Source organism: Sturnira hondurensis, unplaced genomic scaffold (assembly GCF_014824575.4).
Source record: "Sturnira hondurensis isolate 20B ecotype Veracruz unplaced genomic scaffold, ASM1482457v3 Scaffold0017082, whole genome shotgun sequence".
NCBI classification, from domain to species: Eukaryota; Metazoa; Chordata; class Mammalia; order Chiroptera; family Phyllostomidae; genus Sturnira; species Sturnira hondurensis.
This window is the reverse complement of record NW_028089713.1, coordinates 274169-343205: the sequence shown is the minus strand read 5'-3', so window position 1 is coordinate 343205 and position 69037 is coordinate 274169. Positions and strand designations below refer to the sequence as shown.

The window sequence follows — 69037 nt, the reverse complement described above, 5'->3', positions numbered from 1 at the left end:
CCTTCAAGTTCCTGGAGGGACCCTAGCAATAGATGTGCATGTCATAAGTTTTTGTAAAATTCAAATATTAAAGTACACTAGGTTTAATCAGTTAAGATCAGTGTCCTTATTGATTCTGACTTCCACTCTGTCACACTTCCTCCCAAGTCAGGTGACATCAGAGAGGACATAGTATCTAGGGGATCTGGTTAAAGAGTAGTTGACTTGAGATGCATTTGGCCTTTCGAGAATTGTATTTACATGGCTTTTAATCACATCATTGTGTGATTAAGATATTGCTACCCATCTGGTGTAAGAATAGCATCCAGAATGCTTCTCCCCCGCACTGTGCTGACTCGTTATTGTAAGTTTGAGATGTAGTGAGACAGAAGGAAGTGTGCTTAAGGTTCTTCCAGGCATTGGACGTGTCAAACTGGAAGCCAAAGATTTGGTTTTCATTAAAGTCTAGTCAAAATGGGAAAAATTAGTTAAAAGTGCAATACATATGATTAGAAATGAGTCATATACTCTTTCCTCTTTAGATGGGAATCTCGTGAAGCAGAATTTATCAGAATTTCTGTGTTTGTAGGTCACAAAGCTGTAGCATATTTTATGCATTTCAACTATCAATAGCAATAACCCAATTCTGAGTAGCCATATCAGAAAAAAGACTGACTTATTTTTTGCTCTTTTTATAGAAAATAAGAGTTAAAAATCATTGTCACAGTAGAAGCCAACACAGAAGTGTCAAATAGTTAATTTATTAAAGCATTGAGTTGTTTTCCTGGATGTTGTGGTACTTGTGGTATTTATCAGCTTTTAAAATTTTGCAATGTTATAATATATTTCTCATTCTAAGTAAATATTAACTTTGTCCCTAATTTTGTACTTCTTTTTTAAAAATATGTTTTATTGATTATACCATTACAGTTGTTCTATTCCCTCCTTCATTCCCTTCCACCCTGGACACCCCCTCCCCCACCATTCCCCCCTTTAGTTTATGACCACGTGTCTCAAGTTCTTTAGATTCTATACTTCCCCTACTATTCTTGCCCTCTCCCCTATCTATTTTCTACCTACCATTTATGCTACTTATTTTCTGTACCTTCTCCCCCTTCTCCTCTTCCCACACCCCTGTTGCTAACCCTCCATGTATTCTTCATTTCTATGGTTCCGCTCCTGATCTAGCTGTCCTCTTGGTTTGCTTTTGTTTTAGGTGTGGTTGTTAATAACTGTGAGTTTGCTGTCCTTTCACTGTTCATATTTTTTAATCTTCTTTTTCTTAGATAAGTCCCTTCAACATTTCATATAATAAGGACTTGGTGATGATGAACTCCTTGAACTTGACCTTATCTGAGAAGCACTTTATCTGTCCTTCCATTCTAAATGAAAGTTTTGCTGGATAGAGCAATCTTGGATGTAGGTCTTTGGATTTCATGACTTGGAATACTTCTTTCCAGCCCCTTCTTGCCTGTGAGGTCTCTTTTGAGAAATCAGCTGACAGTCTGATGGGAACTCCTTTGTAGGTGACTGTCCCCTTATCTCTTGCTGCTTCTAGGATTCTCTCCATTTTAATCTTGGTGAATGTAATTATGATGTGCCTTGGTGTGTTCCTTCTTGGATCCAACTTCTTTGGGACTCTCTGAGCTTCCTGGACTTCCTGGAAGTCAATTTCCTTTGCCAGATTGGGGAAGTTCTCCTTTATTATTTGTTCAAATAAGTTTTTCACTCATGTCTGTTTCTTTTCCCCTTCTGGTACCTCTATAATTTGGATGTTGGAACGTTTAAAGATGTCCTGGAGGTTCCTAAGCCTCTCCTCATTTTTTTGAATTCCTGTTACTTCACATTTTTCTGTTTGGTCTTTTCTTCCTTCCTTCTGGTCCACTCCCTTGATTTGAGTCCCAGTTTCCTTTCCATCACTGTTGGTTTCCTGTGCATTTCCCTTCATTTCAATTAGTTTAGCCTTCATATGTTCCTCTAATTTGTGACTAAAATCAACCAGTTCTGTGAGCATCCTGATCACCAGTATTTTGAACTGTGCACCTGAGAGATTGGCTATTTCTTTTTTGCTTAGAGTTATTGGCTCTGGGGCTTTGAGTTCTTCTTGAGCCATATTTTGGACTGTTTTTGCCTGTTATGTATAAGGAGCGGAGCCTTAGGTGTTCACCTGGGCGGGGCAACTCAGTAGCTGGGTTGTGACGCTGTATGTGGGGGCGGGGTCAGAGAGGGGCAACGTTGGTCCCCTCTGCTGCCTCCCACTGCTGGGGGCCCGTGCAGTTCATCCCACTGCACACAAATGTGCCACCGTGGTCAGCTCGCTGCCTTACGCCCTCACTGGGTCTGCCGCTGGGGTCTGCATGGTCTATCTCACTGCTCACTCCTCTGCTGGTTTATCTGCATGCAAATGTGTGACTGCAGTTGGCCTGCTGCCCTGCACCCTCACTGGGTCTGCCCGATGCTACCCCAGCTGCCTGGGCGCCTGGGGTCGGGAGATCTTTCCTGCCTGACCCTGCTCCATTGCTGGCTCTGCCCCTCTTACCGGTCCTGGTTGAGCAGTTCATTGTTGTTGGACTTCCATATAGTTCAATTTTCTGTTCTTTGGCTGCGTCTTTGTTTACTAAACCTTTGCTGTATTTAAACATGGTTGTGGGAGAAGGCACAGTGTTTCCATCTACACCTCCATCTTGGCAGAAGTCCCTAATTTTGTACTTTTATTTTAAAATCCTTTCCTTAAAACCAACCTATGAGCTACAGGCCCCATACAAGCTGTGTCTGGCCTGGCTGGCACTGTAGTCTGTAGAGGGCTCAGGACAGAATTGCCAGATTTTGCAAATAAAAATACAAGGCATCCAGTTCACTTTGAATTTCAGATTGATAAGCACTGAAATGTGTTTATCTGAAATTCAAAGTTAATTGGGTATCTGGTATCCATCCAGCAGGAATATGAAAGAAACAGTGGGTGGGGTAGAGCAGAGGTCCCCAATCTTTTTGGCACTGGTCACTAGCTTTGTGGAAGACAATTTTTCCAGGGACCGGGGTGGGGGGATGGTTTCAGGATGATTCAAGTGCGTTATATTCAAGCTCACCTCCTGCTATTTGTACCGGTTCCTAACATGCCACCAATGCTACCCCTGGGGGTTGGGGACTCCTGGGTATGGAATAAAAATTATCCATGGAGACTTAATTCATTTCATCCAGAGTCATTCAGTAGGGCCACACTTTGCTCATTTTTGTGGAGCCTTATCCTCAAAGAAGGCAGTGGGCACTGTGCCCTCTGGAGCAGGGAGGAGGGAAATGGGAACAGACGGGGAGAGAAGAGATTCTACAAAGGAAGTCACACTAGCTTGAAAGTCTTGCCAAGTCTTGAAAGTTGGGTAGGTGTTTGCAAGGCAGAAAAGCAAGGGCAGCACTTTGGGTGACAGAGGACAGTAAGGTGTGTGTGTGTGTGTGTGTGTGTGTCAGGGGAGCTAGTTAATAGAGATGAGGTTGGAGATGAGGATTATGATGGTCCAGAGTGCCCTGGGAAAATGCTTACCCTTTAAACTGGAGGCTCCCTGGGAGTCATGCTTGGAGTTTTAGGTTGAGGAGCATCAAGACTGGGTTTGCATTTTAAAAAGTCTCATTGCCTAGGAAAGGATGGGTGGTTGGGAGTGAGAAAGGGTCAGTGATCCAGCAGAGTGATCTAGCAGAAAGGGTCGGTGATCTGGGTGGCTGGTTCACAGCTGCATTTGTCCTCTGCTTTAATGGGAACTCTCTGGGTTCTCTCTGTTATCTTGTCTCTCATTTCTAAGTCCCAAACAGATGAAAAGATTTTAGGTTTAAGGTTTCCCAGAACCAAGAAATTTATCATTTTTTGCTTTATTTTCAAAGCTAAATGCGAATTCCAAACATATCATTTCAGTCCAGATATATTTACCAAGTAATTTAAACAATTATATTCTTTATGTTTTTAAGTTCACATTTACTTTCCAAGAGCATAGGCATCCATCATATCAACATCTCTGTCTTTTACACATCCTTTCTCTTTCCTACTTTCTAGTGCTGTTTAGTTTCCACAGTGATGGGTTCTTCCTCTAATGTAACTGAAATTGTTCACAGAAATCTAACCTGTTTCATCCAGATCACTCAGTAGGGCCACACTTTCCTCTACCCCATGGAGCCGCATTCCCATAAAAAGCAGTGGGCATGGTGCCCTCTGGAGTTGTGCAACGCCTGGCTCATTTTTGTCTGAGCTCCAGGACTTAGCACTTCTGAGACAGCAGCCTCTACTCTTTCATAAGGAGGAAATTATCCTGGCACCACTATGAACAATTGATGAAGTTGGAGTAGACAGTGGGAGGATGGGAGTGGGTTTTGGAAAGTGAGAGAACTATGTCTAGCATATGTGTGTTAGGGCTTTCTTTGTTCTGGCTTTCTGGTCCTCCTTCATATTCTTTCTGCTTCCCCATTTAACATGAAAAACAGAGCTTTAGTATTGCAGATGTGGGTCAAGTAATTCTAGAATACCGAATTGTAAGGCTTGTCATTAGTTTGATTTCCATCCTGGGAGAGATAACATTCCATCCCAATCTATTTTCTTATTTTTTATATTCAGTGTTAGACAACAAGGCTTAGGGTGGAGAGAAATCACTTCTTATTGTGCTTTCTTCCTCTCAGTCTAGGGGCTATAAAATTAATAACAAGGCTTATCATCTTCTAATCCCTTATTATGTGTTAGGCACTGCACTGCAGTCTTAATCATTTAGTCTACACACATGCCTACATGGTGAATATTCAGTAGGCAATGACTAGCATCATTTTACAGATGAATGAACAAAGGCACAGAGATGGACTGGCTTGCCTTCAGTCTAATAGTCGCAGGGAGCAGAGGTCATCAGCCCAGGCTGGGCTGATTCCAGAGCTGTAGTCCCAGCCACCATGATGCCCTTCATGTGGGAGAGGCGCTATAAACACATCACATATTTTCCCTTCCTCTGCAAGCTTCCTCATATGACACCTTTGCCCTGAAATGAAAGTTGGGTCAGAACATGCAGTTTGAGCACAAGGGGATGAATGTGGGGTGAGAGTCACACGGACAGTTATGCAATCATCTCACATGTGGGTCTGGGCCACCATCTGTGAGGTGTGAGCCAGGCAGCTCAGGCCCAGCTGGGAAAACTGCCCTCAGTTCCCCTGCCATTCCCCTCCCCAGGGAAGCAAGCGTAGAGGAGACAGAAATCTTTTTTCCCTCCTCAGAAGGAGCAGAAAGACACTTATGTCTTAACTCCTACCAAAAGTGTCTTCTTCTTTCTAGGTGCCTGGCATATAGCACCAGAATAAGTAAGATTTGTGGAGTACCTACTGTGGATCAACTCCATTAGCTCATTCCAATCCTCACACTTGATTTTACCTGTTCTATGGCACTTTAGAAAGGTAAGTAGCCTGTCCAGTGTCTCACAGAGAAAGGAGAGCCAGGGTTTAAACCCAGAGCTACACTGTAACTACTACAGTCTCCTGCTTCCCTCATCATGTATTATTTCATTTTGTCCAAGATGCTGGACAAGAAGGCTTCAAGTTCCCTGTCCCTCTTCCTTCTCTGCCAGTGTCCTACCCACTACTCTGTCCCCAACAGTCTGATAGGGCAGAGTCTGAGCCAACCTGTTGTACCAGCCCATTGTTCAAAGGGCCTGTGGGGTCTCCTGTACCTCATTCCAGAGTTGCTTCATTTGGTAAAAACACATTCTGCTTATTTTGACAGTTTGTGTTTGGGGGAGAAACCTCTTATACCCTAATTTTCTATCACCATCACCCCAAATCCTGATCCTCGGAGAATTCATGGTGTAGAGTTTGTATAAAAGTTAATTTAGATACAGGGTCTCCTGGCCCAGGAACAAGGACTCCAGGCTCTGACCCTGACTCTGTACTCCAGGCCCTCTATTCCCCAGTCTCAATTCCTCTCTCCACATCCATGGAGAATGAAAGACCCTCCAGGGGCAAGATGAAGAGGAATGGGGTGAAGTACAAAGAAATCCTTGCATTTCTGAGAGGGTGGGAAATGTTCCCTTTGAAGTTAAACAAATGGTGCACATAAAGCATTCAGGGAGTGCCTGATACCTGGTAGGTGCTCAGCTGAGGGATGAGCCAGAGTCACTATACCTGCGGAGTCTCATGGGGCTGACTGCTTGCAGGGTGTGGCTGTCAGGAGAGTGGTTTCCTGAGTTTGCCTGCCAGGTACAGTTGGTGGCGTGCCACAGCTCTCAGGAAAGTGACCTAACTTGGATTTTTCTGTATGGACACAGAATTGCAAGAAATCCTCATTTGCATGAAAATGGGAAGTTTATTTTTCCTAGAATCTGCATGTCTAGACCCAGAGAAAGAAGCATTTCTTAATAATGATTAATCAACAGTATTGCAAAGGTGAAGGAAAAGAAAACAATTAAGGCAATGGGAGCTAAGGAAACAAGGGGAAAAAAACCTCCCAATGGTGGATCCACCCAGTAAACCTTGATAGCATTTCCTCTTATCCACCTGCATAAAAGTGACCAGCCCTTTCTAGGTGGCAAAGAGCACCGAGGAAGAATAGACACAGGAGCAACTTGAACACCCAGACACAGGTGAGCCTCATGACAGCCTCCATCAGAGGCTTTTATTCATCTTCATCCTGGCCCTCAACCCTTACAGCTGCAGAGAGGTGACCTGTCACCACTGTATATGGCCTATGATGTCCCAGGAGGTGGGTGTTTTGTAGAATAGGGAGGGATATTCAATACAGAGGTGAACTTTCTGGTACCTTATTCTCAATAAGAAAAGGTGGAGAGTGGAAAAGAAGAAAGGAAGGAAGGGAAGGGAAGGGAAAGGAACCTAACATTTACTATAACCTTCTTGTTCTAGGAACTGTGCTGGGCACTTTATAATATTTCTTCTTTTCAATCCTTTGTAGTATTAAGTATCTTTTTAAATGTAAAGGATACCTCTAGCTCAGTCTACCCAATCAGAAATGCATTTCTTTCCACCTGGTATGAGTGCACCTGCATCTCCAGTTGAGATCCCCAAGGAAACAGAGCTGTGAGTGGGATGGTGCAGTGGTGAGGACAGATGGCTCAAGGGGCCATCCTGGCTGCTTTCTAATCCTGCCTCTGCTTCTTGGTGGCCATGTACCTTGGGCAAGTTCCTTTACTTCTCTAAGTTTCAGTTTCCTCTTTGGTAAAATGGAGATAGAACCTATCTCACAGGATGGCTGTGAGCATTAAATAATTATGTCAAATGCTTGGCACCATGCCTATCAATGTGGCATGCCTGATGAACGTTTGCTACTACTGTTCCCTGAATTTGTCAAGATGTCTGGAATTGACAAGCTAAGGAAGACATCCTTCTCCTCTACAAGGTGTCCAGGTAGGCCTCCTGGCAGCATGGGACGAACAAGGAACGTCCCTCTGCTTCTGACAGTTATCTTGTCAGAAGAAAAACTGTGCTCTGTTCCTAGTCACTTGGCTTCTAGATGCAGCTCAGTTGTCTTTAGACAATTGGAGATCACTCTGAGGGAATCTACAGGTTTCCATGCCAGTGGGCTCTATATTCTTTTCTGGGGTGGTGGTCTATATTCTTGTTTTGTCACAAAGAGAGGGGTTGGAAAAAGAGAAACAGAGTACTGTGGTATAGTGCCTGCTACTTGGTGAGGTCCCAGTGTATACCTGTTCTCTCATTGGGAATGATGCCGAGTTAAGGGGAGATAAGGAGAAATGGTTTTCTAAACAGACCTTTCTGTTTCTTGGCTTTCTGGAGAAGAGGCTGGGAATTGCAAGGAAGATCTAGGGAGTGGTGGTCAGGAAGGGGGGCTGCTGTGGCTCACACTCTGAAACCAACAGATGTGTTTTATAGTGAGAGCCATTAGGCATAGGAAGGGTGGGAGCATTAGAAGAGGCAGCAAGCATCTTAAGGTCTGGCCCTTCCTAGGGACTGGACTGGCAAGCTGCAAACAAGGTGGCTAACTTGTCCTATGCTGCGGCAGCCTTCCCCTCTCTCCTCACTGTGGCTAATTAGTTATTGGGAGATGGCTTGCTCTTCCCTTTCCCATCTTCTCCAGTAGGCAATATCTTCACAGTTGGCTTCAAACGAATGATTTTAAACAGATACATAGTGGGGGTTTATAATAAAAGGGTGTCACCTATTTCAGGGGCAAATATAAAAAAACAAATGTGCTTTTATGGTTTTTCAGATCGGTTGCTTAATTTCCAGGGCATATTACAATGCTGTTTCTCCTATTTAATTGATTAAAAATAATGCTTCTCATCTCTTTTGACAAAGTGAGCTGTGCTGAGTCATAATAGAGCGATATACACAAGAATGCACTCTCTGGAACTTAGAGAGAGCACTATATTGTGCTCCCTGGGGTGGAGGTGGGAGCTTGAGGGGAAGGGGAGGGCTTATTCAATTGATTCAAGAAAACCAGAGGAGGAGACACATGGCTCTGAACTCCACAGGCTGAGGCATTGAGTCTGTTCTCTTGGTTGCTGCCTGGTCTGCCCTGTGAGGTCCAAAGGGGAATTCCATCAGGGGTCTCTTTCACTGCTCTCCAGTCCTGGCTGGCAGCTGACTTCTACCCTTCCTGCAGGACATGAAGGCCCAGCGTGTTTCCCTCTGGTTCATGGGCACAGTGCTCTTCCTGTGCTCAGTGCACGCCCGAGGTTTCAGGAGATGTCTGATTTCCATGGACATGCACCATATCGAAGAGAGTTTCCAAGACATCAAAAGAGCCATTGTGAGTATGGGCTCTGGGTGAAGGTGTGGGTGGGCAAGGGGGCTTGCCACACCATACATCCCAACTTGAAGAGCAAGTACCTTCTCATTTTTTGTGTCTCAGGAAGACATGGAACACTCACCACTTATATTTGTTCTTATGTCTTCCTCCACAGCAAGCTAAGGACACCTTCCAAAATGTCACTATCCTGTCCACATCAGAGACCCTGCATAACATCAAGGTACTGATCTGTTTCTGCTCTTTCCTGTACTGTTACTTTTTACAATGAAGTGGCCCCGGGCTGAAAAAGAAATCCTCACCTTGTCCCCTTCTCTTTCCTAATCTCCAGAGTACTCTAAATGCTTTTGGCTTCTCCCTAATTAACTCATGTGTTAGGGCAAACTCCTGTCTCAGGGACTCTGAAAACCCTGGGGGCCACCATTCTGTTGTCTGTATCTATGAGGGTTTTATTTGTTGCTTTTTGTTTCAGGTCCTCATAGATACAGACAGCAGAATAGTGTTTACCAGAGGGGAGAGGGAGGGGGGAGAGGGCCAATAGGGTAAAGGGGGTCAAATATATGGTGACAGAACAAGACTAGGGTTTGGGTGGTGAGCACACAACAGAGTACACAGATGTTATATTTTAAAGTTGTACATCTGGAATGTATATAATGTCATTAACCATTGTTGCTCCAATAAATTTAACTTTAAAAAAGAAGCCCATGGCAGGAATTAAAGAAGTACTATTTACCTAGAAAGTGATTTAGGTGCCACATGTTCAAATGAGATAGGACATCTATGGCTTAGGGTGATTCTGGAAGGTTTCATGGGGAAGCCAAGAAAATGGCAGTGACTTGAAAGTGGAATAGGCTGTGGGCTAGTGGATAGACAAAAGAGAATGGGTGTATAAGATCAGTGAGTGTGTGCCAGGGGAGAGTAAAGCAACCAGACTTGTGGCACAAGGGGCTAAAGGTGAAAGAGGATGAGATGGAAAATTGCACTGGGGTTGTTTTTACCAAGAACCTTACATGTCTGGCTGAGCTTTGACCTTATACTAATGGCAAGAGGGAGTCCCTATAGGTTTTTGAGCCAAAGGCTGTATGATCACAAAACCTCTAGAAAGGCAGTCTAATAATGTCCTTCACAGTGGACAACTCGAGGCAGGCAAGCCAGTGAGATCGGTCCAGTTGTTCCAATGAGAGTGATTAGAGTGTGTTACAAAACAGTTGGCTTTTTGGGCGAGAATTCAATTTAGAGAAGGGGTCACTGAGAAAGGCCCTTAAAAGTGAGCTCCTTCAGTCCTTGTAAGAATTTTAGAAAGGTCTATTTTTTCCAGTATTTATGAGTATAAGGCATATCTGCAATGTTTTACTTTCTCTTTGGGCTTCCCTGCATGAGATAATTCATCTAGTAAGTATTAGGCCTGATTTATTTGTGGTAAACAGGTGTGTGGCCTTTTACTAAATGCTATTTCAGCCAACTGTATAAGAAACTCCTAGAAGATCACAGCTGGAAGTGACCCTAAAGACTAGTCATTCCCAAACCATAATTTTCAAATGACTAAACTGATACCTTGGGAGGGAAAATAGCTAGTTAGTGGTTGGGCCAGGCATAGAGCCCCATGTCTCATGCCTCTGACTCCAGATTCTTCTCCTCTCAAGGTTTAGAAATGGTTGATGGGGCCTAAGGAAAAGGGTCAATGAGGATGCAGGTCTTTATTAATTGTTCTCCTTCCTTTCCTCAGTGATAAAACAAAGTTATGCCATATTGCCCCTTTGCTTAAGGGAACTGGCAGGAGTGATGGAAGAGCAGTGTTGCACGTGCATGTGTGTGTGTGTGTGTGTGTGTGGCAAATAACAATTGCCATCTAGGAAAAACTATCCCTGGGGCCAAGGAAGTTTTGTTGACTTAACGTTAATGAAGATAAAAGCTCTATCCCAGTGTAAACCCCTCCCCCACCTCTATATAGGCTGAGCTATATATAAATCTCCTGCAGAGATCACTGATCTCAGGGTGGGTGCAAACTGCAAGAAGGAAACTTGGCCCCACCAGCTGCTCTGAGCTGTGCCCCGGGAATTCAGGAGCCCCCTGCCAACAACAGACCTGTCCAGGTGTTGACATTTCGGCAGCAGTCAGTTTCCATTCTCGAAAATCTCAACTCCATCCACATGATCTCTGTAGTTTAAAAAGGACCAACTGGAGGAGAGCCCAGCAGGGTGGCCAGGGTAAAGTAGTGTCATTGTAATAGAAGGAATATGTGCCCAGCATATGCCTGGCAAGGAACAGTTATTGAATAAATCCATGTTCACGGATGGGAGATGTTACGGAGAGGTAGACTTCAACACAATGTAAGGAAGTACTTTTGAAGAAAGCTGCTCAAACATCAGTCCTTTCAGAGAGGAAATGCCCGATTCCTGCAAGGGTTTAAACAGAAGCTAGTTTAAATTCACCAGAGAGAATTCTGGTGTCTGATTGGGCTTTATCTCTTGTTAGTGTATCTCCTGGCTCTTTAAAAAGAGCCGAGCACCCACAATCTCTCCTCAGTGCCTTTGTCTTAAGCAGCTTCAGGGTACCAAGGGACAGGTACTCTGAAATCAATATGAATTAAAAAAATAACTTTTAATTATGTCATTCTTTCCTGCTCCTATTTAAATTGGCTGCTTTGGTCTCTAAGTTAATAAAGAGAAGAGGGCCCTGGGGCTTTCTCTAATTTGTGTCTGTAGCCCTTAGATGTGTGCTGTGTGACCAAGAACCTCCTGGAGTTTTACGTGGACAGGGTGTTCAAGGACCATCAGGAGCTGGACCCCCAGATCTTGAGAAAAATCAGCAGCATTGCCAACTCTTTCCTCTACATGCAGAAAGCTCTGCAGCAATGTGTGAGTCACCACATCAGAACTCCATGCGTCTTTTCCTTGTCTGCCCCGGGGAGATCCTAGGATGTGCTGGCCCAGTTGCCTTCTGAAATGGTTCCTGAAGTCTAAGGACATTCCCTCCCCTATCTTCCAAAGGGAAAACCATCAGCAGCCTCCTCCTGTGGTCACTCCTTGCCCAGGGCTTCCTCTCTGCTGACACCTTACCAGGCTCAGGTTCCCTCAAGGACAATCCTCCTGGGATGACAAATTACGTCAAAGTATCCCTTTGGTGACCCCAGGACTGCCGTGTGAGGGGCATGACAAGGATTCCAGGCTTATCAAAGCACACCCCTAGTTTCTTACTTTGTGGCCCTTTAATTGGTGTTTTCATACCGATTAATCTCCAGGTGGTTCCCTGGTATAATCTATCCCCAAGGATCACCTGCAAATTCATTGTTATTTATTAAAACCAAACATCAGAAATAAAACTGAACTCCAACAAACCACCAAAAACTTAGGCCAGGAAAAAAATCCTGGGCTCTAGATCCATCCCTGCCAATGATTTCTTTGCAACTTTGTGGCAACTTACTTTACCTCTAAAATTGTTACTTCACAGATTCTAAAATTGTCAGAAGAATCTGTGACCCCTGTCCCACTTACATTAAGATTCATTGAACCAATTATTTAATTAACCAACCCAACAAACATTTGAGTGCTTGCCTTGTGGTGCTGCATTTAGAGTCGGGGCAAGACAGATTCGGCACCTACCTTCCCTGCTCTTCCAGGCTGGTGGACTATCAGCCCAGAAAAGCCAAAGCTCTAGGCCAACACAGGGTGACTCTCCAAACAGACTTCACTCCCCTCCTGCTGCTCCAAACTGAGTTCACTCACCTGACTCCCACCTTGCGAGGAAGGAGTAAAGTCACTCCATGAGGGGTGGGGGGTGGAAAGGGTGGGTCAGAACAGAAAGGTCCTTTGATGGGTGCTGCTTCCACTTTCTCACAGCAGGAGCAGAGGCTGTGTCCCTGCCGGCAGGAAGCCACCAACACAACCAGCGTCATCCACGACAACTACCTTCAGGTAAGGGCAGGGAAGAAGATGTGGATGGCAAGTAGGAGCCTGACCGACCCGTCTGCCTCCCCTCCACTCAAACTCTCTCATTTACTCAACAAGTTTTTATCGTAGCCCTTCCAGTTGTGTGTGTCCGCAGAGAGTGTGTTGTTGGTCTTGCTTCCTTTGCCAATTTCCTGGGATCCCCTCACCATTTTCTACCATTTCCTTATGTGCTTACATATCAGACCTAACCTGTATTAAGTTTTGAGGGAAAGCATGTACTCTTTAAGATGGGCACGATACAGAGAAAGCAAGATCCCCAGTGAATTGGAAGGTGTAATGCATGAAGCATATTGCCTGCCAGGTGTCACTGTGGCCAGCAACTGTCATGAGTAGTCTGTATGGTGCAGAAGAGCATGCTTCTCATGGAGCTATAGATGTGTGCCTCACTTGCAAGTGGAGGTAAAAGGGATGCCTCTTATGTGCATCATTTGGAGATTTTGTTAAAATGCTGATTCTGGCTCCATAGGTCTGGAATGAGGCCTGGGATTTTGCATTCCATCCACAGTCTCAAATGATGTCAATTATTTGAATAGCGGAGAGGCAGGGAGAGCTGTTCAGAGCTTGGCTTCTGTACAGAGTTACACAGGATAATGCTATAAAGATGGCTAAGTGTTGTATTGTTCTTGTTATGAGCTGGGTATTGTTGTAAGCACACAGCAGGTATAAACACATTTATTCCTTACAACATTGCTGTGAGCCATTATCCACATTTGACAAATGAGGAAACTAAGGCACAAACAGGTTAAGTAACTTAACTATGTTCATATTGCAACTAAGTGGTGAAGGTAGGACTTAATCCCATGCTATCTGGCTCCACAGGATATACTTTTAGTTTGCTGAAGAAGAGGTAAAGTAAGTCAGGAGACTTGGGTCCTAGTTCCATCTCTGCTACCAACCAGTTGTGTGGCAGTGGGTAGGACACAAATCTTTAGGGACTTTGGTGCTTTACTATGTCAAATTGGGGACAACAATCTCTCCTAACCCCTGCACAGAACCCTGGGGTTGAGACCTTGTAGAGCTAATGTGAGAAGGAAAATAAGCAAAAGAACTGTCCTGAAAGGCAAGTTTTTCAGTGAAAAAGAGGAAAAAGAAAAACTGAGGACAAAGAATGAAGAATTTTAAATTTTGTTTCTTTTTTTAAATAATTTTTTAAATTTAATTCTTGTTCAAGTACAACTTTCTGTCTTATATTCCCAACCCTGTCCGCCCCACCCCACCCCATGCTCCCTACCTCCCTCCCATTTCTGCCCCCCACCCTTAGTTATTGTCCATGTGTCCTTTATACTTGTTCATGTGAGTCCATCCCCTTTTCCCCTATGATTCTCTCCCCTCTGGACCCTGTCAGCCTGTTCCATAATTGAGTGTCATTGGTCATATTTTGCTTGCTTGTTTATTTTGTTTAGATCCCTGTTAACGGTGATATCATATGGTATTTGTCTTTCACCGCCTGGCTTATTTTGCTCAGCATAATGCTTTCCAGTTCCATCCATGATGTTGCAAAGGGTAGTAGTTCCTTCTTCCTTTCTGCAGCATAGAATTCCATTGTGTAAATGTACCATAGATTTTTGATCCAGTCATTTACTGATGGACATCTAGGTTGCTTCCAAGTTGCTGACATGATTTAAGTGCTTGTTTGTGAAAAACAATTTGGGTTGCCTGTTGGGAAAGTAATTTTGTGTGCTCTGCAAATATAATTGATGAATAAAAGGAAAACCTTGTGGGGACCAGAACGTGGAGAAAGTGCTTGGAAAATGATTACATGGCCTGAAAAGGCAGGTTCTCATGATTTCCCTGGTTTCAGCTGGAGGTCAGATCTGCAGCCGTCAAATCTCTGGGAGAACTAGATGTCTTTCTGGCCTGGGTTGACAAGAATTATCAAGGAATTCCTGCTGCCTGATGAGGAAGAATATAGTTACTCAGGGGCTCACAGCCCTGTGAGGCTTCCAGGAGGAGACAGCCTGCTTTGAAGGGAGGAAGTTAGGGAAGATCCTGTTTTATGCAAATCAGCATCATTTTGAAGAGAACTCTCTGTCCATTTGGAATTTTCTCCTCTGGGCCTGAGAGATTGAAGGTCAAAATCTAGGTTTGGACAGACCTCACCCTGTAGCCAAAAGTCCCACTGGCTGGGCTCAGGCTGTGTGATCCCACCTGAAAATAGCCCAATAATCTACTGTCATATTTATAATGAAATACATTCTTCCAGAGGTCTTCTGGGCCATTCTGGAAGAAAAGGATTGGCCTCCCCTTAATTTATTGTGAAGTTGTTTATCCCATTTCTGTGATGTGAGCTGAGCAATATCCTGTAGTGCATATTGTACTGCCTAATTTTTCTGAATAAACTCTCTTTTACCAATTAGTGAAAATGTCTTCTGATTGGGGCGGGGGTCACTTAAGGAATCATAAATGGTGACTATTAAAAATAACTGGGACCTTAAAGAACATAAATAAATGAGGAAACTGAGGCTTCCAGAGGGATAAGAATTTACTCAGCGTCCCCAGGTTAGTGCAGAGAAGGGTTTCGAACTGGGTCTGAAAAGTCTATCTGGCAGCCTGTCCTCCACATAATGATCAAGAAGATGCATAGAGGGCTTCCGATCACTGACTGCTTGACTTCACTTTGCTTCTGATCTCTTCTTTCTCTGTGCCTTCACTTTGCTCTCTGTCTGAATCTCTGTCTTTGTCTCTCTCTGTCCTTTCTTTCTTACTGCTCCCAATCTACATACATCTTCTCTGACCCTAAGAGTTTCATGGGTATATATGTTGGGCTAGAGAAGAATGTTTCTGACAGAGGGATGGTTGTCTTGGTGACAAAGCTGAATGCGTAAAGCCCCAGGCATGGGGTACCCTGGGTAGAGCAGTTCAGGCTCAAGCTACAATGGAGAGAGGCCAAAGTGGTCACCAACTTGCAGATGGACACTGCTTAGATGGTTAATGACAGTAACAACTGATGCGTAGTGAGCATCTGCCATGTGACAGGTCCTGAAATAACCACTTTATACTCACTACCCTGGGTTGGTATCTACTGTGGATGACTGGCTACAGCATCCTTTCTTATTTCTACCTGAGAGAGAATTCTCAGAGCACACCTCAGTGGACAGAGCAGGGCCTCTGAAGTCAGACAGACTTGGTCCCAAGCTTATGCGACTTTGAACAAATTAGTCATGGCCCTAAGTTTCAGTGTCCTCCATGTAAAATGGAGATACAACACTAGTCTCAAAGTGTTGCTGTGAGCATCAAATGAGGTGAAGCCCCCCTCAATCCCTATTTCCCCCACTGTAACCGTAGTAGGGGAGGCTGCATGGTGTAGTATGGAGAGCACCAACCTAGGATCCAGGTCTGGTTCCAAGGCTTCTCCTGCCATGATTTCTGGGAGCAGGTCACTATATTTCTTCAGTCCTTAGTAATCTGTATTGTAGACGCTGACCCCTATACTGTCTACTGTGTATGATAATTTAAAAGCCAGAGTCATTCTGATGGCCTAGGGAGCCCTCCTATCTGCACACACTGTCTGCTCCATTCAAACCCTACACCCTCCTGCTTGCCTAGCTCACTCTTACCCAGCCACATGGGCCCCTTTGTGCTCCTCACGCACACCAGTTATTCTTACCTTGGGGCCATTGTACTCTGTGGGCACACACATGCGTAAACAGAAGTGGGGTTGAAAAAAAGGCCCAGTATTACATTTTAAGGGATTAATAGGCTGTTATAAGGAAGCAAATCCTCTGCAGAAGACTCAGCCTTTTCAAGGTGACTGGATAGATCTCCATTCTGAGCCCACTAGATGATGGCAGGACCAGCTTCATCATGGCATTTCTGTGTCTCACTACTGCCTTGCTTCCTCCAGACACCTGCATGCTCCTCAGGTCTTACTGACAAGGTATCCTATTGAAGCGTAAAACCCCACTCCTAGCTTCAACACATCTTATACCATTTCCTGCTTTCCCAGTGCATTATTTCATGATCTGTTCCTTTACTCAGATGTAAGCTCCATGAGGGTGAGGATAGTTTGATATCCTCACTGTTTGCCACTTAGAGCATTTCTTGAATAAATGATCTGATAAAATGAAACAATACTAGCAAGCTTTATATAGTGCTTTTTTGGGGCCAGGCAAGAATCTAAGAAATATGTATATTATGGTATGAAGATATTATATATATATAATTTAAATCTCATGACAATTCTACAGAAATTCTTAAGATGAAATAAAATAAAAAAGGCCATGTCAACGAATGCTAGCAATACAGATAATAAAACATTGAGGAGTAAACCAGGGCACAGACAGTTTAAGTAATGTGCCTGAAGTCACACAGCTCATCAGCAGCAGGGCCATGTGCTTTGAAACCAGGCAACCTGTTGCCATAATGAACTATAATGTCAACAACAATGTACTCATGTTGAGCACTCGGAATGTGCCAGGCACTGAGGTGAAAACTATGCCTTCTCCTTTATTCCTCATGATAATCCTCTAAGGTAAAGGTTATTGACCACCCAACTGAACAGACGAAGTCTGAAGCATACTAAGCTTCAACAACACACCTAGGGTCATACAATCCTAGTTATGGGTTGGGATTTGTTACTAGATGGAGGCAAGACTTATACCCTGGCAGCCTATGTGAGAAAACACATAGGCTGTTGTTCAAATCTAAGCTTGGAAATGCCTCAAGTCGTGAAATTGAAGCACTAAGGACAGCCATTCCTGAACCACCAGGAAGGCTTTAAGCTATAGCCAATGAAATACGTAATTTCCTTTCTGAGCTTCTGCACCTTCTCTATGTGTGTCTTTTCCCCCGACTCTCATCGGCACAGCACTTCTAACCCCTTCTGATTTGGCACTGCCCGATTCAAATAGATTTTTGGTCAAATAAACTTACAAAGTTTTTTATATACCTCAGTTTATCTTTTAACATCTCCAAAGTTAGAGTGTCCTTCTCCAAAGCCTGGGCCCTCAATCACCATGAAATGTGACCTGTATATCTTGCATGAATGATGGGAGGCTGGGAGAGAGGAGCCTTACGGGCATAATGAGCTGTGCTCACGTGAAAGAAATATTGTTGTATGAGTGGTTGTAGAGGAGGAGGAAGAGAGGGGGCAGGAGGGGGAGGAGGATACATTGAAGGTGTCTCTCTGTCTCTCACTTTCTCTCTCTCTCTGTTTCTCATATCTCTTGCCTGCTTACTTCACTCTGGCCACTTCATTTGTCTACCTGTACTTGCTCCCCTTCCAGACTTGAAAAATATGTCATGACTCTTGTAGTTCTGAGTTATGTTTTTGTTTTTGGCGTTGTTGTTCTTTCTTGCTTTTGTTTTCACAGAGCTGGTGTTTATTAAATACCTGCTAAGGAACCAAGTGTAAAATTCTCTCCCAAATCATATCTCCTATGTCCTCCATCAGCCCCTCGCAGCACCTTGGGAGATCTATGGTTCACCTTCAATTGCTAAGGTGCAGAGAGGAGGGAACCCATAGCAATCTTAACCCTGTGTAAGACTGTGCCAGGCACTATCAAGCCTCAGAGAACCTGAGGAGGTTAGAGATCTGATTCTCATGTGACCAGCAAAGGTGCCTGAGGCTCAGGGAGGTGGCAGACGTGGTGACCTGGCTAAGGGATGGCAGATCCAGAAAGTGAGCCCAGATCTGGTCTCCTGGCTCCAGTGATTTCTCTTCTTGCCCTTGGGGGAGTTCACTTTGTTGTGGCCGAAGCTATATGACTCAGGGCCCAGGTGACTACACTGAATGTCAGCAATGCAAACCGTTAAACCCACATGCATAAAAAGGGGCCTGGACTTACTGGCAGCAAGTCTGTGAAGTTGAATGTGAATTTATGGACCAACACAGAGCAAAGAAGCAGAGGCTGACTTCTGAGTGTGTTACACTATGTTCCTGCCCAGCTGAGCATCTGGGCTCCCCCTGGAGGACAATCTATCTTCCTTCCATCCTCTAGAGCAGATTGTTGACAGCCACACATGCTCAGCACAGTGTTTTTTAGCACTTGCCCAGAAATTTGGGCAAATGGATAAAAGGATAGGTTTTTATGTGAAATCCTTGTCCCATTACTTACTGTATGACCTTGGGCGATTTATTTAAAGCCTCATTTTTCTCACCTGTACAAATGCAGGAGAGAGCTGCTTCATGAAACTGTAATGAGGATTTGAGACCCATTTATAGTAGATATAGAGTAGGTGATCATTAAAAATAATGGTTGTTGCTATTTAATGATTCTCAATTTTTCTAATCTTATTTCCATAAAGGACTGTTTTGGAAAAGCTTTCCTCTTACAAACTCAAGTGTCCTACTCTACTTATATATATTTTAAACTAGCAAGTGAGACAAAGCATAAGACACTGGCCTGGGCCAGCAGGGCTTTCCTTGAGATCTGCATCTGTAGGAGGCCATCAGCCAACTCCCTGATATGGGTGCTTACCATTCTGTGTGGTCAGCCAGACTCCGGGCAGTCTTTCTGATTCTCCCTGCTTCTTAAACACCCTTCAGCAGGCTTGCCTGCTCTCTGTCCTTCCTCTGTCACAGAGGAAGAACCTCTGTCCTCACAATGGGAAGAACCTACATCCCATTGTAGGACTGTCCCTTGACTCCGTCTGAACTTTGCTCTGCTTATGCCTAGCACAATGCCTGGCAAACACCAATCACTTGATATGCCCTATGCAGCTGTGAATGAATGTCTGATTCTGAGTGTCAGAAGCAAACTGATGGCTGATGGAGGTTTAGGGGTCCATGTATCGCATTTGGCCAAGGAGTTTGGGAGAGGATGAATTCTTAAAAATTGTTATGAACTCTAGAATGTTAGAGATAGTCTACCTTCAGCTCTATTACTGAAAGACACTCAGTTAGTCCAGTTGGCTGCAAACGAACAACAAAAGATCCTGTGGGGTGGCTGTACTATCTCTACCCCAGTATAAATTTAACCTCCCAAGAGCCTTCACCCCATCCCCAGGGAAGGAAGCAGTTCCTCCTTCTCCTTCTTCTCCACCCCCACTCCTGGTTACATTCCCTGAGACCCAGAGTAGTTTTCCAGGCCTTGACATGTTAGAGATATCTTAGAGTTCATTTCCTCTTTCTAGACTGAGCTCTTCAGGGACAGTTACTTTGTGAATGGTTGCATTCAGTAAATAAATGTGCCTTGAACGAATGAATGAATGAATGAATGAATGAAGCAAAGGCAACCCCAGTTGTCTAGGCAGAGTCCTGCTGGAGGAAACCTGTAGTTGTGCTTTTGGGGTTTAGGAATCTCTTGGGCTTCCTCATCCTTCACTGGGACTCTCCACCCCTTGTTCCGTATCCCTGTTTCTGGCATATATCAAGGAGAGTTTTCCCTGTTGTTTGGCCTTCCTGGCTTTGGTTTTGATTTGCCCTGGATTGTTGTCTTATGGTCTTTAACTCTGCATCCTGAAACCCAAAGGTCAATGCCTCCTACCCTTCTACTAGGCTACCAGCCTTTTGGTTATCTTGCCAACCTGGGTGCCAACTTACCTGGAAGTGACATGCTCCAGCAGCCTTGTATGTGCAGAGAAAGAACTCAAGAAGCACTGACATCATCTCTTCTTCCTCACCTCCTCAACATCTCCAAAATATCCCCCACACCTAGCCCAAGAAGAGCATGGCGCAACTCTAGGTGCGATACTTCTGGGACGGAGTACAGATAACATCTCTCTGTGGAAACCTCTGGGGTGGTTGTGCTGTGGCAATGGCGTTATCCCCAAGTGGCTGGAAATGATGTCTAATGTGAGAATTTCTGGGTATCAGAAAGCTCAGTCTTTTCAGGGAAGCAGTATGTTAAAAAAGTACTTTGAATTTTGTTAGAAAAATGCATCAATAAGCAAGTCTCTTGAGCTCCGGTGAGGTGTGTCATGTTGATCTAGATTCTAAGCAGGTTAGCAAAGCAGTCATTCATTCTTAGAACCACCACGTCTCAGAGTGCAGCTTCTTCAGAGTGATTGCATTCACCCTCTTCAACCATCTTAAATCCCTGTCCCTTTCCCCATCCAACACCCACAGGGACCTCATCCGTCAGGTACAGGAATGTTCTCTGCCCTCAGGAATTTTGTTCCAGACTTTTTTCTTTTTTTGCCATAAGGAGCACATGCCCTTCAGCTCCTAGCACAGTCTCTCCTTCTCCAAAGCTCATAAAAAACACTTTTCAAAACCTTCCTCAAACTGGACTTTCTCTAAGAAACCAGCCCAGATATCCCCCTTGTCCTTCAGAAGTAACCTCATTCTCTCAGCCTCTGCCCACAGCCCATCCCTCAAAGTCCATGATGAATGCAGACTCTGGATTCAAATAGCCTCATTTTTCTCAGACTCTGTGTCACAACTGGAAAGGTATGGTTGCCATACCCATAGGCCTTTGCACCTGTCATAAAAGCCAGGAATCTTAACCTTTTGTGTGCCATGGACCCCTTTGGCACAGCAACAAAGCCTACAAGGCCTACTCAGAATATTTCTAAATGCCTGAAATAAAATACATAGCATTACAAAAGAAACTAATTTTATTGAAACACAACTATCAAATATGGAAATGACAATAGGTAGTATAAACTAACAAGATCCAGCATGAATTAACAAAACCCAGCAGCAGGCCCACCAAGTTCTGACATCTCTGAGTTGTGAGGGGCATAATGATATTTTGAAGTGTTTAGAACAACTGTAACATGACATAAAATATCTATGATTTCTATCAGTGACAATGTCACAGGTACTGCTAATACTACTGTGGTTTCCATTTGCTTACTAGACTTACAATCAAAGAAAATGCTTTGAATAGAGGTTAGTGGGGAAAAGAAAGGATGTGGGTTTTTTGTCCTTCTACATTTTCCCAAGTTAAGAACTACTACATTGGACAGAAAGTCTGTTCCCCTACAATACTCTGAGGTCCCAAGGGACTCTGGATTTAAATAGCCTAGTTTTTAGCTTTGGGTCATTTAGCTCAGGGCCCACACACGGAGAGTCTCCATGCTTGTTTGTGGAATTAAAAGGATAAGGATTGCATATACCACTATTCTCTGAGGTGAGAAAACTGTGAAGTCAAGGGTGCATCTGGATTTCTGTTCCTAGACTTCATGTCCAGGAGAGGCTTTTCCAGGGGAAAAGCCTTCTCCTACTTCGAAGGCTGGGAGCAGGGGAAATGAGCCAATTTTGGAGACCCAGCTATGTCGCAGGAGTTGTCTGGAGATGGAATGACAGCAAGTTGAGCTGGTTAAACGAGTACGGTGGAAAAACGCAGGAAAGGGAAATGACACCACACATTTTGTCGCCTCTGAGGACAGGGAACTGAAAATGTACACTTCTGATACAGTCGGCTGCTCCGCCCAACCCCGCCCTGCAGGGCGGTGGCAGGGGCTCCCAGCATTGTGTGTCTGGCAGTGGGAAGGTCTCTACCTGGCCACCAGTGAGCTGAGGTTCTTCCTCCTCAGAACCTAGAGGCCAATGTCTCCCTGCAACGTGATGCAACTGGGCAGGAAAATCAGATGCCAGCAACCGCGACATCCTCGCTGTGGACAGGGAAAACCCTGAACTGCAAACTCAGGACTTGCCGTGGGAAAAAAGAAGTGGCTGGGTTTTCTTCTTGGTTTCTAGAAAACTATTTCCTGCTCAAAATTGTCTTGTTTAGAAAGCTGAGTTTATTTCATAAGAAGGGATTCTTTTTCTCTCTTCTTTGCCCAGCTTATTGATTTAATTCCCTGGCACTAACTCTATGCTCACCCCAGTTTGGAAACCCTAAAGTTTTACTTCTTAAAGTTTGCTTCATGTGCTCATGAAATGCATCTGCATTTCTCCACCACAGCCACATCATCCCCTTTTCATTCCACGCGAGCACAAACAATGTGCCAAGCACTGGGCTGCCCTTGAAGACCTGCACAGCTATTACCATGTCTCTCCCCCGCTGTAAGATCCTTCATGGCTCCCTAGTGCCTCAGGAGGGAAACAGAGAAAATAGAATCAAAAAGCCAAGCTGAGTAGGACTAAAACAATTTATTTTTCCAGAATTCACAGATGGGGAAACTGAGGCCCAGAGAAGGAAAGTGATTTTTTTTTTTAGGACCACACAGTGTGCTGAAGGTAAGTATAGAGCTAGAATATGGGTTTCTAGACTCCAAGTTGAATTTGCCTTTCTTGTCATGTATTCTTGGTTCTTGGTGGTAAACCCATATTTTCAACCTGATGGCCTGCTGTTTCTCCACACAAAATCCAGCTCCAGCAAAGCCAATCCTCAAATACACTGTAAGCTTTGTTAACCTGGTCATTTTTGTCCTGAATGCCCTTTGTTCGACCCCTTCTCCTCCCTGCCTCTCTCCAGCATCTGTGTCCATTTAAGCTCTTTCATCTTTCAAGGCTCAGCTCAAACTCTCCCCCATGTGAACCCTCCCTCCTCTCTCCTGCTCAGCACATGCTTTCTGCTCTCACCCATCACTAGCTTTCTTTGTGGTTAGGCAAGCACATGCTTTATGCCTCTGTGAAACTATAAGCAACCAGGGACCAGAGACCTGACTGAGGCATAACTGATCCTCACAGCATCCAGCGTTGTCTTGTACATAATGAGCATTTAGTAACTTTTTATGGAAAGAATGGCTTTTAAAAATCTATTCTACCAGACAAGAGTAAATAAAAATCATCTGTTGCTCTTAAAGGTTTCCATAACTGTGCACATATACAAAATCCTCCTGCCAAGTCAGCGAGCCAGACAGGCAAAGTAGGTTTTACTCTCCATTTTATTAATGAACCAGTGAGCTCCTAAAATGTATAAGGATGAGTCTTGGGTCACCCCAAGTCACCCTGAAAGTGGGTGGTAAGAAAGTGAGTATTAAAATTGGGCCTCCTGACCCACAGTCCCACGTGATCTTCAGTGCCAATACCTTCTACATGCTTTCCACTGAAGAGTCAGGTTTTCTGCCAGAATGATGATGAAAAAAGATTCTCTTGGTCTCATTTTCAAAAGACAATGCTTTTTACAGGAGAACAGTTCATAGTGAGTCAAGAGTATCCTTTACTGGGAAGAACACTTGCTTTAACTCCTGGGTATTTTAAAGAGGGGGCCTTCGGAAAACCATACTTTCCTCATTTGCAAAATGAGGGAGTTGGACTGGACACACTTGAAGTCACCTGTAGCTCTAACATTCTGGGAGTGATAGTCTATCATCAGATAAGAAAATTCTTGCCATTTCTTAACCCAGAAGATCCATAAACCCTGTAGGTCTTACTGGAGAGGATATTGTGGGGGGAGTCCCTGGGCCCACCTCAATCAAATCACGGAGCACAGGCACTTCAGGCCATTGTCTTCTCCAGAAAACCTGGGATTGTACCAGCAGTCAGGGGCCTGCTTGCAAAGGGCAGACTCACAATAATACCCTATTTTACTTTTGTCTTTCTGTGACAACTTGAGGTGAAAGGTCACATTTGGGAAGGTGTGCCACTATTTCCGATTATTTCTGGTGATCATTTGCCATACTGTATTAACTCATTCTTAAACAGGATATGATTAAAATTAATTTTATAAGAAGAAGGCAGTACATTTCATTTTATTGGGAAGTTTGAAAACCTTCTGGTTTTAGTACTTGAATTTATTGTTTGCTTCACAATCTCCATAACTACACCCATCCTGTTTATCACCCATAGGATAGGGCCTTAAGCATCTGGGTATTGCCTACGATAGCATCAAATTATTCCAGTGATTAAGGATTCCTAGAAGGGATGATGGAAAGTGCTAGAGGGAGAGGGATTCTTTCTGTTAGTGTAGATTCAGAGCATTAATTCAGAGGTCCTCAGGCAGGTGAAACGGGTGGTCTATTCTCCTAAGTGAACATACTATTGGACTCTTCCTTATATGTAGGCCCAGAAATAAAATTAGGAATCTGTTTCCTGGACCCCCATTTCTACCACTTTTCTAGGGCCCTGTTGTCCCAACACACAGTTTAAAACAAAGAGCAATGAATTAAAAATTAGGAAAGCTAGGTGAAGTTTCCATTCTGCCACCAACTCGCCTTAATCTTCATGCTGTCTCCTGGGCCTTATGATCCTCACATCAACAATAGGAAAAGATGCTATATTTTTAGTACAGTCTGTTACTTATTGGGTGGGCGAACTTAGGCAAAACCATTCAACCTCTAAGCTTAAATTTCTTCATTGGAAAATTGAGTTATAAGATATGTCTTGAGAAATAACAATATGTTCAACACAAATTTATCAAAAACTTATCATGAATTAGGATCCATTCCAGGTGTTTGTAATATAGGGGTGGATAAGACAGACACAAATATAGCCCTCCAGGAGCTTATGTTCTTAGTGGGATTTTATGAAAATTCAATGAGAATATCTACATTAGGTATGTATTAGTAGATATACATTGTATGTTATACACTTACATATACATTATGTATGTATATGATTATGGTGTACACAGTTTTTAATATGTAAGCCCAGGTAGTAGGCTTAGAATATTCTGTGCAGCGTCATAATAATAATTTTTAGGTTGAACCACATGACAGTGCTCATATTAGACAATTTTGACCTACACAGATGGCAATTGCATGTAGTTCAACCTAGTTATATTATTACTATCCTTGATTCCTCCTTACTCTAACCTACATATTTAATTAATCTCTAGTTTCTTAAAATGTACTCAAATTCTCTTCAGTCCACTCACACCTACTTCTCTACTGCTACTCCTTGAGGCCATAATTAAGTCTCTTTCTGGGAATGGCCATTTTTGCCTTCAGAATTGGTGGTTAGATAGAGAGAATGGTCAGGGGAAGGTACAAAAAACTTTGCAGAGGAAGTGAGCTGAATTGGTGTCTGTGTAGAGAATGGGATGGGATCTGTTCAACGGATTTTGAAAGAATAAAGTATTTTGATATAGGAAAAGGAGTCATCGATTCAAGCAGACTTAATCAAGTAGAATTGGGATTGAGCAAGAATAATTAAGTTTAATTCACTGTTACAGGTAACTTAAAACAAAGCAATTGGGCTCTTCTTGGCTAACGAAAAGGAAGTGACTGGCATGGGCACTGCTTATACTTCCTGACAATCTTGACTTCAAATATTCTTGTCAGGGATGTTTCTCAGTTTTGCTTTAATCATTTGTAAGTGATCATAAGAAATTGTTTACTCAGCACCAATGATGAAAAAACAGTCATGAGCTCAACAGATATTTCGAGGAGCTATTCATACATATTTTCAACATGCATCAAACACTACAATGAAAAGCTATGGTCTTCATTTCAGGAAACTTTAGGAGACCATTAAAAGACACTAAAAGGAGTGTTCTGATGGAAGAGAAGCAGAGAATTGTAGTGAGATTGAATGTAATAACTGGAAAAGAATTTATAGCTTATTTCATGTATAAAATTTTATAAAATATTTTATAAAATATAAATATTGCTCTCATGTTACAAATATGTGAACTGCAATTCAAAAAGATGACCTAGTATGTTAAAGTCATTCTGTGGACTATGAATCCTAGGACTCAAATATAGGACTTTAGAGCTGTAGGTATTAAGGAAGAAATAACTTGGAAAGGAATATATTATAATCTCTACCATCGTAGTAATTTTTAGAGTGTTAAACATGACATGTAGTTCATCTCAGTGCTTTGATTTAATCTTGCCAAAATGTGGTTCTACCAGATGGATTAGTCCCTCTATAAAAAAAAATCTTCCAGTGTCCTCTGGGAGAAAAGGCTAAGGCCCAATGAAACACAGGGCAACATTAGACTCTCACACACGCCAAAGAAAAATCTGCTATTGGAAGTCAGAGAAATGTGGGATTGGTGTGGTCTGGAGTAGTTCAAGAGTAAGGAATTGGGGACCACTCTTTAATAATGAGTGGAGGGAAAGAAGGGTGGCCATTGTTGGAGCGGCAGGATGGTAACAGCCAAAACAAAGGAGAAATGGCAGGAGTGAGCCCACTGTGTCTTGGATTGGGGAGAAGCCTGGTTATGGAGGATTGGCATTAAAGGAGAGGGCAAAAAAGACCTAGTGGTATTAGAGAACTCTTCCAGTTCTCTAATTCAGTGATCTTTTCTGTCCTAATTACCACTGGGAGGGAGCCAGAAAGAAAGAGCACATATTTTATCCAGCTATTAACCAATAACCTCCTAAGAAGTGCTTCTTAGAAGTGTTGAGGTAATCCAGCCACCAGTTAAACTGTCTTTGGATGGGAGGAAGTGCTATGCACTAGAGAAATTCCAGGGGAGTTTCAGCCCTCACCTGTGTGAGCTCACTTCCTTCATGTGTCACATATATAAATAATTAGAAGTCTCTTAGCTTTGAAACAGACTCCTAGAATATCAGAAGCAACAGGCCTTCCTGAGCTCAGGTAAGAGAACTTTCCCTCTACCTACAGTGTCTACAGATCTGGGGATCAGCCCAGTTTCTCCCATCATCTACCACAATGTGTTCAGGGTCACATCTAAATGAGCTTTTTCCATTAGGAAAAAATATCCTATAGGGTAGGGAATTGTCATGTTTATCTTTGTACTTCAGTACCTAGCCCAATATTCAAGATAGTAGGTGCTCAATAAATGCTGATTAAATTGTTGAGTTTATTGTATATTTACTACACACCTACTACATTCAAGGCAAACTAATGTTATTCTTTATTTGAAATGAATCAATCACTCATTATGTGCTAGGTGTATAAATTATACTTTATTTTATGTAAATGTCAAAACAAGTTCTGGGGTAAGTTTCATTATCATCATTCTGGGGCTAAGACAAAAGCCCAGAGAGATGAGTTGACTTGTCTAAGCTCCCAGAGATGCAGGGTGACTGACTAAATCATCCTGGTTTACCTGTGATTTCTGGTTTAAAAATGGAAAGTCCCCTGTGTCTCAGGAACACCCTAGGTCCTGGGCGAACTGGGACAACCTACATTGGTGGGAACTTGTGGGAGCAGAGATATGAATCCGGTTCTCTTGTCTCTAAACACAGAGTTCTTTCTAATTCTTTTGGGTTTGGTTTGTGTATTCCTTTTTCCTATGTCGGCAGTATCTCAGACGGGCATGGACATAAAATACACCTAGCACATTGCCTGGCATGCAGGGAAGAGTTCAGTAAGTGGTGATGATCATCAGTGTGGTGCTCAGCCGTACTGGAGCCTAAGGCAAAAAAAGGAAAGATGTACACTCCTAAGCAGAAGTTTTTATGTATTTTATATATGTTCTTTTCCCCCAAACATTAAAGTAGTTGAATAATATTGAAAAATTTAAAAGTAGCTGCCAATATTTACAACTGACAACATTATTGTAGGTTTAAACACTTTATTTAAGCCCCATAAAGAATTTATTATGATTTTACTTTCCTGGTGAAGACTCATCACTAATATTTTTATCATATGGTTCTCGGAAAAAATTAATCACTAAAGATACATGAAAACATATACTGTATGTAAGTAGATAGGAGTACTCGTTTTTCCTTTGGTCTTGGGTTCCCACACAGCTTAGCAAGGCACTTTCAGATTCTGCCCTTATTTAAAATAATGATATTTTGTTTAGCGTGATTTTTCATTAATTTTGATATTGCATTAAAATATTGTGTTGACCACTGAGGCTTTGTGCCCCCTAACATTTTGTGCCTGAAGTAAGTGCCTCTTCTCCTTGCCTTACTTAATACCAGCCTATTATTAGTTCATCTTAAAACCCAGTGAAGACTCTAAAGTGCCACCTTACGGACAAAGGCTCACCCCGAGAAGAAATGAGTTTTCCTCTGTCTTTCTTCTCTGTGTTTGGTATCATTTGATCTTCAGCAGGATTTAAAGTGTCAGGAAAGAGTGTGCTCTTGGATTCATCCCAGGTGTACCTGACTGCAGACTTCCTGGAGAGGGCACTGTGGGGTAGACACTGCAGGAGGGTGGAGAAGTCTTAGGTGGAATTGGCAGATTGCCCATTTGATCTTGCCTTTCCTTGGCAGTAAGATTGTTATGGAGTCATTGACTTTCTATTTGCCTTCTGGGCTGAGATAAATCAGCTCTCCCCAAATGAGTGATTTGATCTCCCACAAATGTCAAACAGAGCTAAGCTCCTCTGCCCTGAGGTGGCCATAAAATCCAATTTTCTCCAAGTGTTTCTGGTGGCTTGGCAACAGCTTCTGTGAGTCTGTTTCCCCCCAGTTTCCCGGAGGGTCTAAAGGAATCAGAAGAGTGAGCCATACTGGCATTCTGGAAGGGAAGATGATATACGTCAATTCAGAAACAAGTTTTGACATTTCCCCTGAGATGGCATCCTCTATCTACTCACTGTTTGCTGCTCCAGGACTTACCTGCTGGGCAATGATGATGGGGTTGGGATGGGGACAGAATAAAGGAGCAGGGACCAGTAACACCAACTCGCACTCAGATCCTGAGCAAGCAACAGAAGGCTCTTCTTTGAGGAGGCTTAACGTTTTTTCTCAGTAAGTTAGATGAATACGCCAGACTGTAGGAAGCCAGATAAAGATATTGAGTTTCCCCCTCATGAGACATCTGGGGGAGGCATGTCTCCGGTGACCGTATGGGCTTCTTAACGCACGAGATGGGGGAAATCAGTAAGTCACGCTCTTTTCTTTGAATTCCTAGCTCCTGTGGTCTCCAGATTCTGTCACAAGATGAAAGGTTCTGGTCTCCCCCACTGCCTTTTCTTGGCTGTGTTTTATCTCTTCTGGACGCCTTCTGCTGGGCTGAAGACACTCCATTTGGGAAGCTGCATGATCAGCACAGACCTTCAGCAAATGCAAAGTACATTTTCTGAGATACGGGACAGTGTGGTATGTGGGGGAGGCAACTCCCAATTTTGTAGCTGCTTCTTCCCTTCTCTACTTCTTTTCCTCTGTCTCTCAGCAGCATGGTCACAAAAAGAGGGAGGCTGGTGACTCCTTACCAGAAAAATGCATTCCCAAGAAACATCTGTAGTTCATGATATAAAAGTTTTTTGGAAAGAGACACTGATCACTGGGTCATGGCAAGGAGGGAATGAGAGGCCTTCATGTCTAAAGCCCAGGCAATCACCAATGACCTGTCATTTCTTGCCTTGCCTTCTTCTGTTTAGCAAGCCAAAGATGAAATCATTGATCTCAGAATCTTGAGGAAGACTGAGTCTTTGCAAGACATGAAGGTATGTGCTTGGCTCATAGGAGTTCTGGGAGGAAATATGAGCGAGGGGCAACTCTATCCCCCTGGGTCTAGTCCCCGGACACCCTCTCCCTACCAACACGCCAATCTTTTTTTGTAGCCTGCAGATCAGTGCTGCCTCCTCCGCCATATACTGAGACTCTACCTGGACACAGTATTCAAAAACTATCTGACCTCTGACCACCATATCCGCCGAAAGATCAGCAGTCTCGCCAACTCTTTTCTTACTGTCAAAAAGGACCTCCGACTCTGTGTGAGTAGGAGTCTAGCATAAAAGGATTCATCTCAGCACACAGCTTTGGTGACTTAGCAACTAAACTCTTTTTAACTTTTATTTAATAGATGGAAAAAACTTAGTCCAAAGGTTCTAATAATCTGTGTTGAGCCATATGATTAGGTGATAAGAACTCAGTTTTACTGACTTTTGGATCTATGCTCCATGTAAAAATCTAAAGAACTACAGAATGCTAGCTGTTTAATGTTAATGACAATTATCTCTTACTTATGGAATTAAGGTGAAGGATCTGATGGTGTGTGTACTAGTGCATACAGGGTCCAGGCAGCCAATCATTAGGCCATTGGATTTTGTCTCCAGATAGGGTCTGAGTAGTACTGATTAACTCAATTTTCTCTCTCATGGGGACTCTCTGGAAGAGGGTAGACCACAGCTGATGTGGGGGGTATAGGCCAGATGGAATACTGTGATCAGAAACTCTCCTCTAGAGCTACCTTTTTCTAAAAAGGAGCAATGAACTCTGTAATTGAGTCTAAAAAGCTGGCCTCCTCTTCTAAAGACGATTAGGTTAATGATCCCAAATGCTGAGGCCTGAAAAGACTTTTTTTAAAGAACGAAGTATCAATACAAAGAGGAGAATTCTCTTCTCTTTTATATCAATGGCAGGAAATCAGAATATTTAATAAAACCTATCACTCTTTGGCATTCTTTTCAGCATGCCCATATGACATGCCCTTGTGGGGAGGAAGCAATGAAGAAATACAGCCAGATTCTGAATCACTTCAAAGAGGTATATGCAATTTTGGCCTTGGTTGGGATGAATGTGTTTTTAGAACTGAGGTCATAGATGGGTGGGATGGGTATTCATACCGATAGGAATCCAGTAGCCCTCAGATTAATAGCCCTCTGAGGTCATGTGGACTCTCTCTCTGCTTTACTCCAGACACCCATGAAGCTCCAGAAGGGTGCTTTCTCTGGAACTTGCTTTGAGAAATAAAAGGGAATGACAGTGATCCAATCAAGTCACTCCAGAGACATATGATCTTCCTTCTGCACAAACAAGAGACTGTAGTTTTCCAATATTCACACACTCATACATACCCTCAAATACAGTCACCCACAAGTTCCCACAATCCCACACCATTGCTGTCTCTCACTTCAGTGACTTTGTACATCTACCAGGAAGGCCTGGAGTCCACTCCTCCTGACTAAGTCCATGCATCCTTTAAGACTCAGTCTAGGCATCACCTTCAAGAAGATGCTGCAACTTCTCTGAGTTTAGTGCCTCCACTGTCGTCCTGTGTGGACTCCATCACTTACTCATCATACTACATTTTAATTGCCTCCTTCTGCCTGTCTCCCTCACTAGACTGTTATACAATTCATCTCCAGATCCCAGCCCAGCCCAGTGCTTAGCACAATAAACATTTGTTCAGTTGAAGTATGCAGAAGAGGCAATTCCTGTGCACATGTGCACATGCACACACACTCTCACAGACATACACACGCCTTTTCAAAAGGCATTACTTTGAAAAACCTCATTACTTTGATTTCTGTGATATAAGGAGGCTTGGGATGCAGGCTCAATTCTGCTACTCCCTAGGGCCTCAGTTTCCCTGTGTAAGACCAGGGTGATTTTCCTTCCTCTTGTGAGATCTTGAGGTTCTTTCTATATAACTTCTTTCCAGTTCCTCCATGTTGAGAAGAATGCTTTGCTTACAATCTGCAACAGAACTGGCAATGAAAGGCAATCTGGCAATGAACTGGCAATGATTAACCTTGGGGTTCATGTTGTCTCTTTGTGATTTACTCACCACATAAGTGTGTGTCTTTCAGCTTAAGCCTCATGAAGTGGTGGTGAAAGCTTTGGGAGAGCTAGACATTCTCCTGCAGTGGATGGAGAAGACGAGATAGGAGGGAAACGACGACACTACTGACAATGTTCCTGGCTAAGAATCCCAGTCCTGAGTACTGTGGAGACATGACCCCAGACCATGGTCTCCTTGTTATATCATTTAATGCTGGCCATTGTGTGTACTGTTTATTTAATATTTGTTTCCTTATTGCGGTTTTTTTTCATGTGTTTCCTGTCTTAATCTAAATCACGGTTTTCTAAGATTTTGGTAATATCTTTTGTATTGTTGGATATATTTATTAATGCATTTATTTATTTTTGCTATTTAACCTATTTATTTTTGTACTTGAACATATCTTTTAAAAAAATTCATGGATTATATTTATAACCTGACTAGGGCATGTTATGTGTTTTCAAACAGTAAACAAACTTTAAATTCTAGACAAGTGGCTGGGGAGGGGTGTTCATTTTTTATTAAATTAAGTACATACTGACTGCCACAATAATTTTATAAACTGAAACAGTGGTTACTAAGTGGGGGTTGTGGAAGAAGTTCCAATGTGAAATTTATTTTATGAATAAAGTTTTGTTTGCATAATATCTGTTTGGAGTTTTTTTAAAAAAAAAACAGAAACAGAAAAATGACGAGTTTAAGCTTACATCTTAAATTACCTGAGGATCACTTGCTCCTTCGGGAAAGAAGGATGCAGGTGGGGACCTTCTCTCTCCTCCTGAACATCTGCCCAGCTCTGTCTCTCAGTTTATTCGCATCTCTGATCTGGTGGCTCTATTTTCCACAAAAAGGCACTGCGACTAAGGGAGGGGCTTTAGCCATCCCTACTTTCATCTTATTGACTTAAGCATTGACCTCTCTGTACTTTTTTTCCCCCTTATTTCAGATTACCAAACTCTTGAGTCAGAGATCTTGATTGCAACAAATTACAATGAGGGGGAGTCTCTATTTATAAGGGTTAAGTACACACACATGCAAAGTGTAGTTACTGAGCCTCGCCCAGAAAAGTACATAAGCCCCCTTTTGAGGCCCTGCCACTTTGGACTGTGCCCAGCCCCAGGATCTAGGTTGTTCCTGGGTCAAATCTTCATCTTCATGACCAACGATTAAGTCAGTGTTATCTTTCCAGGCCCCTGTCCTGTGGAGATGTTGAACTTCCCTGGGCTGCTTGCCTCCTTTCTCCCTACCTCACTAGCAACAGTACCCTCAGCTTAACAGTTCAGTTTTCCCAATTTCAGAAACAGCAGACTAGTGCTCCTACAGAGAGCTCTCTTTACTGCCTCTGGTTTCGGCCTGCACCCTGGTTTGTTTAAATTACTTCACTGATTTTTTTCTCATTATACAATTAAGAACTATCCAATAGAAAAAAATCTTTAAAATAAAGAGTAATATAAGGAAGGAAATTAAAACCACCCATTACTTCACCACCCATAGATAACTATTCAAACATTTAGGTGTCTTTTTATTTTTATTTTTTTAAGATTTTATTTGTTTATTTTTTGGAGAGGGGAAAGGGGAGAGAGAGGGAAACATCACTGTGTGGTTGACTCTCATACACCCCCTACTGGGGACCTGGCCTGCAACCCAGTCATGTGCCCTAGACTAGGAATCCAACTAGACCTTTGATTCACAGGATGGCGCTCAACCACTGAGCCACACCAGTCAGGGCAATAAGTGCTTTTTAAAATATATATAAATATGTAATATATAAATATATAAACAAAGGTGTCTTTTTTAGTATGTGTGCATATACATATATATACACACATACATACACGTGTGTGTATGTGTATGATTCAAATTATGAGTCTATCCTTATTAGCTGAGTAATTTGTGCTGTAAAACTTAACATTCTTAGAATTTAGTTTCTTCCTCTGGAAAACAGGATGATAATATCTACTTTTCAGGGAAGAGATGGTCTTTTATCTTCCTCTGAAAACAAGGCACTATCTGCTTTGATGCTCTTCATTGTAATCACTCATTTTCTATGAGATTTTCACCTTATGTCACCTTTCTTCTATCAGAATTTGCAGTCACATGTCCCCTGGTTTTCTCTAACTAGAACTTAGCTTCAACTATCAAGGAGGAATTGAGAAGTCAACTTCATTAAACTCAGTGTTAAACTTAGAACTGCCATCTCCAAGAGACATTGGCTGGCAATGAAGAGGTTTGGTTTACCTGCCAACGGTGTGAGTCTTCCAGACGGGTGTGTCTGAGGTTGACTCACAGAGCTGAGGACAAAGCTCCTTCATTTGTTTTTCTGGGAAGCATTTAAGAAGATGCAGAATCTTCTTAAAGTCTGGGCCATGGAAGGTGTAGACTTTTTGCAATTCTATTCCAACATTGATGTGTCATGCCTTCACTTCTTGGTTACCTCTTTGACTTTGTTATCTTTATTTGTCTCCCCTGGAGGATGACATCCTCCTCTAAATCATTTGTCTTTTTTCTATTTGACGTACGATTGTACCCAATGATGGGAAATTCAGTACTGGAGGGGTCAAGCCAGGTTAGGGGTTAAGGCAAATTCCACAAAGGTGCATTGTGGGACAGATCCTAAAGAATGGTTTATAATTTTCACTTCCAATTACAATAATTAAATTTATTGAAGTACTTAGTATGTGTCAGGAACTGTGCTGGGAACTTCACATATATCTTAATTTTTGATCCTTAAAACAGCCTTTTGAAGTGGAAGTATTATTACCAGTTTGCAAGTGATAATGTGCTCAGAGGTGGGAAGCAGTTTGTGCAAGGGCAAAACCACAAGTTGAATGTGCACCTTCTGACAGCACAGTTCTCTATGCTTTTCTGCTCTTTCCTCTTTCCCAACAGTGGCATCTTGTGTTCAGAAGCATAGAAGGGAGGATAAGTGAGCTTTGGTTTCATAGAAACCTGAGTGAAAATCTTGACCTTGGGTAAGTGAGATAGCCATCCTTAGTTTGTTTATCTGCAAAGTGGGGATTATACTACTTTCCACACTGGGATTAAGTGAGGACTAAATGAAATTGTTGCAACTAACTTGTACAAGCACTTGTTATGTATCAGGTAAAGTTCTATGCATGTTGCAAGTGTCCACTCATTTAATTTCACACAAACCTGATGACACATGTGCCATGGTCATTCCCATCTCACAGATGTAGAGACCAAAGACTAGAAAGTTAATGTATTTTGTCAAGTTCACACAGCTAACAATAGTGGAGGTGAAATATGAATACAGTAGACAGACTGGAGAACTACACATTTAACCACTTTACTTTGCTGGCTGGTTGGAATGCCCAGTACACAGAAAGCCTTGATCAAGAGAGTCTCTGCCTATTGCACCTGTTCTGCCTGGAGAAGAGAGGGACGAAACTTCCTCCCCAGCTGTGGCACTAAATACTAAGTTACTAGTGCACCTTATCTCAACAACATCTGTGTTGAACTTCATTTTCTTATGATTTCCTCAACAAGCAGAATGTAAATTCCTTTAAAGATGACAAGATAAATATGGTAAGGTTCTGGTTGATCTGTCGCCTCTGATTACTCTTATCTATTAGACCTTGGATGAGCCACTCTCTGGCCCTCAGTTTCTGCTGAAAGACTGAACATACATATGGACAATGGCTTAGTCCATATATAAACATAGAACTCTGACCTGCAATCTGCAGCAACTAGCCCAGGAAGCCAAACCATAACTTCTGTAGCAGTTGGCCCTGAAAGGCCAGAAGTTGATAGCTGACAGCCTCCCTAATTTTTGTTTCCACTTCCCACTTGGCATGAACAGGAAAAAGCCAAATATGCACCTGTAACCAATAGCACAGGATGCCTGGCTTCTAGTTAGCTCACCGACAGCTCCCCCTGCCAACAGCCTCCAATCAAGGCATACCTGAATGCTTCCTTTTTTTCTACTGTAAAGCATTCTCATCCTTGGAGGTTATAGCAAGCTCTGAATAAATTGCCTTTACTTGTTCTCTTTTGGGTGGTCTTCATTTATTCCACACTGCATTTGTAAAATAAAAGAGCTGGAACAGAAGATTCTGAATTTTAGAAATGGGATTGCTACCATGGTCTCAGGGGATCCAATGTAGCTGTTGTTGCCTCCCATTGCCTCACAGAGTTTGCATGGTTCCTGTGTCACCAGCATTGGATTCAGAATGTGAGGTGAGCACATCTGACTGGGTAGGCCTAGGTTATGCTCTGGATGCCAGGGAAAGGACAAGTCTTCCCTCTGATGGGAGGTGGGCTGCTTCTCACAAGGAAGGGCATCTCCCAAACCTAGGAATGAGATCCAAATGTGTGGAGACTCAAAAGAATAAAAATGTCTGCTATATCTTTCATTCTCACCATGGCTTTGGGGATGAAGAGCAAATGGACCATTCCTCTGCTGGACTTTTAAGCTCCTGGAGGACAGGACTTTGTCTTTTTAGCTTTTAAGCCTACTCTATTTCAGCAAACTATAACCCTATGTTACTAATAGCACCTGAATTCAAAAGCAAGACAATAGAATGTATTTAAAAGAAAAAAATTAAGAACTAAATGAAATTGCTTTTTCTGCTTATGTGACCCAGAACTAATTTTTTTCATGAATTGAGAGGCTTTAGTTTTTGCTAGAAAAGAGATTGGGCCTTGCCAACAGGAAGCTGCAGAAAAAATGGTGAGAGAATGACTGAATACAACCGCTCCCCAATTTCACTGGAAGGTTGGGAGGAGCAAAAGGTGACACTCTTCAGATCAACTCAGTTGTCAGGAGCCCTGAGTCAATCCTTAACTGGAAGAGGGTAGGACTCAAAGGCCTAGGGGCAGGAAACTGGATTACAAAGAGAGTACTAACATTTTTCAGTGCACATTCTTTGTCTTACTGAATGTCAGAAGGGGGAGAGTACATTCAGATCATTTTGCCGGGTAACTGGTGTTTAGAGAGAAAGTGATTTACAAAAGTTTATGTAGTGAGTGATGGCAGAGTTGGCATCAAAACTCAGGTTCCCACAGAGAGAAAACTAAGATGGCTGATTAAGTAAAAATGGCTCACTTCCTCACACAACCACATCAAAATTACAACTAAACTACAGAACAACCATTATTAAGAACCACCAGAAACTGAGCTGAATGAAACTCCTACAATTAAAGAATTAAAGAAGAAATCACATTGAGACTGGTAGGACGCACAGAGATGAGGAATGGGCTAGTTCCAAACACATGTGTGGCATATAAAAATAGGGAGGGATATCTTGGGAGCAAGGGGTCCCAGACTCACACCAGGCCTCTCAGCCCAGGGTTCCAGTGCCAGGAAGATAAGTCCCCACAACTTCTGGGTATAAATACCAGCAGGGAGGGACTTCCGCCAAGATGGAGGCATAGGTGGAAACACTGTGCCTTCTCCCACAACCAAGTTTGACTACAACAAAGGTTTGGAGAAACAAAGACACAACCAAAGGACAGAAAATTGAATTATATGGAAGTTCGACTACATCTAACCGTTCAACGGGGAAGGTAAGAGGGGCGGAGCCAGCAGCGAGCAGGGTCGGGCAGGACAGGTCCCCGGACCCAGGCGCGCAGGCAGATGGGAACCAGTTGGGGTGCAGGGCAGACCGCGGGCGCATATTCGAGCACAGTGAGACAGACCATGCAGGCCCCAGGGGGCGAGGGCTGACGGAGGTGGCACACACGAGTGCAGTGGGACGAAATGCGTGGGCCCGGTGACGGCAGCAACTGTGGCACTGGTGAGGGCCGTGGCAGCAGGCGGCGGACAGGACGCCATAGTCCCTCTTTGACCCGGCCCCCACATACAGCGTCACAACCCAGCGACTTAGTTGCCCTGCGGCACCGGTGAGGGCCGGGGCGGCAGGCGGCAGATGGGACGCCAGAGTCCCTCTTTGACCCCGCCCCCACATACAGCGTCACAACCCAGCGACTTAGTTGCCCTGCAATACCAGTGAGAGCCATTGTCCCTCTTTGAACCCGCCCCCACATACAACGTCACAACCCAGCGACTTAGTTGCCTTGTTCTAGTGAACACTTTTAGGGCTCTGATCCTGCTATGGAACAGGCATGAACAACCCAAAAGATGGCGCAAGAAGAACTCAAAGTCCCAGAGCCAATAACTCTCATCAACCGAGAAATTGCCAGCCTCTCAGAAGCACAATTCAGGACACTATTTATCAGGATGCTCACAGAACTGGTAGATTATAGTCACAAATTAGAGGAACAAAGTCACAAATTAGAGGAACATATGAAGGCTAAACTAATTGAAATGAAGGGAGATGCACAGGAAACCAATAGTGATGGAAAGGAAATGGGGACTCAAATCAATGGAATGGACCAGAAGGAAGAACAAAACATCCCACCAGAAAGGAATGAAGAAATGAGAATTCAAAAAAATGAGGAGAGGCTTAGGAACCTCCAGGACATCTTTAAACGTTCCAACATCCGAATTATAGGGGTACCAGAAGGGGGAAAGAAACAGCCACGAGTGGAAAACGTATTTGAACAAATAATAAAGGAGAACTTCCCCAGTCTGGCAAAGGAAATAGACTTCCAGGAAATCCAGGAAGCTCAGAGAGTGCCAAAGAAGTTGGACCCAAGAAGGAACACACCAAGGCACATCATAATTACATTAGCCAAGACCAAAATGAAGGAGAGAATCCTAGAAGCAGCAAGGGATAAGGGGACAGTCACCTACAAAGGAGTACCCATCAGACTGTCAGCGGATTTCTCAAAAGAGACCTTACAGGCAAGAAGGGGCTGGAAAGAAGTATTCCAAGTCATGAAATCCAAAGACCTACAGCCAAGATTGCTTTATCCAGCAAAACTTTCATTTAGAATGGAAGGACAGATAAAGTGCTTCTCAGATAAGGTCAAGTTCAAGGAGTTCATCATCACCAAGCCCTTATTATATGAAATGCTAAAGGGACTTATATAAGAAAAAGAAGATGAAAAATATGAACAGTGAAAGGACAGCAAACACACAGTTATTAACAACCACACCTAAAACAAAAGCAAACCAAGAGGACAGCTAGATCAGGAGTGGAACCATAGAAATGAAAAACACATGGAGGGTTAGAAACAGGGGGGTGGGAGGGGGATAAGGGGGGAGAAGGCACAGAAAATAGCATAGATGGTAGGTATAAAATAGATAGGGGGGAGGGTGAGAATAGTGGGGGAAATATAGAATCCAAAGAACTTGAGACACGTGGTTATAAACTAAGGGGGGGAGAATGGTGGGGGAGGGAGTGTGCGGGTGGAGGGGATTGAAGGGGGGGAATAGAACAACTGTAAAGGTATAATCAATAAAATATATTTTAAAAAAAGAATTAATACAAAAAAAATAAAATAAATACCAGCAGGGGCTGAGGTTGTGGAAAACAGAAACTTATGAATTCTCAGGCAGTCCCTCTTAAAGGGCCTGTGCACAGACTTACTCAAGCTCCAGTCCTATGCACAGACTTCCTTGGAGCTCGGGCACTGGGGCAGCAGCTTGAAAGGTCCCAGAGGCATACAGGGAGGAACTGAAGTATCTGGCATGAGGGCAAGAGCTATGGGGCAGCTTTTTCCCAAACAGAAGGGCTGGCAGAGGCCATCATTCCTTTTCTGAGTCCTTCCTCCACAGAGCTGGTAAGCGGGTGCCATATTTGAGACTCCATCAACCTGCCTCACACTGTTTGCCCTACCCTCCAACCCCTGTGATTCCCTAAGACTCTCCTCAGCCGACCTTTGGACCCATTCAATCTCTTTCCAGTGATTTTTCCATATTAATGTTTGTCTTGGCTCAAACTTAGGTTTTCCTAAATCCTCTCAAACACACTGTACCTTTCCCTAGGGAGCTCCATACCTCTTGCTAAATGGTCCCAGTCCTGGTATTAACAGCCGCTGGCCTTGGTTCAGAACCTGGCCTTGCTTGGACATTTCCAAGCCCAGCACTAGTAGTAGCCATCTGCAGATTGCTTTGTAGCTTATGCTGGGTGGCCCTGGGCAGAACACAAGTAATGGCTGACCTTGGCCTGTATCTCCAGGGAGATTGCAGAGACACTACACACAGTGGATAGCTACAGACCATGTGGGAGCACCACCATCCAACCACATCCACAAGCAACATACTCAAGGGACAAACTCAGCAGGCACCAGAGCCCTGTTGAAGTAGGTCCTGTTTTGTGGAGGGGGCCCCTGCACTGCTGATCCTCCAGGGTGGTTGGAGGTTGGTGGTCACTGATCACAGCCAGTACTTGCAGCTGATTGGCCTGGGTAAAATGCTCCTATTGACTTGCCAACAGCAATCAAGGTTCAACTACAAGAAGGGAGTATACACAGTCCACACATTGGGCTCACCTCCATTACCCAGCTTGGGTAATAGGGGATGCTGTGTCAAGGGACTCTATAGGACACCTAGCTTAAGAGGCCACTCTACTAAGCCAGGGATCCACAGAAGCTCTACCTAATGTACAGAAACAATCACAGGGAGGTTGCCAAAATGAGGAAGCAAAGAAACATGGTCAAAATGAAAAAACAAAATAAAACTCCAGAAAAAGAACTAAACAAAATGGAAATAAGCAATTTGCTAGATGCAGAGTTTAAAACATTTGTCATAAGGATACTGAGTAAACTTAGCAGAAGAGCAGATGAACTCAGATAGAGCTTCAACAGCATTAAAAAAAAGACATGAAAACCACAAAAGAAGAACCAGTCAGAAATGAAGGACATACTAACTAAAATGAAGAACATTTTATAGGGGATCAACAGAGAGTGAATGAAGCCAAGATTCAATCAGTGATTTGGAATATAAGGTAGCAAAAAACACCCAACCAAAACAGTAAGAAGAAAAAGGAATCCAAGAAAATGAGGATTGTGTAAGGAGCCTCTGGGACAATTTCAAGCATACCAATATTCGCACCATGCGGGTGCTGAAAGGAGAAGAAAGAGAGCAAGAAATTGAAAACCTATTTGAAAAATAATGACAGAAAAAGTCCCTAACTTGAAGGAAATAGACATTTGAGTCCAGAAAGCACACAGAGTACCAAAGAAGATCAGTGCAAAGAGGCCTATGCCAAGACATATCATAATTAAAATGCCAAAGGTTAAATACAAAGAGAGAATCTTAAAGTAGCAAGAGAAAAGAAAGTTAATCACCTACAAAGGAGCTCCATAAGACTATCAGCTGATTTCTCAAAAGAAATTTGCAAGCTAGAAGGGAATGGCAAGAAACATTCAAGGTGATGAAAAGCAAGGACCTACAACCAAGATTGCTCTACCCAGCAAGGATATGATTTAGAATCTAAGGACAGATAACGGGCTTCTCAGATAAGAAAAAGCTAAAGGAGTTCATCATCACCAAACCAGTATTATATGAAATGTTAAAGGGTCTTTTTTAGGGAGAAGATAAAAACTATGAACAATAAAATGATAATAAATACATATCTATCAATAATTAAATCTAAAAAAACAAAATAAATAAACAAGAAGAACAGAAACAGAATTATAGATACAGAGATCATATTGATGGTTGCCAGATGAGAGGGAGGCCGGGGGATGGGTGAAAAGGTGAAGGGATTAAGAAGTACAAATCAGGGACTTCTGGCCAAGATGGAGGTGCAGGTGGAAACTCTTTGCCTTCTTGCACAACCAAAAGAAGGACAACAACAAATTTGAAAACAAAAAGTAACTACAACTGCCAGAAAATTGAGCTGTATGGAAGTCCGACAACCAAGGAGTTAAAGAAGAAACATTCATCCAGACTGGTATGAGGGGTGGAGATGGGCAGCCAGGGTGTAGAGGACTTATGTCAAGGTGGCAGCTGGAGGACCAGGTGGGCAAGGAGGCAGCTAGTAGAGTGGGCAGTTCCACATCTGCATGTGGATAAACTGAAAGAAAAAACTAGGGGGTGAGACAGACCATGCAATCCAGGGTTCCAGTATGAGGAAAAAACCCTCCAAATCTCTGATCGAAAAAACCTGTGGGGGTTGATATAGCAAGAGAAACTCCCAGCCTCACAGGGGAGTTTGTTGGAGAGACCCACAGGGTCTTAGAACATACACAAAACCATCCACTCGGGAATCAGCACCAGAAGGGCCCAAATTGCTTGTGGGTAGTGGAGGAAGTGGCTGAATGCTGAGTGAGAGCTGAGCAAGTGACACTGTTCCCTCTCAGACCCCTCCCCCACATATAGCACCAGAATGCAGCAACATGGGTTGCCCCACCCTGGTGAATCCATGTCTCCACCCCTTACTGAAAAACGGGTGTGCCACAACAAGAAAATATGGCCCGAATGAAAGAACAGATCAAAGCTTCATACAACTAAGAAACATACAACTAAGTGATGAAGAGATAGCCAACCTATCAGATGCAGAGGTCAAAACACTGGAAATCAGGATACTCACAGAAATTATTGAGTATGGTCACAAAATAGAGGAAAAGGTAAAGCCTATGAAAAGTGAAATAAAGAAAAATGTACAGGGAGCCAACAGAGAAGGGAAAGAAACTGGGACACAAATCAATTGTTTGGAGCAGAAGGAAGAAATAAACGTTAATCCAGAAAACAACGAAGAAACAAGAATTTGAGAAAATGAGGAGAGGCTTAGGAACCACTGGGACAACTTTAAACATCCCAACGTCCAAATTATAGGAGTGCTAGAAGGAGAAGAGGAAGAGCAAGAAATTGAAAATAATGAAGGAGAACTTCCCCAATCTGGCAAAATGAATATACTTCCAGGAAGTCCAGGAAGCTCAGAGAGTCCCAAAGAAGTTGGGCCCAAGGAAGCATGCACCAAGGCACATCATAATTACATTACCCAAGATTAAAGACAAGGAGAGAATCTTAAAAGCAGCAAGAGAAAAGGAAAGAGTTACCTACAAGGAGTTCCCATAAGACTATCAGCTGATTTCTCAAAAGAAACCTTGCAGGCAAGAAGGGGCTGGAAAGAAGTATTCCAAGTCATGAAAGGCAAGGACCTACATCCAAGATTACTCTATCCAGCAAAGCTCTCATTTAGAATGGAAGGGCAGATAAAGTGCTTCCCAGATAAGGTAAAGTTAAAGGAGTTCATCATTACCAAGCCCTTATTATGTGAAATATTAAAGGAACTTATCTAAGAAAAGGAAGATAAAAATATGCACAGTAAAATGGCAACAATCTCACAATTATCAACAACTGAACCTAAAAAAATAAAAACAAAAACAAATTAAGCAAACAACTAGAACAGGGACAGATTCACAGAAATGGAGATCACATGGAGGGTTATCAGTGGGGAGAGGAAGGGGAGAGATTGGGGGAAAAGGTACAGGGAATATGAAGCATACATGTAGGTACAAAATAGATAGGGGGAGGTTAAAAATAGTATGGGAAATGTAGAAGCCAAAGAACTTATATGTGTGACCCATGGACATGAATGAATGGTGGGAAAGGGGTACAGGGTTGAGGGAAACAAAAGGGAGAAAAATGGGACAACTGTAATAGCATGATCAACAAAGTATATTTAAAAAAGAATAAAGAAAGATAAAAAAGAAGTGCAAATCAGTTGTTAAAGAATAGTCATTGGGATTTAAAGGACAGCATAGGGAATACAGTAGTCAAAGAATATAATTGCATGACCCATGGATATAGACAACAGTGTGGGAATTACCTGAGGGAGAGGGGATGGTCTGGGTAGAGGGGGACAAGGAGGAAAAACTGAAACAACTGTAATAGTATAAACAATAAAATATAATTTAAAAAACCCCTCAGATTCCTGTACTTCTAGGATCTTTAAACATGAATTCAAGTCAAGTATAAACAAAAATTTTCCAGGTTGGAAATGAAGAAGTAAAACTGCCATTATTCATAGATGACATGTTTGGTTAGGTAGAATATCTGATGGAATTTACAAAAAGCTATTAGAACTAATAAGAAAGATCTGTTTGGTAGCAGAATATAAGATTGATATACAAAGATCAATTGTATTTCCATGTACCAGCTAAACACAATTGAAAATTTAAAAAATTACTATTTCCAATAGCATCAATTTTTTAAAATACTTGGGCATAAATTAAGGACAAAAGGTATAAAAGATCTCTCCACATTAGACACTGCAAACCATTGCTGGGAGAAATGAGAGATGATCTGAATAATGAGGGGCTATACCATACTCATGGGTTAAAAGTCTCAGTGTTGTTAAAATGTCAGTTATCTCAAAATTGATGTATAAACTCAATGCAATCATAATAAAAATTGTAGCACAGCAATCTTATTAAAGATAGAAATTGACAAATTCACTTTAAAATTCATTTTAAAATGCAACAGACCTAAAATAGTCAAAATAACTTTGAAAAAGAACCACATTGGAGGATTAATATTATATGATTTCAAGATTTATATAAAACCATGGCAATAAAGACAGTGTGATATTGGTGTAAAAACAGATAAATAAATCAGTGGAACATAAAATGTCCAGAAAAAATTCCCAACATATATTGGCAATTGATTTTTGATAAAGGTGCAAATGTGATTCAGCTAAGACGGAGTAATCTTTTCAAGAAATACTGTTAGGGACTTCCGCCAAGATGGAGGCATAGGTGGAAACACTGTGCCTTCTCCCACAACCAAGTTTCAATACAACAAAGGTTTGGAGAACTAGACACACTCAAAGACCAGAAAACAGAATTATATGGAAGTCCGACAACTACGAACGTTCAACGGGGACGGTAAGAGAGGCGGAGCCAGCAGTGGAGCTGGGGCGGGCAGGACAGATCCCCCGACCTAGGTGGGCAGGCAGCCCGGAACCAGTCGGGGTGTGGGGCAGACTGACCTCGGTCGCACATTCTCGAACAGTGAGACAGACCACGCAGCCCCCAGGGGGTGAACCCAGTGGTGGAGGGCTGATGGTGGTGGCACACTCTCGTGCAGTGGAATGAAATGTGTGGGCCTGGTAGCCGTGGTGGCTGCGGGGTGGTGGCTGCAGTGCTGGTGGGGGATGCGACAGCAGGCGGCAGACGGGAAGCCATTGTCCCTCTTTGACTCCGCCCCCACATACAACGTCACAACCCAGCGACTTAGTTGCCCTGCTCTAGTGAACACTTTAGGGCTCTGATCCTGCTATGGAACAGGCACGAACAGACCAAAAAATGGCGCAAGAAGAACTCAAAGTCCCAGAGCCCATAACTCTCATCAACCGAGAAATTGCCAGCCTCTCAGAAGCACAATTCAAGACACTGTTTATCAGGATGCTCACAGAACTGGTAGATTATAGTCACAAATTAGAGGAACATATGAAGGCTAAACTAATTGAAATGAAGGGAGATGTCCAGGAAACCAATAGCGATGGAAAGGAAACTGGGACTCAAATCAATGGAATGGACCAGAAGGAAGAACAAAACATCCAACCAGAAAGGAATGAAGAAATGAGAATTCAAAAAAATGAGGAGAGGCTTAGGAACCTCCAGGACATCTTTAAACGTTCCAACATCCGGATTATAGGGGTACCAGAAGGGGGAAAGAAACAGCCACGAGTGGAAAACTTATTTGAACAAATAATAAAGGAGAACTTCCCCAGTCTGGCAAAGGAAATAGACTTCCAGGAAATCCAGGAAGCTCAGAGAGTGCCAAAGAAGTTGGACCCAAGAAGGAACACACCAAGGCACATCATAATTACATTAGCCAAGACTAAAATGAAGGAGAGAATCCTAGAAGCAGCAAGGGATAAGGGGACAGTCACCTACAAAGGAGTACCCATCAGACTGTCAGCGGATTTCTCAAAAGAGACCTTACAGGCAAGAAGGGGCTGGAAAGAAGTATTCCAAGTCATGAAATCCAAAGACCTACAGCCAAGATTGCTTTATCCAGCAAAACTTTCATTTAGAATGGAAGGACAGATAAAGTGCTTCTCAGATAAGGTCAAGTTCAAGGAGTTCATCATCACCAAGCCCTTATTATATGAAATGCTAAAGGGACTTATATAAGAAAAAGAAGATGAAAAATATGAACAGTGAAAGGACAGCAAACACACAGTTATTAACAACCACACCTAAAACAAAAGCAAACAAAGAAGACAGCTAGATCAGGAGTGGAACCATAGAAATGGAGAACACATGGAGGGTTAGAAACAGGGGGGTGGGAGGGGGATAAGGGGGGAGAAGGCACAGAAAATAGCATAGATGGTAGGTAGAAAATAGATAAGGGGGAGGGTGAGAATAGTGGGGGAAGTATAGAATCTAAAGAACTTGAGACACGTGGTTATAAACTAAGGGGGGGAGAATGGTGGGGGAGGGAGTGTGCGGGTGGAGGGGAATGAAGGACGGGAATAGAACAACTGTAATGGTCTAATCAATAAAATATAAAAAAATTAAAAAAGAAATACTGTTAAAATAATTAGATATCATATAAAAACAAATGAACTTGAATCTGTACCTTATTCCATATATAAGAATTAACCCAAAATGTATCAGCGGTTCTAAATGTACAATCTACCACTATGAATTTTCTCAAAGATAACCTGAGCAAAAAGATTTGTGACTTTGAGTTAGGAAAATAATTCTTAGATATGACATCAAATGCAGAGTCCATAAAAGAAATGAACTGATAATTTGGACTTCATTAAAGTTAAAAACTGCTCTTCAAAAGACTTTGCTCTTAAAAAGATAAATCATTGTCTAGGAGTAAATATTTGTATATCCTTTCTGTATATGATAAGGAACTAGAGTCCAGAAAATATAATGAATACTCACAACTCACCCTGGCTGGTGTGGCTAAGTTGGTCGGAGTGTCATCCCATAACCAAAATGTTGTGGGCTGAATTCTTGGTCAGAGCACATACCTAGATTTCTGGTTTCAACCCCAGTCTGGGCCTGGGTCCTCATGACTCCTGGTCCAGACATGTACAATCCTGGGTCCAGGCTTACATGTGAAGGCAACTAATCAGTGCTTCTCTCTCTCCCTAAAAGCAATGGGAAAAATGTTCTCAAGTGAGGATAAAAAAAATAAAAAAGAATACTAAAAACTCATTTATAAGAAAATGACCCAATTAAAAAAGTAAGCAAAGGTTTGAACAAACACCAAAGAAGAAAGATGGCAAAAAAGAAAAAAACACACAGAAAGATGCTCAGCATCATTTGTCATTATGTAAATGCAAATTAAAACCACAATGAGATTGCACAACATACCTATTAGAATGTCTAAGATTAGCCCTGGCTGGTGTAGCTCAATGGATTGAGCACAGGCCTGTGAACCAGACAATCGAGGTTCCATTCCCAGTCAGGGCACATGCCTGGGTTGCTGGCCAGTTCCCAGCAGGGGACCCACGAGAGGCAACCATACATTGATATTTCTCTCCCTCTCTCCTTCCCTTCCCCTCTAAAGATAAATAAATTAAAAAATCTTTAAAAATGTGTTTTTTTAAAAAAGGACGTCTAAAATTAAAAAGATTGACCATATCAATTGTTGTCCAGGTCAACAACTGATATGGGGAGGGTATGGAGGAACTGAAACTGTAGTTTACTGTTGTTAGGAATGTAAAATGATACAACACTTTAAAAACAGTTTGGCAGTTTCTTAAAAATTAGGCAAACATTTATTGTATGACCCAGCCATTCCACTCCAAGTTTATCTAAGAGGAAAAAAGCATGTATCAATACAAAGACTTGTCCATGAATGCCCATGGAAGCTTCATTTTTTAAAAAATAGAAGACAATTTGAAACAGCCTAAATATCCACCAATAGATAGTTTAAAAAAAATGTGGTGGATGTGTTCATTATCTTGATGGTGGTGATAGTTTTACAAAGGTATATATACACCAAAACTAATCAAATTATACATTTTATGTACATGCAGTTAGTTCATTGCATGACAATTATATATCAGTAAAGCTGTTTAAAAAAAGAGTTCAATTCCAGACAAATTTTCTTCCTAGGCATTGTGGAAGTTCCAGACATATATAAAGAGAATGGAGTTGGTAGGAGAAGTCACTATCTGTCAATATCATGACTGTCCGGAAGGTGTCCAGTCATGTAATATGAAAGATAGAGACATCTGTTGAAGATAAAAGATACAAGAAGCATTGTACATAGAACAATGATGCCTCAGTTTCCTTCAAAGAGGGCACCTTGGGACCTCACACAGTTCTCTCAATCACCATCAGCTGCCCCGTCATATTTTCCTGAATCTCATCAATGGCCTAAAATCTCTTCCCTTTCAAAGGTGATTTTAGTTTTGGAAAAAGCTAGAAGTCGCAGGGTGCCAAATCTTGGTTGTAGATGGGCTGAATCACCTGGGTGATTTGATGTTTCACTAAAAAGCTGCACAGGACGTGATGCATGAATAGGCACATCATCACGATGAGGCTGCCAATCACCAGGTGCCCATAGCTGTGGCCTTCTGAATCATCAAAATAGTTTCTGTGGAGGAATGTTCAAGCTTAACACAAAATTTGATACAGATTCGTTGCTCTACTTGCTCAGTCATTTTGAATGTGATGGCCACCCAGTACATATGCTCACTCAATGGCATCTACCACCCCCACTGACTAGTAGAGTGAAGTCACTGTAGGATGAGTAAGGATGGCAACAAGTGACATGAGAAAACAAAGGACCTTGAAGTCTTGCTACCCTAGGGAAGTGATTCTATCTTGTGTAAATGTCAGTACTCCCTGTCACATGAATAGCATATAGCAGTTCCAAACAGCTTTATTTAACCTACCTCTTTTACTTTTCATGTCCTACCTCCTATCAAAGTGATATAGAGTGGCTTATAAAGATACATGCAATACAACAAGATTTAAGGACAATAGATGAAACCCTTGGAACAAAGACAATACCCTGAGGTTGAACTAAGATTGTTCCACAAAGGGCAGATCATGAGGTTCTGACATGAAAGTTGTCATATGGGTCAAAATTTGTCTCAGAGCTTTACAGAGTCTGGAACAAAGAGGGGAATGTGGTTTCTACAAAACTCACTCAGCACTTTGTTCAGGCTACCTCACTCAGCCCTCACAGACCCCACACAGTAGGTGTGCCTCTCCGACCAGTGGCAGAGTGCAGTGACTGTTCTGCAGCTGCTGGAGAGCAGGTGGATATGAAGAAGGCTCTTCCTCTTCATCTCGGCTGCCTGAAGGAGGAAACAGCTGCTGGCTTTTAACTTCTCACTGAGAAGAATTCAAGAAAAGTTGGAAAAATCAGAAAATATGAAAAAAACTGTTTGAAGGCATTAGAAAAATAACAAGACAGACATAATTACAGGGCTGAGGTCTGGGAGCTGGAGTCTAGAGAAGTGAAACCAGCTTTGGGGACAACTTTTCCCTGAGGAAAGTTATCCAAATTTAGAAAAGTTGATAAAAGGTTGGGAGACTGAGAAGATGTACAGAACTTCCCACAGACTTACAGGATCAGAGCAACAACAATCAGTGTTCAGAGCCTGCTGAAGAGGGTTCCTAGTAACCTCCCTGACAAGCTTCAGACTGAAGTCCCAAAGTGCTACACATACCCTGGCAGTCACGATCATCCTTAAATAGACCAGCCAGAACAGGGACAGAAAACCAGCTTTGAATCGTCTCTGTCTATGATTGGACTAAAGTAATCTGAGATTATCATTCCCCTACTCTCCTTCCAGAAGTAAATATAACTCCACCTCAGAGGAAGATAATATTTTAAGTTTGAAATTGTGTTTATAATTTTTCAGATATAATGTCTAGAAATGCTTGGAATAGGCAAATGCATGGGGACAGAAAGTAAACTAGTAGTTTCCAGGGGCTAAGGGTATGGAAGAATTGGGGAGTGACTGCTAGTAAGTACCAGGTTTTGGGGGTGATGAAAATGTTCCAAAGTTGGAAAATGGGGCTAGTTGAAAAACCTGTGAATATACCTGAAATCAGTGAACTGTCCACTTTAAATTTTATGGCATGTGAATTACATCTTGATAAAGCTATTATTTTAGAAATGAAGATGAAGTAAAAATTTTTCAGATAAACAAATTTTAGGGGAAAGTGGAAGTAGTTATTTAAGACATAATGATTTGAGGACTAAATGATTTGGCTTGTTAGGAAATGATTTTGTTCTCATAAACTTTCACTGTTATTGTTAATCAAGAGTTCTCTCAACGAATTCTGATTCTGAAGTTTTCATATCATATTCTCATGTGATTTCTTTTGAGGCCTGAGTATTAACATTTTAAATCAACTTCACAGGCTCCCTAAATAGACTGATAAAACCTGGGATTGGCCCCAGTAAATTCTTTCTACATGGAGGACTACAATCAGCACTTAATCAGATATTTTCCTAAAGGGAAGATCATGTGATTAAAGCATAAAAAGTTGTGTGTAGCCACCTCAAGCTCTTTGAATTAGTAAAAGGTATTAAGCATGTCATGGTAATATGTAAGATATTAGTAATATTTTAATGATAGCTAACTCTCATGCTTACTTATGTGTCAAGGTCTCTTCTTTTGATTTGCATATATTTTCTCATTTAATACTCACAAATACTTATGAGGTGGCTAGTATTGTTCTTCTCATTTTACAGAAGACTGAAGCCCAGAGGAACCCAGTGGCTCACCCAAGATCAAAGTTGCAGAGCCAGTACTCCATGACTGCACATCTCCAGCACCCTGTGCTGCTCCTACACAGCCAGGTTGGGAGTCAGAGACCTGGGGTCAAGTCTAGATAGTTCTATGAGCTCAGGAAAATTGCTAAACTTCTCTTCACCTTGATTTTCTAATCCATAACATGGATATATGCAATCTGCTCTATCTGTATCACAGAGTTTTTCTGGTATCAAATTGTGGAGGTACTTTGTAAAGTGCTATACTACAATCTGGCTCTTGGACTAGAGCTGAGACCCACCCCTAATTGCTCAACCCTCATGAAATGATGCATTCCAGTCCCATGCTACCAAAGTACCTCCAAACAACAACCACTTTCAAGGTGTGTGGGTATCCTAGGTCCAAGAAGTGCTCTGAGTATAAACTGGGAAAGCTGTTTCACTGAACATTGTAATCCTTTGGGCTCACACACCTTATAAGGGGTAAATGTGACCTTTTAACATCTTTTGGTTGCAGCAAGTTGACATCAAGAACCTGGTGAGGAGATTCCCATTCTCACCACCACTGGGGCAGCAGTTGGAGTTTGCAACAGCAGGCTCCCCAGTCCTGGCGGCAGAAGTCAGTTCATGGGCATACCAGTAGAAACACTCCTTTGGGGATTCTCAGAAACACTTGAGGGAGTGAACTCAAGAGCCTAATCTGTTTATGTGAGCAGATGGGGCCACAGAAATTTGAGATTTTTCATTTTTAGTTTATAGTCACAGGCTACTGAAACCTGGACATTCATGTTATACTATTCCAGGTTATTATTATTATTATTTTATTGTGAGTAAGCAGAATTTACTCAACAGGACTGAGCTATTGGATCGACTTTCTTATGGGGCCATTTCTCTAGCTTGGGAAGAGGGGTGGTGACTTTTTCAGGGAGAAAATATTTCACAGTGGGAAAAACCCTCTCTTTCATGAGCAAAGAGGATATTTTCCAGAAGTCGAAGGCAGAGTCTAAATGGAGAGAGCCCTACCCTGCCCACTGTTGCTGCAAGCAGTTTCTGATTTTCATCACTCTTTTGACTTTTGAGGATTCTTTGGATTTGATCATTCACCTGTGGGTAAAGCCTGGAGATAAGGAGCCCAAACAAACAAAGATTTTGGCTGAACAACTCAAGTAATTTTGCATTTCAAGCATCATCTGTAAGCTTTATTAGGAACAAAATCTCCAGTCCTCATATTCTGAGGCAAAGTCAGAACATGCATGTGCACACATGTATACATGCAATCTGCTTTGACAGTCAACAATGTATCATGACCATCTTTCTATGTCAAGGCAATAACTGGTGGTGAAGACATCCCAGATTCTGTGAACAGAAGAGAGGAGGCACAAGGTGGAGATGAGCAGCTCCATTTGGTTACACATCTCCGATATGTAGAGGTATGGTGGGAGATAAAGCTGGGGAGGTCTCAGAAAATGTGCACTTACAGGTCAGAGAATTTCAGTAATTTTCAATGGGCATGGTAAAACTAACGATTTATTTAAATTAAAAAAATTTTAAAAAACATTTGCACTTGTACTTAAACTTTTTTAATCTTGGAAAATATAAATCAGCTATTAAAGAAGTAAAATACCCATTACCTCACAATTCGAGGGTATTTATACTTCTAGATCACTTTCAATACATATGACCATTTTATCCTTTTATTAAAATGAAATCATATTTCACATTTCATTCTGTTATCTGGTTTTTAACCATAAAATGTTATAAGAGCTTTTCTAAGAATATACATATAAATTATTTTTAGTGGCTGAATAGCAAGCATTACATTACATGAACTTTTACCCACAGAAATAACCAGCTAAGGAAGTGCTCTTGGAAGATGGCGGCAGAGTAGGACAAAGGATTTCGCTTCCCTCCAAAAACCGGGCTGATCTGCGGAGGAGTGCAGCGGATAGCCAACAGGGACCCAGCATATAGGAAGGCAGGACTCCAGAAAGTGTAGCGGACACTGAATGACTAGAGGTTAAGGAGAGGAGACGACTGCAGATCAACAAGGTATGAAGGAACAGTGCAGAGGCTGCAGGCCCTCCGCTGGGCTGTGCCTGGGCCCTGGCTGGGCCACTGGTCTCTGAGAGCTGAGGGCGGGCAACAACAACCCTGAGAGAGAACTAGTCACTGGCACCCTCCCTATCGATATGGCAGGGCACAGATTGGAAAACACCAGGAGAGATCAGTTTGCCTGTAGTGGCAGAGAGAGGAGTGGGCATTGGGAAGCAAACCAGAGAGCTCTGATAACCCTTGGAGTCAGGCTGTGGTTGCCGACTTGGGAGAACTGAGAGCCGCCCGTGCATTCCCTGTAGCATGGGGTCAGAGCCTGGTCTGCCACAGACCCTGTGAGCCTCGGGCTACTAGCAAGGCCCCTGGAAGAGAGCCAGCCATCAGCTCCATCCCTACCCAGCCGGGCACAGACTGAGAAGCACTGGGAGTCAGGTTGTGGCTGCTGGCTTGGAAGAATAGTGAGTTGCCCTGCGTGTTCAGCCACAGCACTGGGAAAGGTCCGCGCCCAAGTCTGAGAGACCAGGAAAGCCTGGCTGGGAGCGCGTGCCCTCATGCCAGGCCAGGGCTGGGAAGCCTGGGGAAAAATCTGCTCTCAGTGGGGCGTGGGAGAACAGCACCAGTCTGGATCTTGGGAGGGCACTGGCGAGACCAGTTGAGTTCACCGAGACACGAGAAAGGCCACACTAACAGCCCCTCAGGCTGCTGCAGCTAGTGAGACCAGAAGAAAAGGTTTGGCCAGCTGGAAACCAACAAAAGGAGTAGGTGGAAGCAGAGAACACCAAGATACCTGCAGGAGACTGCACCACTGAATTTCACAGGCATCCTACCACAGAAGTTCACACCATAAACCCAGGGAACCAGAACAGATCAATTTAAGAAGCTGAGGCCAACAAGAAGAACAACACAAACAATGGGAAGACAAAGAAACAATCCCCAAATGAAAGAAAAGGAGGAAGTCTCAGAAAGAATGTTAGATAAAACAGAGACAAGTCAACTATCCGATATTGAATTCAAAGCACTAGTTATCAGGAAATTCAAAGAGCTTACCACGAGCTACCAGAAACTACAGGGGAGCTACAATGAACTCTCTGCAAACTATACCAACATGAAAAAGGAAATAGAAACCATCAGCAAAGGCCACGAGGAAATGAAGAATACAATTTCTGAACTGAAGAACACAGTAGAAGGTATGAAGGTAGGATCGATGAGGCGGAAGACTACATAAGTGAGATTGAAGACAGGGTAGAAAGAATCTCCCAGATGGACCAAGTAATGGAAAAAGAGAATCAGAAAGAATGAGGAGAGTTTAAGAGAAATGCAAGACAATATGAAACGTAATAATATCCGAATAATAGGAATACCAGAAGGAGAAGAAGAAGAACAAGGGCTAGAAAACCTACTTGAAAGAGTAAAAACGGAAAATTTTCCTAAGTTGAGGAGAGATAAAGTCACACAAATCCAGGAATCGCAGAGAGTCCCAAATAGGTGGAACCCAAAGAGGCCTACTGCAAGACACATCATCATTAAAATGGCAAAACTCCAAAACAAAGAGAGAGTCCTAAAGGCAGCAAGGGAGAAAAAGCAAGTAACATACAAGGGGGTCCCAATAAGGTTGGCTACTGACTTCTCAATGGAAACATTCCAAGCAAGAAGAGAATGGCAAGAAATATTCCAAGTAATGAGAAACAGAGGCCTACAATCAAGGTTACTTTACCCAGCAAGGGTCTCAATCAAGATAGAAGGCCAAATAAAGAGTTTCCAAGACAAAAGAAGTCTAAAAAAATACACCTCCACCAAACCAGCTCTACCAGAATTACTAAAAGGGCTGCTTTAAGGAAAGGAAGGAAAAGAGAGAGACGGAGAGGAACACAGGTACATAAATGGCAATGAATAAGTACCTTTCAATCATAACCTTAAATGTAAATGGATTAAATGCACCAATTAAAAGACACAGAATAGCTGAATGGATAAGAAAGCATGACCCACACATATGCTGCCTACAAGAGACCCACCTCAGGTCAAAAGACCATCACAGACTAAAAGTGAAAGGACGGAAACAAATTTTCCATGCAAATGGACAAGAAAAAAAAGCCGGGGTAGCAATTCTCATATCAGACAAAATAGATTTCAAAAACAGGGCCATAAAGAGAGACCCAGAAGGTCACTTCATAATATTCAAGGGAAGAATCCACCAAGAAGACATTAACATCATAAATATATATGCACCCAACATAGGAGCACCCAAATATATAAAGAAAATTCTAGAGGACCTCAAGAAAGATATTGACAGCAACACAATTACAGTAGGGGATTTTAACACTGCACTGTCTAAAATGGACAAATCTTCCAAACAAAATATCAATAAAGATATTGCAGCATTAAACGACACCCTAGATGAAATGGACGTAATGAATATATAGAGAGCCCTCCATCCCAAAGAAGCTAAATACACATTATTTTCAAATGCACATGGAACATTTTCAAAGATGGACCACATGATAGGACACAAAATGAGTCTCAACGAGTTCAGGAAAATAGAAATCATACCAAGCATTTTCTCTGATCACAAGGGACTGAAATTGGAAACCAACCCCACAGGAAAAAAACCAAAACACCCCAAAGCATGGAGACTGAATGGTATGCTATTAAACAATGAAAAGGTCAAGATTGAAATTAGGGAAGAAACCAAAAAGCTCCTGGAAACAAATGAAAATGAACTCACAACAACCCAAAACTTGTGGGACACAGCAAAGGCAGTCCTGAGAGGGAAGTTCATAGCAATACAGGCTTACCTAAAGAAAATAGAAACATTTCAAACAAACAACCTATCGCGACGCCTCCAAGAACTCGAGCAACAACAACAAAGACAGCCCAGAGCAAGTAGAAGGAAGGAAATAACCAAGATCAGACCAGAACTAAATGACATAGAGACTAAAAGCACAATTCTAAGGATCAATGAATACAGGAGTTGGTTTTTGAAAAGATAAGCAAAATAGACAAACCTTTAAGTAGGCTCATCAAGAAAAGAAGAGAGAGGACCCAAATAAACACAATCAGAAGTGAAAGAGGAGAGATTACAACTGATACCATAGAATAGAAGGGATTGTAAGAAATTACTATGTAGAATTGTATGCCAAGAAATTTGAAAACCTAGGTGAAATGGACAAATTTCTAGAAAAATATAATCTTCCAAAACTCAATGAAAAACAAGCAGAAAATCTGAACAGTCCAATAACAGCAGATGAGATTGAAAAAGTAATAAAAAACTCCCATCACACAAAAGCCCTGGACCAGATGGTTTCACAGGAGAATTCTACAAAGCTTTTAAGGAAGAGCTAACCCCTATTCTTCACAGACTCTTCCAAAAAATCCAAAAGGAGGGAAAACTCCCAAATTCTTTTATGAAGCCAGCATCATCCTAATTCCAAAGCCAGACAGAGACACAACAAAGAAAGAAAACTACAGGCCAATATTGCTGATGAACATAGACACTAAAATCCTCAGTAAAGTATTGGCAAATCACATCCAACAATACATCAGAAAGATCATACACCACAACCAGGTGGGATTCATCCCAAGGATGCAAGGATGGTTCAATGTATGCAAATCAATAAATGTAATACACCACATAAACAAAAGCAAAGACAAAAACCACATGATCATATCAATAGGCTTGGAAAAAACTTTGATAAGGTACAACACCGATTTATGATAAAGGTACTCAGAAAAATGGGAATAAAGGGAGCATTCCCCAATATAATAAGGGTCATATATGAAAGACCTACAGCCAACATCATACTCAATGGGCAAAAACTAAAAGCTTTTCCACTAAGATCAGGAACAAGACAAAGTTGCCCACTTTCACCACTTCTATTCAATATAGTATTAGAAATTCTAGCCACAGCAATCAGACAAGAAAAGGAAATAAAAGGCATCCAAATCAGAAAGGAGGAAACAAAACTGGCACTGTTTGCAGATGACATGATAGTGTACATGGAAAATCCTATAGCCTCTACCAAAAAACTGCTCGAACTAATAAATGAGTTGGCAAAACAGAAAGATACAAAGTCAATATCCAGAAATCAAAGGCATTTTTGTATACCAACAATGAAACAGAAGAAGCAGAAATCAAGAAAAAAATCCCATCCGATATAGCAAAAATAAAAATAAAATATCTGGNCCGGGAGCAAGGGACATAAAGGAAAGAATAAACAAATGGGATCTCATCAAAATATAAAGCTTCTGCATGACTAAGGAAAACAGTATCAAGATAAAAAAGAGATGCAACAGTTTGGGAAAACATATTTGCCAATGACACCTCAGACAAAGGTTTAATCTCCAAAGTATACAAAGAACTCACATGACTCCACTCTAAGAAGACAAGCAACCCAATTAAAAAATGGGCAAAGGACTTGAACAGACACTTCGCCAAGGAGGACATACAGAGGATCCAGAGACACATAAAAAGATGCTCGATATCAATAGCTATCAGAGAGATGCAAATCAAAATCGCAATGAGATACCACTTTACACCAGTCAGAATGACCATCATAAACAAAGCAACAAACAAGTGTTGGAGAGGTTTTGTATACAGTTTTGTATCAGTTTTTGTACAGTTTTGTAAAGTGATACAGTATCACTTTATTTTGAAAGAAAACTGTACTTGAACAAGAGTTAAAGAAAACTGTACTTGAACAAGGGTTAAATTTAAAAAAAGAGAGAAAAAAATAAAGTGATTTTGATAGGTATGTAAAAAAATAAAAATAAAGGGGAGGATAAGTTAAATTGATTTTACTTTTGTGTGATTCTTAGCTGGTTATTTCTTTTTTTTTAATTTTTAAAATTTAATTTGTATTTAATTCTTGTTCAAGTACAGTTTTCTGTCTTATATTCCCAGCCCTGCCCCCACAGTGCTCCCCGCCTCCTTCCCATCTCCGCCCCCCACCTTAGTTATTGTCCATATGTCCTTTATACTTGTCCATGTGAGTCCATCCCCTTTTCCCCTATGATTCTCTCCCCTCTCCCCTCTGGACCCTGTCAGCCTGTTCCGTATTTGAGTGTCATTGGTCATATTTTGCTTGCTTGTTAGTTTTGTTGTTTAGCTTCCTGTTAAAGGTGAAATTATATGGTATTTTTCTTTCACCGCCTGGCTTATTTCCCTCAGCATAATGCTTTCCAGTTCCACCCATGATGTTGCAAAGGGTAGGAGTTCCTTCTTCCTTTCTGCAGCATAGAATTCCATTGTGTAAATGTACCATAGCTTTTTGATCCAGTCATTGACCGATGGGCATCTAGGCTGCTTCCAACTCTTGCTATCATAAATTGTGCTGCTATGAACATTGGGGTGCATAGGTTCTTTTGGACTGATGTTTCAGGGTTCTTAGGATATACTCCTAGTAGTGGAATTGCTGGGTCAAAAGGCATGTTCATTTTCAGTTTCCTTAGAAAATTCCATACTGTTTTCCATAGTGGTTGTACCAGTCTGCAATCCCACCACCAGTGAACTAGGGTCCCCTTTTCTCCACAACCCCTCCAACACTTGTTGTTTGTTTCTTTGTTTATGATGGTCATTCTGACTGGTGTAAAGTGGTATCTCATTGAAGTTTTGATTTGTATCTCTCTGAAAGCTAGCGATATCGAGCATCTTTTTATGTGTCTCTGGATCCTCTGGATATCCTCCTTGGAGAAGTGTCTGTTCAGATCCTTTGCCCACTTTTTAATTGGGTTGCTTGTCTTCTTAGAGTGGAGTCCTGTGAGTTCTTTGTATACTTTGGAGATTAAACTCTTATCTGAGGCGTCATTGGCAAATATGTTTTCCCATACAGTTGATTCTCTTTTTATTTTAATACTGTTTTCCTTAGTCATGCAGAAGCTTTATATTTTGATGAGATCCCATTTGTTTATTCTTTCCTTTATGTCCCTTGCTCCCGGAGACACATCAGTAAAAATCTTGCTGCGTGGAATATCTGAGATTTTCCTGCCAATGTTCTCCTCTAGGGCTTTAATGGCTTCATGGCTTATATTTAAGTCTTTTATCCACCTTGAATTTATTTTGGTGTATGGTGTAAGTTGGTGCTCGAGTTTCATTTTTTTTTTTTTTTTGCATGTGGCTGTCCAGTTCTCCCAACACCATTTGTTGAAGAGGCTATCTTTACTCCATTTTATGTTATTGCCCCCTTTGTTGAATATTAATTGACTATAGAGATTTGGGTTTATTTCTGGGTTCTCTGTTCTATTCCATTGGTCTATGTGCCTGTTTTTATGCCAGTACCAGGCTGTTTTGATTACAGGGGCCTTGTAATACAGTTTGATATCAGGTATTGTGATCCCTCCTACTTTGTTCTTATTTCTCAAAATTGCAGCTGCTATTCGGGGTCCTTTGTGGTTCCATATCCTCCCCTTTAAATGCAATCTATTTACCTGGTTTTGAAATTAAGCTCTGATTTGAGAGCAACCATATTTACTGGACATCAGAGAGGTTGTTGGCTCTGCACTAGGCGCTGCAGGGAGGCCAGAAAGGCAGAAGAAGGGCAGTGGATGAAGGGGAAGAGGGAGGACATTCCTGAGGAGAAACCAAAGATGATTTGGGGGTTGAGGAGTAACTTGTTCAGAGTTGGCATTAGGAAGTTTCTTCTGTTTTAAAGAGGGATCAGTCTGGAGAGAGTCTACAAGACTTTTTCCTTCCTTTCTTTCTTCCTTCCTCCCTTCAAGAAAACCATCTTTAAGTTAACAAAAACAGATCAAAACCAATAATTAAGTGAAAAACAATAATTAAGTGGTTGTCCCAGAAGCTTCCAGAACCTCTTCTCAGTTCCCTCCAGTAGTTGTATGGCCATAGAGTTTGTGGACGTCACAGTGGTTGCCACCAGTATCCTCCCTTTCTTTGCTCATAAAGTCCTGCTCAGTTCATACTCATAAACTCCTGCTCCAGCTTCCCGCCTCAGATCAAAAGTCACCTCCATTGGAACTCCCCTCCACCCCTTCTAGCACTGTTCCAAGACTGTGGGCAACTCCGCCTCACCTTGATGTTTTTGTAGGCTCCATCCTTCTGTTAATGGCCCTCAGACAATGTGCAACATGTCTGCTTGCAAGACTCATTACTCAGTACTGCTTGTACTGACTCATTAGAGCCTAAGCATTGTCTTAGTTCATTTTTAACAGCTTTATTGAAATATAATGTACACACCACAGAGTTCATCTGCTTAAAGTGTAGTCAATGGTGTTTAGTATATTCACAGACTGCATCCCCATAGTCTAATTTTAGAACATTTTCTTGGTGTTCTGCCCAGGTTCCTCCCAAGCTCTCCACCCATGGCCTCATCAGGGAGAAAAATATAGCTATAAATTCAGTACGTGCACATTGAAGCAAGTTAAAGATTTAAGATGAAGCACAGGAGCAACTAGTGCAAATGGCAAGTAATAGCTGGTAATATTTAGTAAGTGGGGCAGCATTTCCTTTTCCCGCCCCAGCTGAGATGGCAGACAGTAGTAAAATTCTGTATAAAATGGAATACACCAAAGGTATTAGCAGATTAAAAGTAGCCCCATCAAATACTGACCTGGAACAAGAATTCCAAGGAGTCCCAAATGCTAGTATGATTATGCAGACTCCAGAGAGGACTGTTTTAGCAGGAAACAATGAAGACATTCCATTTTTAAGATCAGCAGATCTTGGCCTCATTTAATCAACTTCCTTTAAACTTCTGGCTCTAAAAACACCGCTTCATGTCTTATGTAAGTGAAAGATCACTACTAGATATTCTGAATGTGGAAAGACCTCCTCCAACCTCTCAAAATGAAGAAATCTATGCAGTTGGCACCCTACAACAAACAAACAAACAAACAAACAAACAAAAAAACTCTATGTGTTTATTTATTTTTAGGCTGGTCTTGACTCTATGAGTGAAAATGTTGTTTGCCAAAATGTACAGCTGGTCAGAATGGACTGCACACCTCTGTTGTGTGTAGGGTCTCCGGCTGCCACTTGTAATTCTCATCATGAAAATGTCATGTATGGCATTTAAACTACAGATGCAACAGTTGAAGGAACTTCAGCTGACATGACTGTTGGAGCTGCAGCTTCATTAAGATGACAGATAAATAAATTCTTATTTATTTCCACATTTCCAACATTAATACTTCTGAAGTCATGGTCTGGTGTCAGAATCGATCAAACAAGCCACAGCATGTTTCAGGATCACCTTCTTTAAAATAATTTCTAACACTTTCAGCAGTTTAAAAAAAAGCATTTTCTTTACCTCCAAAGGAAACTTTGGACTCATGAGCAGTCACTCTCTTTCAGCCACCCACCCAGCCCCTACCTAACTCCAAGCTCTAGGCAGTCACTACTGTATTTTGTGTTTTTATAGATTTGTATTTTTTGGACCTTTTACATATACATTTTCATATTAATTCATTTTCTTCATAGCCTCTTCTGACACTCAGTATGTGCTTAGCAAACATTTGCTCAGTAAATAGACAAATGGATGCAAGATTGAATAGTTGCACAGGGGAAAGAATACTATACTAAAAACCAAAAGACCTGTACTCTAGTTCTGATTCTATCATTTATTTATGTGACCTAGGGAAAATTATCAGACTTTTATGACTCTCGGCTTTCTAATAGACAAAGAAATAATATCTGAAAGGATTATGGTGAATATCAAGTGAGAAAATTCACTGAGAAGTGTTTCATATACCTGAGCATGCTGTAGAGATGTAAGAATAACTTGTGTTTGGTTTTACTTTCATCCTTTGAAATACCTGTAGTAAATCATTTAATGGGCCAATGATGGAGGAGAAGGAGGAATGGCAGCATGTGAGTCTAAGGGGCCAACCAATGGACATCACCTCTAACTCTGCTCCTGGCATAGTGGCAGCTAATACAGGGAAAAGGGTTGACCAAATGCCATGTCTATTACTGTATGACTTTCCTAGCCAACACAAAGATAAAAATCTTTTTACAGTAAAAATCAGAGTCAACTCAATGGGAGAAATTGCTGATGTAATCTCCTTTTATCTCTTGACTCTCAGGAAATCCTAATTAATAAGCTCATCACTTCCCTCCAGCATGGCATTCCCATCAATCAGATGCAAGAGTGAACACCCCCTGGAAGTAGAGAGGGAGGCTTCTCCATCTGCTTAGGTTCCTTTTTCTCTACAGGCTTAGGGGAGTCTGTAGAGGATGTGGGGTGGGAGTAGATTTCCTTCTTAAATGGCAAGATCCAGCTCTGCAGATAGATATACACAACAGAGGTGGCATGAGGTTATCAGAATAAAAGCCCTAAATCTAATAAGGTGCATTTTGGAAAAGAAAGTGGCTTTGTAAAAAAAAATTTACCCTAAGAGCAACTTCCTCTCATCCAATATTTTTGTAAAGAAAATTTCCCAAGTTCGAGAAACCACAAAGATTAGAGAGATTAGAAGAGCTTCAGGTTTTAGTCTAATCCAGGATGAAGTTTGTGTACAAACATATAGATCTGGACAAATGGACTGATCTCACTTTCTCCAGCCTCTCAAAACCTGGACTCAGAGCTTGCCTGGGGGTAAGCCAGAGGCCAGGCTCACCTGTCCACTCCAACTCAGGAGAATTTGGGCTCTGCCTTCCAAATTACCATCTTGTTTTCCCCTCACCATCTCAGCAGTCCACTGCTCCTTCCTTATCCTTTTCTGTTCCTATTTCAGCTCTTTTCCCCATGGCCACTACTTTCTTCTAGTCCAGGGTTTCTTAGCCTGAGCACTATTGACATTGGGGGTACATAATTCTTGGTGGTGAGGAGCCATCCTGTGCACTGTTTAGCAGCATTCTTGGCCCATTCTACTACATGTCAGGAGCACCGTCGCCCCACTCCCACCCCACTCCCCTTTCACAATATTTTATGTCAGCCAAATACATCTCTGGGCATTGTCAAAATTCCCCTGGGAATTCCTCATTGAGGATCACTGCTCTAGCTTTTTCACCTTTTACTTGTAGGTCTCATTTGTTAAGCACTTACCACATAGAAGACACTGGGTTAAATCCTTCATTTGTTTTATGTAGATGCTTCTCAAATTTTAGTACACATAGGAATAAGCTGGGGGGTTTCATTTTCTTTTCCTTTCAAAAAATAGTTTTTTTAAAAAAATTGTACTTTTTGTTAGCATTTATCCCTGGGGAGTTTCTTAAAACACACATTCCAGTTTAGTAGCTTTGGGGAAAGGTTTGAGATTCTGTGTTCTTCACAAGCTTCCAGGCACTGCTGTTGCTGCTGGTCCTTGGTCCACTCTTTGCGTAGCAAGGCTCTATGCCCTTGTGCCCTTGTGCCCTTGTGGCAGAGTGAGGACTCAGTTTCACAGATGAGGAAGCTGAGGATCAGAGAGCTCGTAAGTAGCTCAATAACATTTTGAATTCAGGTCTGCCAGCATGCGAGGCTCGTACTCACAACCAGCAGTCACAGTTGATATTGGGCTATGGTCACTGAAGTTTCTCCTTAGCCTCCTTTCCCAGGTAATTGTGCTACAATAAGCTCAGTGGAGCCTGAGACCCAGGCGCGTGTTTGCCTGGGATGTCTGCATTTTATTAATCTTTCCTTAGACAGAATGAGCTACTCATGACCCCAGGTGGATCACCTGGAACCTCTCCAGGACCTCAGGGTTCTGTTCTAGCCTGCCCTTCTAACAGCTCATGCCTCCTGCCTATCAGTAGGCATTCATTTAGGATTGCATTTGCCCTGGGGCTTGAATTCTCTCTCTCTCTCTCTCTCTCTCTCTCTCTCTCTCTCTCTGCTTCCTGCCTTGATTGTCTCGTCTTCCCAGCCCTCTCCTGCCTCTCCTTCATCTGTTGCCCCAGGAGTCTGACTTAGTCTTCATTTCTGCCTTATCTATGCCTCTTGGCATCTTCTTCCCATGGAATTTAGAGATTTTTAGTAATGCCTTCAATCCTGAAGGGAAAAAATTGTGTGATGTGGGGTCTTGCCTATGACTAGAGGGCAAAGCTCAGATCCTCCTGGAGCTAAAGACTCAAGCTTGGTCCTTGCAGAGGCAGTGGCAGCAGGCAGCCCAGGGTTGCAGACCATCTGCTTAAGGAAACAAACAACATTGTGTGTGTATGTGTGTGATGAAGGGAAGGGGTACTGGTACCAACTGGAGAGACTGGGAAGGGATGTTCCTCCCAGTGTTTGCCGTCTGCACTGAACTGGAGAAAGTTGTCTTCACAGCACATCCTACTCCTATACCCAGGCTTTAGGAGACTTCTAGAATGTTTGTGCAGGAGGGTAATTTAGAGCAGGGCTCAGCAACCTCTCCCTGTGAAGGGCCAGAGAGTAGGTATTTTAGGCTTTGTGGGTTACATGGTCTCAGCCACAACTATTCATCTTTGCCATCAAAGCACAAAAGCAGCATAGACAATATGTGAACAGATGGGCATGTCTGTGTTCTGGGCATATTTGTGGAAACTGCAATGTGAATTTCACGAAGTTTCCATGTTTTACAGAACACCATTCTTGTCCTGGCTGGGTTGCTCAGTTGGTTGGAGTGTTGTGCCCTACACCAAAAGGCTGCAGGCTTGATTTCCAATCAGGGCACATACCTGGGCTATGGGTTTGCTCACACAGGTTGGGGCCTGTACAGGAGGCAACTGATCAATATTTTTCTCTCACATCCATGTTTCTTTCTTTCTGCCTTCTTCTCTCTTTAAACTCAATAAACATATCCTTAGGTAAGGATTAGGAAAAAACAACATTGTTCCTTTGATTTTTTTAATTATTAAAATATGTAAAAAACATTCCTAGGCCATGGGGCTAAGCCACTTTTAGCTTATTCTTGGCCTGGATTTGCCAACCCCTGATTCGAGTCTAGCGTTTCCCCAAATGTTTCTATGGGATGTGATAAAATACTCACAGGAAGTGCTGGGTTAAACAAAGCTAAACACAGGTCCTGCCTCTCCCTCACAGGACTTGTTGGGGTCGTTAGTATTCTCAGGGCCAGCATACGGTTCCCAGTAGGGCTGGCACAGGCCAGGCTTCTCTAATGCACTGACAATGAGTCTCTTGTCTTGTGGAGTGTCTTATAGACGAGCATTCCTCAGGACTAGGTTCTGTGGAATACACTTGGGAACTCGGCTGCAGGCCACCCCTCATTTTACATGTGGGCAGTTGAAGCCTGAGTCCCTTGCTAGCTGGGCATCCAGCCAGGTCTTGGTCAGGTCTCACAACTGCACTGATTCTCCCGAAACGCCACACTGCTGAGACCTTTGGGTGAGACCAGGCAGCACTGTGCAGTCTGAAGCTATCCCACAGGACACCAGCTCCCCCCGCTTTAGACCTGGCTATGCACACACATGAGCCTAAGGAGGGGCATATTTTGGTTGAGTGTTTAGAACTCTGGGTGGCTGCGTGTCAGAAAACACTCCTAAAATTCCTGTCTCTGACTGACTGAAGAAGTGCTTATGGGCTATCCTTAGCCTTTGGGTTACTGTCTCATCATTACAGGCATAATTATTGAATGGTTTGGGCAGTAAGGAGATTGGTGTGCTCTGCACGGCAATAATGAATATGTATCTAGAATTGACAAAGCATCTCTGTGTCATTTGTTCCTTACACCAGCCTCTGGATGAAGCAGGACAGTTTCTTTTGGTTTTTTTTCTCTTTTCTTTTCCTTCCCTTCCCTTCCCTTCCCCTTCCTTCCTCCCTCCCTCCCCCTCTCTCCTCTTTCTTCTTTCTTTTCTTTCTTCCTTTCTTTCTTCCTTCCTTCCTTCCTTCCTTCCTTCCTTCCTTCCTTCCTTCCTTCCTTCCTTCCTTCCTTCCTTCCTTCCTTTTTCTTTCTTTCTTTCTTTCTTTCTTTCTTTCTTTCTTTCTTTCTTTCTTTCTTTCTTTCTTTCTTTCTCTCTCTTTCCCTCCCTCCCTCCCTCCCTCCCTTCCTTCCTTCCTTCCTTCCTTCCTTCCTTCCTTCCTTCCTTCCTTCCCAGCTTTAATTTTATAGATACAGAAACTGAGGTTCAAGGTACCTAGGACACTTGCCCCTGGTCACATAGACAGTGGCAGAGCCAGAACTCGGACCTAGGTCTCATCTCACCTCAGGGGTGCTTTCTCCATGGCCCCATTGTCTTAAAGTGAAGGGTGAGTCGTCAATGAAGTAATTCTTTAGGAAAGCATGACCAATTTCCCTTTCTCCACCTCCCTCTTCTCTGCCCCTCCCCCACACCCCACAATATATGAATCTCCACAAAGCCATGCTGGCCTGTACACCTTTACTTTTGAAACAACTTGCACAGCTGGGATAGGAACTTTCCACCCACAGTTACACTCCTGATTGGTGAGTAGGGAGGGTGCCTGCCCAACTTCCCCTCTGTAGCAGGAGCCAGCCTCTTCTAAACAGCCGACCTCAAGCATTGCTTCTAGACCCTGAGGTGAGTGATGTGGCAATTCCTGAGTACTTTGCTTTGAAGAAGCAGACTTCCGCTTCATTGGGAATGGCAGAAGTCAACTTTTTATTTTACTTTATTTTTCAATTTTATTTATTTATCTTTAGAAGGGAATGGAAGGAGAGAGGGAGAGAAATATCAATGTATGGTTGCTTCTCATGCGTCCCCTGCGGGGAACTGGCCCCTGCTGGGAACTGGCCTGCAACCCAGGCATGTGCCCTGATGGGGAATTGAACTGCGACCTTTTGGTTTGCAGTCCTGTGCTCAATCCACTGAGCTACACCAGCCAGGGCAGAAGTTAACTTTTTAGTGCGTATGTAAGTATAAGTTATAACTGTAGATGAGGAGCCGCTCTCTCTGATTTAACACTAAGAAGAATTTAGGCTGGATGGGAGGAAGAGCTAGAGAATTATAAGGCCAGACATGAATTTTCAAGAAAGGCTCTGAAGCCTGTGGAGTTTGAAAGAACAGAATGGGAAGACCTTGAGTGAGTTGCTGAAGCTCAGACTTGCATGACAGAGGTTACTGTTGGACCCCACTGAGATGACTGTATGTTGGTAGTCATACTGGAGACAGATCCTCTTTCACCAGCCTGTCTAGTGTTGGGTGGAAGGCTGGGTGTCTCCAGGTATGAAACCAGTGCCTGGAATATGAAAGATTCTTCAATGGTTGTAGAAGGAAGTAAAAAAGAGAGAGAGAAAAAAGAAAGGGATGGAGGAAAGGAAGAAGCAAAGCACAAAATGAAGAAGGCAGAGAGGAGGAATGTTCTGCATGCAGTTATGATAACAGATAATGGGTCATCTTCCTCTAGCTTGGGGCCTCTTCACATAGTCATTCCCAACTGGAAATAGAGTGGAAGGTCTTAAGGTCATTCGTCCAGAAATGTGATTCTTCCCTCTTGTTCAGTTACCTGAAAAGTCAGTTCTTAGGGTCAAAGGTGAGTCGTCAGTTGCGGTGGTAGAGTGAGGATTAGTCCCTCAGATACCTCGTGATGAGGAGTCAGAGATGGCCTGGAATGCGAAGAAGACCTGCTCAGGTGTGCCTGGTGCCTGAAGGGCAGAACTCAGACAAGCAAACACTTAGTTCAGCTCTGTCCTCCTGACTTTGGGCTCCCAATGTATGTTCTTTGGCACATTATAACACCCGCCTCCCCGACACATTTCTTCATTCTTCTTGATCAAATTCTGACCAGCATGTTGTTAGCTAGAGAGAACTGTATGGGGTAAAGAAGGAGGTGCGAGTGTGTGTGATGTGGATGGGCATTTTGGAGTGGGACATAGTAAGATAGCAAGACCAGCAGGTAGGAGATGAGGGCGGAAAGTCCCTGCCCTCCCACCCCCAGTGTACCACATGTTTGCAATATTTTAACTCTGAGAACCCACAGTCATCTCACATTTTCTGCCTGTGGGTCCAAGGCTGGCTGAGGCAGATCAGGCAGCATTATTTCTGGGCATACCTCTCCTGGGCCAGAGGACTTGCCTCAGTGGGCTGCCTCCCTTTCTTTCAGCAGGATCCTCCTGGTCCTTCCTTTGCTGTGGATGGGCTCCTCAATGCAGAAGGCTGCCTTTCCCTGCCTGAGTCTCATCCTGCTTATCTGGAGCCAGGGTCCAGGGGTCCAAGGACAAGAATTCCGATTTGGTTCCTGCCAAGTGGAGGGAGTAGTTTTCCAGGAACTGTGGGAAGCTTTTCGGGCCATGAAGGACATTGTGGTGAGTGAAGTGTCATTCTGGACCCAGCCGGGGGGGGGGGGGGGTTACTGTGTTGGGAGGATAACATTTTATGATTATGGAGCTCTTCCTACCATGCTAATTATTTTCCTACAGAATAACTTTATAAAGTCAGAGGTATCACAAGCCACATTTTCTCTTGTTCATGAGGAAACTGAGACTCAGAAAGAGGTACTCAATCTATAGGAAAATAAGCACAGTCCAGGAGGAATAAAGAATGAAGCCTATTCATTCAGGCTTCATCTGCATCCCAGGGAGACATGAGACTTCATCCATGGGAAGTCATGAGAAGTCCTTTGAGTCCAGCCTACAGGAATTTTCACCTACTCTTTAGCCAGGATTCTGCTACCTGTTATGTGCTTATGCCTTGGCTAAAGGTGGAAAGAATGGTTAATGCTGAGACGGGATAGGGCAGCTTGTGTAATTTGACTGTGGATTTCTCCTGTGACTGCAAGTGCTCTAATCTGCACCTGCACAAAAGCAATAAACTCCTTAAAGGATAATCCAGATGCAAGGCAGACAGTGGGAGCTTGATGGGGCAGCCTGGGGAGGGGAAAGTGCTGTACTGGGGTGAGGAAACTTATGTATAATCTTGACCTTGAAACCAACCCATACAACACCCCAGCCCCATCAGTTTCCTTATGCGCACAATGAGGAGGTAGGTAGGACAAAGGAGCTCGAAAGCTCCTTCCTCTCAATGATTCTTGGACTCAAATCTGAGAACTGAATGAGTTACTGGGCTGCAGGGGAAGCTCCAGAGAAGCTTCCCCTCCAGACAGAAGCACACCCCAACTCTCATGGAATAAAGAGGTAAAAACCTGCCCCATGGAGGCCCTTAAACCAGAGAGTGTTATTTCTTCCTCCTGTGTCAAATGACCAAAGGAATCAAACAGGTCCCTGATCAAGGTTCTAAGAACTCCTGGGATTCCATCTGCCCCTGGGGGACAAGTTTGGTGATTTTCTGTGGCTGAAACCCATTCTTCCACCTGAGGGGCCAGCTCAGTCCAGCCTTTCCTGGGGCTCTGAGATCTCATATACAGAGATTTAGGGGTCTGGGGAAGCAGCATGTATTTCCAATGTTGGTTTCTATGCTGCTCCCAACCCCTTACCTGGAGACATCTCTTCTTCCTGTTCCCAAAGCAATCTCAGGATAAGATCAAGAGTGTCCGGCTGCTGCAGAGGGAGGTTCTGCAGAACATCTCGGTAATCAGATTTCCTTGGGGAAAGACTATGGCTGGTCTTCTGGAGGTGGGGGTTAGGTGTTGTCTAGAGAGGCTGACAAAAGACTTCACTTCTGCCTCACACTGGGCCTACACAGGACAAGGCTGAGCAGGGGGCCAGAGAAGTTAACGCATGAGGTCATCACCCAGGACCTGGGTTATGTGGGCATGTGTGTGGTGGCACAGGGAGTGGGTGGAGATCAAGGCTCCTACACATCTGTGTACATGATTGATATCAAAGAGTTACCATCAATCTTTCTCTTTTGTATATGCTTGGGTCTTTTTGTTTCCAGCCTTTTTTTC

The 69037-nt window shown here is 42.6% G+C and overlaps 3 protein-coding genes and 1 pseudogene across 3 annotated transcripts in view; all 4 read left to right on the top strand.

Annotated features, from left to right (window-relative positions):
* Positions 1-8536: 8536 nt before the first annotated feature.
* Positions 8537-14560, top strand: IL19 (interleukin 19). The gene is made up of 5 exons (XM_037067206.1): positions 8537-8716; positions 8871-8936; positions 11419-11571; positions 12553-12627; positions 14465-14560. Exons 1-5 carry the CDS (start codon positions 8573-8575, stop codon positions 14558-14560), a joined length of 534 nt encoding a protein of 177 aa, XP_036923101.1. The 5' UTR covers positions 8537-8572.
* Positions 14561-26952: 12392 nt separating this feature from the next.
* IL20 (interleukin 20) lies at positions 26953-32027 on the top strand. Its single transcript, XM_037067173.1, has 6 exons — positions 26953-26983; positions 29219-29406; positions 29688-29753; positions 29871-30023; positions 30721-30795; positions 31842-32027. The coding sequence occupies exons 2-6, from the start codon at positions 29248-29250 to the stop codon at positions 31917-31919; spliced, it is 531 nt and encodes a 176-aa protein (XP_036923068.1). The 5' UTR covers positions 26953-26983; positions 29219-29247; the 3' UTR covers positions 31920-32027.
* Positions 32028-59863: 27836 nt separating this feature from the next.
* On the top strand, positions 59864-60598 carry LOC119001673 (mitochondrial fission factor-like; annotated as a pseudogene).
* A 7665-nt stretch (positions 60599-68263) lies between these two features.
* Positions 68264-69037, top strand: part of IL24 (interleukin 24) — a 2992-nt gene continuing 2218 nt past the window's right edge. The window contains 3 exon segments of the mRNA XM_037067069.1: positions 68264-68473; positions 68476-68531; positions 68654-68717. Coding sequence (XP_036922964.1) covers positions 68387-68473; positions 68476-68531; positions 68654-68717 — 207 coding nt within the window. The 5' untranslated portion in view covers positions 68264-68386.

Bases quoted from the DNA above. Each gene is read 5' to 3' on its own strand.
- IL19 (XM_037067206.1), top strand. From the start codon at position 8,573: ATGAAGGCCCAGCGTGTTTCCCTCTGGTTCATGGGCACAGTGCTCTTC. The intron at 8,937-11,418 runs GTACTGATCTGT...TTGTGTCTGTAG, and splicing joins AGACCCTGCATAACATCAAG to CCCTTAGATGTGTGCTGTGT. The intron at 12,628-14,464 runs GTAAGGGCAGGG...CCCTGGTTTCAG, and splicing joins TCCACGACAACTACCTTCAG to CTGGAGGTCAGATCTGCAGC.
- IL20 (XM_037067173.1), top strand. From the start codon at position 29,248: ATGAAAGGTTCTGGTCTCCCCCACTGCCTTTTCTTGGCTGTGTTTTAT. The intron at 29,754-29,870 runs GTATGTGCTTGG...CTTTTTTTGTAG, and splicing joins AGTCTTTGCAAGACATGAAG to CCTGCAGATCAGTGCTGCCT. The intron at 30,796-31,841 runs GTATATGCAATT...TGTGTCTTTCAG, and splicing joins TTCTGAATCACTTCAAAGAG to CTTAAGCCTCATGAAGTGGT.